Below are 72,089 nucleotides of genomic sequence, written 5' to 3'. Positions count from 1 at the left end.
AAGTATAATAGATTAGCCTTACCCTGGTGGTGTAGTGGTTAAGTGCTAGGGCTGCTAACCAAGAGGTCTGCAGTTCGAATCCGCCAGGTCCTCCTTGGAAACTCTACCAGGCAGTTCTACTCTGTTCTATAGGGTCGCTATGAGTCAGAATCGACTCAACAGCAGTGGGTTTCGTTTTTGGTTTTATCCTGCCTTCATGAATAGAGATGAAGAAATTCGGAGCTATTTTTCATTAGCTTTGTTATTGATTAATTACCATCTTGAACAACTATTTTCTGTTTGTAAAATAGATAAAATTACACCTTGTAGGAGGCTTATATAGTTCAGTGAATGAAATAGATAAATACTGCATAAAAATTACTTTAAGTTAAAGTTGTAATATCGAGCCACTTTAAAATAATTTCACCAATTTCAATTGCTGACCAGAAGATTGGACTTTCCTGTTGATGAAGAGGCCTATAATGATTGTATTCCTTTATTGGATTTTCTTCACACAAATGAGCACACACTTCAACTTTAAATACCAGGACATGCTGACACAAGTTGGGGGCAGAATAGCATACAGAATCCACACCCTGCCTCCTGTTTAGTTCTAAAAACTCAGGGCACAGTATAACCTAGCCGAGCACGTCATTGGCTCATGAGTCAGCCCATCAGTGCTAGTGAAAAATTCCTTGGCAACCTGGCCGAGTCATTCTAAGGCAAGAGAAGTTATTGCCTAGGGAGAAGACAGCAAGGCCACCACGCACACAGACTTGCCCTGCCCAGGACGTGGGGAACTTTGCTTTGCTTGGAAACAGCCCCAGAATTTAGAATTAAGCTAAATACAGCCTGCTTTTCATAAGATCTTAGGTGCTACCTTTTTTATTTTGCTCACTTTGCCTCCAAGCACCATCACTGAACCCTTGGAGTTAACACACCCTTGCTTGATTTCTTAAGGTTAATGAGGCAATCAGCTGTTCATCTCAGTCATAGGTGGGTGCTTAGAAACAAAGAGTCATGAGACAGTGAGGGCAGCCCAGGTTCTGAAAGAAGAAGGACTATGCCAAAAACTAGGCAGGCAGGGTTGGGTATGGTCAACACTTCTGTGGTGTGGTTGTTTTTATGGTTTCTGCAATCAGTGACTTATTCAAGAGAACCTTACATGGTGGAAGCAATAGCAAACAGGCAGGTTTTTCTGTGGAGCCTGCAGGGTTCAGACTGTGGCCCAAGTTAACTTCCCAAGTGCTCCTTTTCCTCCATCATGCAGGCTCCAGGAACCCATGATGATGTAGACTTATGACTTATGGTAGCTGCTAACAAGAATTTTATGGAACATAGATTCATCAGGCTCTCTGGCTTGATTTCAAATACTGTGTAACTTGAAAGTTCTAGGACCGAATTCCATAGCCTGCTTTTCTTTTCCCTTTAATATCCCCTTACTGCATCTATCCCTAGAGATACCTCTCCCACACCTCCCAGACTGGCTGTGAGTGGATCATATCCTTCCTGGTACTTTTTTGCTAACTGAAAATAGACATATAAGCTATTTCTGCTTTAGAAGTTTAGACTAAGCACTATAGAAGTGTTGACAACAGAAAAGGAAGGAATAAGATTGGGAGAAATTATAAAACTTAATAAACTACAGAAAATTCTTTCCATTATAGCTCCTAGTCTAAAGCTGTGGGATGGTGTCCTTTGCCTTACTCTCAGTTCTGTTCACAGAGTTAGGCTCAGGAAAAAAGAAAAGAAAAAAACATTGGCTGGGTTATAATTTATAGGTAATATTTTTGCAGAAACCCTGGTGGCGTAGTGGTTAAGTGCTATGGCTGCTAACCAAAAGTTCGGCAGGTTGAATCCGCCAGGTGCTCCTTGGAAACTCTATGGGGCAGTTCTACCCTGTCCTATAGGGTTGCTATGAGTTGGAATCGACTCGACGGCACTGTGTGGGTTTATTTATTTTTGAGGAACTTTGAATTGAGTATTACCAAATTTGGGCATTTGGGGATAATTTTTTTGACACAAGAATCATCTCCCACAAATATATTATTGGAATAATTACATCCCTATCCGGAATTCTCTGAATGTTCAGTAGTTATTCAATTGGTGTACTAACAAAGGAGCATTAACTTCACCTTTTTTTTTTTTCTTCTATCAGTTGACTCATGAGAGCAACTAACCAGAATTTTATGGAATATAAATGTGACTCTGAAATAAATTCATAAGTTGCCTTGGCTTGATTTCTAACTTCATTATCATCTCTCCACTCAGCAATTGCTTAGTGGGACTCAACATTAGTTGAGGATCCACAGCCTCATCTAACAGTGTTGAGGCTTATGTTCCATGAAGTGACCAGAAAAGTTTGTTAATTTACAAGAAGAAGTATTTATACCAAGAAAAGCAGTTTTTTTTTTTCTCTAGATATAAGCATCAGAAATGGACTAAGGAAAGCAGTGGGCTTCATGGCCTTGGAGCCAGAGGATAAAGGAAAGGGATGCTTTTAAGCTGAGACAGCTCGCTGGACTTTCTTCTTACTATTACGGCGCCACAGAGTTATATCTGCCCCCCCCCAAAAAAAAAAATCTGCCCAGGAGCCTGAATATTCCAGTCACAAGTCTGGGTGTCATATATACTCTATAGTTCTCATTTTTCTGGATGCCATAGGACACCACACCTTGTGAATTCTACATTTTTATCCCCACTGCAACCCTCTCACAACACTTGAACAATGTCAGCATTGTGTTTAATATTCCATTTACCTGACTTCCTATGAAAAGAAAGCTTCAATGCATACTAATTACTGTCAGCCTCACAGCACAACTTGCAATTTTTTTTTTTTTTTATTGCTTAGTTTTTAGCATTAATCTTATTTTGGCCTGGCCTATTTATGCAAATAGTATAAAAACATGTGGCAATAACTGGCCAAATTTAAAATTTTATTTATAATGTCAGTTGAATGGATTCCATAAGCACAAAAATGGTATAATATTACAAAAGAACATCTTACTTGATGAACATTCCTTTTGTTTCCCATCCTATATTACGAATGGGAGAATTCATATAGGATGACGTAATGGTAGGGACCTTGGTACTTTATAACCCTAAATGATGGGGTACACATAGAAAAGCCTACATTGTAGTCAGCCATTACTGATTTAGGGTTTAACTGAGGGAATATTTGCTTTGTTCTAATTATAGTATTTGTGAAGCTTTGATAGAATATCAGGGAAGCACTCAAAGAGGGGAAAAAAAAATGATTGCAATTAACATTTACATAGAACTTATAGTTTATGACACACTGTAACCTTATTCTTAAAATGATCCTATGATCAACAAATGCTGCTGGGACAACTAGATATTCACATGCAAAAGAATGAGGTTAGACCCCTACCTCACACCATATATAAAAATTAACTCAAAATGTAACTCCTAAGTGTAAAAGCTAAAACTACAAACTCTTAGAAGAAAATATAGGAGTAAATCTTGATAACATTGGATGAGGCCATGTTTTCTTAGACATGATACCAAAAGTATAAGCAACAACAACAAAACAATTAGATAAATTGGACTTCATCAAAATTAAAAACTTCTGTGCTTCTAAGGACATCATCAAGAAAATGAAAAGACAACCCACAGAATGGGAGAAAATTTTTGGAAATCATAACATCCGATAAGGAACTTGTATCCACAAGATATTAAAAAAAAAAAAAAGAACTACAACTCAACAATAAAAAGACAAATAGTTCAATTTTTAAATGGGCATATTATTTGAATAAACATGTCTCCAAAGGAGGTATACAAATGCTCAATAACCGTATGAAAAGATGCTCAACAGCATTAGTCATTTGTTGTTAGTTGCCCTTGAGTCAATTCTGACTCATGACAACCCCATATTCAGAGTAGACCTGCTCCATAGGATTTTCAAGGCTGTGATCTTTCTGAAGCAGATCACCAGGCCTGTCTTCCAAGGGCCTCTGGGTGAGTTTCAACTGCTAACCTTTTGCCTAGTAGTCAAACACTTAACTGTTTGCACTACACAGGGATTCCTCATTAGTCATTAGGAATTACAAGTCAAAACCACAATGAGATACCACTTCATACTTACTAGGATGATTATAATAAAAAAGATAATGACAAGTATTGTCAAGGATGTAGAAAAACTGGAACGCTTATGCATTGCTTGTGGGAATGTAAAATGGTGCAGTGCATTGGAAAAAAGTTTGGCAGTTCTTCAAAAACTGAAACATGGAATTACAACATAACCCTGAAATTTCACTGCTAGTTATATCTCAATTGAAAGTAAAACATGCCCACAAAAAAACCTGTACACCAATATTCATGATAGCTGAAAAGTGAAAACAACCCAAATATCCACTGATGAATGGATAAACAAAATGTGGTATATTTATATATTTGAATATTATTCATCCATAAAGAGGAACGGAGTCCTGATATATGCTACAGCATGGATGAGCCTTGAAAACATTATGCTAAATGAAAGAAATGAGATACAAAAAGTCACATACTGTATGATTTTATTTATATGAAATGTCCAGAATAGGAGAATCTACAGACAGAGAAAGTATATTAGTGGTTGCTAGGGGCTAGAAGGAGAGAGGAACGGGAAATGACTGTTAATAGGTATGGGGTTTTTTGGGGAAGAGGTGACGGAAATGATCTGGAATTAGATAGTGGTGTTGGCTGAACAACTCCATACAAAACCCACTGAGTTGTACACTCTAAAAGAATAAACTTTATGATATGCAAATTATCTCAATAAACTTTTCATTAAAAGAACTAACCACACTTTCAGATAAAGAAACTATAGTTCAGAAAGGCTGAGTGACTTACTCAAGATTGTAGGGAGATAGTACAGCACATTGATTTGACCAGTGGTTCTCAAAGTGTGATCCCCAGACCATCAGCATGAGCATTACCTAGATACTTGTTAGATGCACATTCTCAGGTATACTTCAGATCTACTGAATCAGAACCACTGGAGTTGGGGCCCAGAGTGTGTGTTTTAACAAGCCCTGGAAATGATTCTGTTGCACATTCAGATTTGAGAACGACTGGGCTAGTTACAGTCTTGAAAGCCTCATTGTTCTTCCACTTACTAGATTTGTACCCTTAGGCAAGTTTCTTAATCTTTCTGTACCTGAAATTATTCATCTGGAAAAATGGCTCCTAACAGGGTAATTGTGAGGATTAAGTGTCTTAACACATGTAACACACTTGGAAGTAAACTTGCCATTTAGTGAGTATGTACTCAATAAGTGTCATCCATTATTAAGCAATAGCGTTGAGGTGATCTGGTACTCAAATACAGATCATCTAATTTAGCAGAGTGTGAGTCACATATGTAAATTTAAATTTTCTAGTAGCCACATAAAAATAGTAAAAAGAAACAAGAGAAATTAATAATACATTTTACTCAGCCTAATACATTAAAAATATTACAATTTCAACATGCCATCAATATAAAATTTTTAAAGATTTTTTGCATTCCAGTATACTTAGAGCATATCTCAGTTTGAACTAGCCACATTTTCATAACTCAGTAGACACATGTGGCTAGTGCCACCATATTGGACAGTGCAGCTCCCACTCAAATGCTCTGCTTTTTTCCCCTCTAAGGTTCCTGAGCTTATAGGGATGCAGCCTCTGCTTGAGGATTTTTAAAGAGTGGATGATCAGATTGGGACAGGTCATGAAGCATACTTTCCTGATGCTGGGTTGCAGATGACAATTCCAGGGACCCAAGACCTCACTCTCATATGGTTATGAAGCTGCCATAGTTTCCCCCATGCAGCCTGCCAACCCCTGGTTTCTAACTGCAGCTTGGCCTGACCTGGCCGTGGGCCATTACTGTGGTTTGAATTTGCTGCCAAAATCCCATGCATGCTCAACCGAGATCTCGGTGCATGGCAGCACCTAAAGAGCTTTGGCTGGAAATAGACCCCAGACCAGAACTTTCCTGGAGAGGAAGATGTTCTTGACACACAGCTCCCCCCAAGCCAGGATGCAAAGTGAAAGTTCCCTTCCTTTACAAATGACTCAGCATCTGGATCTCCAAATATGGACATGGAAGGGACCAGGGTGTCAGATTTTGGGCGCCAATCCCGCCCCCTAGGGGCTGGAGGGCATAAAAGCTCCAAGCTCCCCTGGGGCTGGGAGCATGTGGTCTTTTGGATGCCAGGCCCCATGTTGCTCCTTGTTTGCAAAAACAATAAATTTCCACTTTCTGTTTCCCTTGCAACTGGTGGTGTGGTGTCCATCTTATTTTGACCAGCTAATAAGACAGGACAAGAACCCTCATTTGGTTACAGTTACACAAGGATGATCTAGCAAACTACCTGAGGATAATCTTGGTGGAGTAACATTAAATTGCAGGCTCTTGTGTATTGTTCACTATTGTATCCATAGGGTCTGGAAAACATGCCTGGCACAGAGCAGACACTTCACACATTTTTTCAATTAATGAATGTGTATTAACAGTGTTTTTCTAACTTAACCTTTAATTTTATAGCCATTTTATTCAAATATCTGAAAGCACCTGGTAATTCATTTATTATTGTCTTTACTTCTAACAAGCAGACCCTTTCTATCTTCTAAACTGATTTATAAGCTTCTAGTTACTTTTAAACATTTATCAACTTACTGGTAAAGATTAGGTTTCATAGAACATGAACTCATAATAAAACTGTTGTTATTTAGGGGTATGATTTCTATGACAGAATATATATTTCATACATGTACAAACATCAAAGATCAAAAATATAATTTTGTTTGGATTTTTGTTGCTGGCCTAAGAACAAAGGGAAACAAATATCCTGAGTTCTAGTGTTTATGGTTCCTCCTGCATTCTCAGTAGTAGTAATAACAATCCAGTAAAAACCAGTTGCCATCGAGTTAAATTTCAACTCAGGGCAACCCCATGTGGGTCAGAGTAGAACTGTGCTCCATAGGGTTTTCAATGCTGATTTTTTGGAAGTATATCACCAAATCTTTCTTCCAATGTGCCTTTGGGTAGACTTGAACCTGCAGCCTTTCGGTTAGCAGCCACTGCTTAACTATTTGCACCACCCAGGAACTGCAGGAGTAACTATAGGTCATATTTATACTGTAAGGGTCCACAAGCTACCAGATGATGCAGATAATGTTAAAACTTATTGCCTGAACAGTTTGAAGGAGCACACAGAAACACTGCTGATGTGTGTGGGAGAGTTTTCCCAAGGAGGCTCTAATTCTTGAGTAAATCAGATTCTTTCTAAATGTTGTGGGTAGTTTGCACAGAGTAAAAGGAGAGGTCCTAATGACAAGGCCTCCCTGACCTCATCTGTTAATATCCTTCTTCACATTCACTCCCCTCTAGCCATACTGGGCTCCTTCCTATTCCTCAAGTACACCAGGCTTGCTCCAACCTTCCAGCTTTGGGCTACAGGTTCTCTCTGCCTGGAATGCTCTTCCTGCATTATCCATTTGGCTAACTCCCTTCACTTCCTTCAAATCTTTGCTCAAATGTCTCTTCTTCTCTATGTGTTCAACCCAGATTGCATTATTAAATGTGGTCACTTGCCTGTGACCCCTGCCACACACTGCCCATCTTCCTTACTTTGCTTTACCCCTTCTTAGCACTTACCACCTCTTGATGATGATACAACATGCTGTGTTGTTTATTGCTTCTCCACTAGAGTGTAAGCTCCACAAGGGCAGAGCTCTTGTCTGTTTCGTTCACTTATGTATCCCAATATATAGTAAGTGCTCCATAAGTATTTGCAAAATTAATAAATGAGTTAATTCATCCATAAACCAGGCTCTTCAATGTATTTGTTTTCCCTTTCACTTCTTTAGGCTGCTCTAGACTGGGAGCCCTGGTGGTGCAGTGGTTAAAAGCTCGGTTGCTAACCAAAAGGTCGGCAGTTCGAGTCCATCAGCCGCTCCTTGGAAACCTTATGGGGCACTTTTACTCTATCCTACAGGGTCACTATAAATCGGAATAGACTCCTCAGCAATGGGTTTGGTTTTGGCTCGAGTGTTAAGATCAGCTGGGAGGCTTTGCAAGTAATTCTGAGAAGTTGAACTCTCCCAACTTGTCGGTTGGGCTTGCTCAGTGAAGGGTCCTGTCTCTGGAATTTATTCATCTGGGCAGGTTGCCAGAGGCTGAATATGTTGTTTTGGGGACATGATGCAATATTTAGAGGGTTTTTGAGGGGGAGGGGAAAGGGGCGTGTTTCAATTTTGGCTGACTTTATTGTTTTGTCTGGGGTTTTATTCTTGTGTTGAGTTTTGTTTGTCTGGGTTGATTAAGCAATTTAGCAACTATTCTTCATGGAGCTATGGAATAGTAGAAATTAGAGCTGGAAAAGACCTCACGGTTGATCCAGTCCATCCCCCTTGCCACTGAAGTCTCCAGCTCTACAATACAATGTCCATGGCTTTGTTCAATGAGGTTTTAAGTATCCTCAGAGATTCCTCTGGGCGCCCATTCAAGGAACCTAATACTCCGGACAATTAACAACAATTCTTGATGTTTTGTCTAAACCTTCACTTTCTTATTTTGATTTTATTTCTCCTCTGTATGGTCCAAGGTAGCAAGCCCTTCCTTTTTTGGGATTTTATACCTTCTTTCAAAGAAGTGAGGAATTACGTTTTTGCCTCTCTCAGTTTTTTAGCCAAACTATAACATGCATTCTTACCCTAATCTTCATTCTCTTTGTTGAATTTTGTTTTCGATTTTTGAATTTCTTCCAGTTCTTCGCCCTGATTTGTACTGTGTGTAGTTTCACTAGTCACCCATGAAACGACTACAACATGATGCATTTCTTTCTGAAATCTTAAGACAAAGCACTGCCGTCTCCCATATGAAGTTGCAAACATGTCCAATTTATGGCCACAATCAAACTACAGTGTTTCTACTTTATTCATCAGAATATTAAATAAGGTCTGTGCAATGCCATTCACTTAATTCGAGGTTGCAATATTGTCAGTAATTGTGTAACATCGGACATCTTGATTAAGCCCTCTGCATCTTCGTTTTTATGTTTGCAAAAGGAGAGAACAACATCTGCTTCAGTCTCCTTTGATGTAATCTTAGGAAAATAAAGTGATATTCTAGAACTAGAAAGAGATTTTTAGAGAGAAAAATCCCTCACTTTCTAGTTTTCAGATAGAATCACACTAGATATATTATTTTTAATACTCTAAAGTTCAACTAGCACTCTCTCTTTCTGGCTTACAGTAATACATGCTAAATAAATGCATTTCAAACTATTTGTAGTAAAGGCACATTTTAAAAATTCCCAAATGACATGGACTGATTTCTGAACAATACAAAATCACATGGTTGGATGAAGTGACAATGTCAAACTGCTCTGAGTTTCTAAATGTTTACTCTCACTTTCTGTACTTACCTTGTCTCAGATGGGCATTACTTGTCCGTGCACCCCGCTTTGAGTAGCCCTATGTTAGATAATCACATTTTCTCACCTTTCAGATTCAATACTTTTCAAGATAAATATTTTCTAAAGAAGTATTATGCTTGCTTTTACTTTTCAGTTGGTTTCTACTTCACTTCAAAGGCAACTTTAAAAAAATAGAATAGCCAATCAATTTATCATTTTCTCAAAACAATTTGATTGTTTCCCATTTATTTATATTCAGGTTTTTTCTCAAAGAATGGTAACTTCTAATTTATTTTGTAAAATGAAACCTGAATGAAAAATACTTTTAAGAAAGAAAAAAAAAATTTTTTCTTGGAGCATACACCACGTCTGTGAGTTACCTGATGGTCTCTTGATCTCGGTGATGCTGACAGCTCCACTTCTCCATCTGTCTTGTCTCTACCAATCTTGACCGAAGGCCAGGGCCACGTTGACAGCAGGGAGAAATCCTCCAATCAGAAGGATGGTAAAAAACACCCCAGTACTTATTCTACCCACCTGGCACTCTGCCATCAACCTGTACTTTTTGGATTTAAGACACAGATTATATGTCAGCAATAACCGGAGTAGCTATTACATAAGCTGGTTATGGGATGCCATGTGTTTTCCACCGGCTTCTTTTATAGTTTGGGTAGGAGAAAACTTAGAGTTTTAGCACTCGTTTCTGAAATAGCCTTCTCTTATTTTTAGTGGGTTTTAATTACTTTGACAGGGAATTAAATAAAAATATACTGAACTTCATTTTTCTCGGGAATTTAAAAAAGTAAAGTTTATGGGAAAACATGAAATGTGGGGAAATATTAAATATAGTAAACTGCACCAATGTAACACGTAAGTTGCATAGTGGGCTTTTTATGATCTTGAAATCTATTCCAAGAAAAAGAAAAATTGAAATTCGAACGCTTATGAGCTTATTTTAAAAAATAGTAAAAATAAGTTCCAGCTGGTGTGAGAACACGTATAAAGTCATAACTCATCGTAAAGTACAACGCATACCAGGGTAAATAACAGCACAGGATAGATGAGATGTTGGCAGAGGAAAACTTTTAAATGCAGAACATTTTACACTGCTTTTCTAAGAGATTTTTACAAAAGTACAAAAACATGTATCGACATTTCAATCGCACAGAAACCGTGTTGGATACAATGTGCCAGATGAAGTTTTTCTTTACACAATTTTCGAAGAGCAAGCACATTGCCAATGTAGATTAATCACTAATGAATTTAATAAAGTGAACAGATTATTAGCTCCTAAACCTAGTTATTTTGTTTTTCAAATGTTTCAATGCGCCAGATGTTTCACAAAAATAGTTTTTATTATTTAAAATGATTTATGAAGCTCAAATGCCCAACTTTTATTTCCATGTTAAAATTTAAGAGTTAAAAACCGCTAACAGACAAACAGAATTTGCAGTTCAGTTAGCACTCACTGAATGTGAAATAGTTTTTTAAAAATGCTCCTCTTCAGAGCCATTCTGGTTCCCATAGAAACCAATGTGAGATCCTTGAAAACAAGGTAAGTTCTAAAATAATCACCATTATAAATACCCATTATATAAATGTAAATACAGGCAATTGAAATGATTTAGATGATTTTGAAATTGCATATCATTTCCCAAACCATAATGATTCCTTCAGAGTGGTTCTTGTCTGTCATATAAATACAGCATTTACAAAATTTTAAAAATTCTTATGATTTACTTGTGAGACCATAATCGTCTTTCAAACAAGTCTTGGGCATGCAAATATCGATTTTTGAACATGTATTTTGGTGCAGGATGGGTCTTTTTTGACTGGGCTTTTACTTTGGGGCAGATTAAGTACTTCTCAATATTAGAATTTGGATTTTATGTGACTCTTTTCTTTCTGCATTATTATAATGAGATCTGGGTACTTTAGAGGATTATTTCACAGTTAATGACTTTTCACATTTTTATTTGTCCAAGTATTTTGGCGTGATAAAAGAGCCAAGAAAGCTTCTTTTACTGGGATCGTAGTTTTTCCCAAAATCCAGAATCAGTCATCAGGTATACAGTACTCATAATGTTAATGAAGGTGTGAGTGGGAGCTGTTCACAGATATTTACAAGAAGAACTAAGTCTCCTAATATTTAAGAAGCAAAAGGAAAAGTCCTAACAGTAAGAAGCAAACATTTGTATTCAGCATGGTTGTTAACGGGCCACAACCAGTTAGGGCTGCCCCATAGGGTTTCCAAGGAGCGGCTGGTGAATTTGAACTGCCAACCTTCTGATTAGCAACAAAGCTCTTAACCACCTCGCCACCAGGGCTCCAGTTATAAGCTAGTCCCTTTTTTATAATTGTGTTATAGTATTGTTAATTTTTTTTTTTTGTTAGCTGAATCAATTTTCAGAAATGCAGGTGTTTTCTCTTACTTTGATTTCATCTAAACCCTTGCTTCTTAAAGTATGGTCCCCAAATCAACAGCATTGGTATCACCTGGGAGCTTGTTTAAAAACCCATAACCTCTCAGGCCCCATCCCAGGATCAACTGAATCAGAATCTGTATTTTGACAAGATGCCCCAGGATTCAAATGCACAACACAGTTTAGAAGCATAGCCAGTCCCAAATATTTGCACCAGAAAAAATTTTAGAAACCTTATTTGAGGTGGATTGATAGGAGCTGACATAACTCACTAAGATATAAACTCCAAGAGCGGAAGTACCATGTCTGTGGCTGGCATCTGCAGTGTGTGGTTTAGGGATGCTATAACCAATGTTAAATAATTTGGGGCAAAGAGAATTAGAAGTATCTCTTTATATAAAAAATTATATTGTTTTCAAATTTTTATAATAAAGTGTTCTTACATTTATTTTATTTGTAACCATTCCTGCTCCCCCTAAGCCCATTAAACATACATCACAAATGTATGCTTTTCTAAAGGATTTGTACAGAAGTATGGAAACATATATCAACATGTCAAAAGCAGAGAAAATGTATTGAATGCAATATGGCAGATGAAGTTTTTCTTTATACCATTTTCTAAGAGCAAGCACATGGACAATATAAACTAATCATTAATGAATTTAATAAACAATTTAATACATGTTTAGATGTATGTTTAATGTATGTTTAGAACTAGCTGCTGGTGTCTACAGAGTCTCCCTTCTTAATGAAAGACTCTTAAGATCTGTTTCAGGGGGAAGTAGGTAAATTGCAAAAGTCCAGAAAGAATGAAAAATTGAACAGGGAGCTATGAATTTATATGGAGGCGCTCCTTGGAAACTCCGTGGGGCAGTTCTACTCTGTCCTAAGGGTCGCTATGAGTCGGAATTGACTTGATGGCACTGTTTTTTTTTTTTTTTTTTTTTTTTTTAAGAGATCTTCTATAAAAAAAAAATCTCAATCTCTACTTTCTAATATCCCATCCTTTACACACCTCCCTTTCTTTATTTCTATGTCCGCAAATTCAGTGGTGAATTTTCCAACAGGCAAGGTAAGCACTGTGCCTATGAATCTGTTCACTACAGATTAATAAGTAAGCACAAGTAAGCCTGTGCTTACCTTGCTTACTGGGTCACCTACCCCTGTCAAGGACTGTAAATTTGAAAAGAGGCTTTGATTCTGTAGGAAGGTGCTGAGGGGTTGGGAAAGAGACAGATGCCAGCCATACCTACAAGCAGAATATTGATGTGGTGAAAAAATATGAAATTGTTCACTACAGATGATCTGGCAAGCAAGGTAATCACTATGCTTACCTTGCCTATTGGATAATCCATCCCTGTGTAGCTGCTTAAATGCTGTGACCTGTTGGGAGAGAAGGGTCCGGAAGGTATGCTGTAGACCAGCTTTATGTATTTAATTTACTTAGGACCTAGGACCTGTCTCCTGGAGGCTCGAAGAGAAGCTGCGGTAGATGATAGTGTTCTGGAAGTTAGAGAAAACAGATGAAAAGGTATCTTCAGCACCCAGGACAGAAATGTTCAGTGCTTTTTGATGATAAGCTGTAATACTGTTGGACATAAAAAACTAAAAAGTAGTTTTGGACATAGGCACCTTTTAATCTGCATTGCTAGAGGGTAGGAGTCAGCATTATCATTCTCCTTTCTACTTCAAACTACTACAACTTATTGCTTATTTATCATATGCCAGGTACTTTTCTGAATGATTTACATGAAATAGTCCCTGGGTGGTGCAAACAGTTAATGTACTTGTTTGCTAACCAAAAGGTTGGAGGTTCAAGTTCACCTAGAGGGGCCTTGGAAGAAAGGTCTGGTGATCTACTTCCAAAAAACCAGCCATTGAAAACCCTGTGGAGCATAGTTCTATTCTGACAGACATGAGGTCGTCACAGGCTGGAGTAGACTCCACGGCAACTGGTTAACTGGTTAGCTCATTTCATCCTCACAGCAACCTTATGAGAAAAGTAATTTTATTGTTCCTACTTCAAAGTTGGGAAAACTGAGGCACAAGAAGGAAAGTAATTGCCTATGAACACACAGTTGGTATGTAGCAGAGCCCGAGTTTGAATTTACGAAGGGTAACTCTGGAGCCCAGACTTTTTATAAACTCTGAAAGGACATCATGGAACCCTGAGGTGTAGGTCAGCTTTCCCAACTCTTAGTTGCTGCCTAATTAGCTCTGTCCTTCTGAGGTCAAAATGAAGGTGACTTTGTGAAATTAGTCCTTCAGGTATCAGCCATTTTGTACCTACCTAGACGTAGATATACAAAGGCCACCCTGATATGATCCATTCTGCCTGTTACTAAATGGTCAGTCCATAGAAAATTTAAGGATTACATTACATTTTGATGTAACCAACATCGTGTGAATCCCTAATAGAAATTTTAGAAAAAAAAAATTGCTTGAGACAAATGGAATCATCCACTCTAAAATGTATCATTAACTTGATTTCTTATCTGTGAAATTAAATATATTCAACAATTTACAGATATAATATGATATATAGGTAAAGGCATAGTTTTTACTACAAACACTTCTCACTGGAGATGTGGAGGGTATCCTAGCCATAGACAGTTAAGTTGATCCTAGGGTTCAGATTTCTTCATTCTAGTTCTTTGTACTCAGTGCTTCTGTTTACACTGTGTTGTCATTTCACTGCATGAGTGTGTGTGTTTAGTAATGTTAGAAGATATTACACGGGCAGTTCTGTGTCAACTGTCTGCCTCTCTGCACAACAGGATGGGTTTCCTGTCCTCTAAGAAAATCCTTAGGGTATAATTACTCCACCCTTCCTCGCTTCCGTAACCTTGACCTCATTACCAATCTCTCTGCCTCATTCGATCAAGTATAAAATGGGTTTAAAATCATATTCATCTAATAGAGCTGTTGTGAGGAAACTTAAAAGAGTAAATATAAAGAAAGGGCTTGGCGTAGTGGCTGGCACAAAGTAAACACTAAACATTTGTTAGCTACTATTGTTATTAGCTTGGGAAGAGACTAATTTCCTCAAAAAGTATCATTAAGATATCATTTATGATACAAATCCCATGCTTAGACAGTTTTAGGAATGGTAGGATCTGAGATACTTTTTAATTTATATCCCTTTTTTAGCAACAGTTTTTTTAACATATAGTGGTTACTTACTATATGGCAGAAATTGGGCTATGCTTTTTATATACATAGTCTCATTTAAGGTTCACTATTACCCTGCAGATAACTAAAATGTAGTTTAGAAAATTAAGTCATTTGCCTAAACTCACTGTCGAGAAGGGATTAAACCAGGATTTATATTCTGGTCCATTAAATATATATTCTTATGAGCTTAATTTAATTAAGCACCAATGCTTCCCATACTTTAATAGTTATCATTTTCCAAAGTTTTCCCATGTGTGATGGCCACTAAAATGAAAAAATTGCTCATTGTGCCATGTGCCATGATAATTAAAAGGAAAAGTTATTTCAGTGGTTCAAGCCTTCTTGATTTCATAAACCACTAAAAATCTCAAATCAAATAAATAAATGAATAAAAACTGGGGACTTGATATAAACTTGATCTAAAAAAATTACTATGGTAAAATTATATAATGAAAAAATTTCTGAATTAACCATTTTAAGTGTATAATTCAGTGACATTAATTACATTCACCATGTTGTGCAACTGTTATGATTAACTATTTTCAAAAGTTTTTTTTTTTTAAATCATCCTACACAGAAACTCAGCATCCCGTAAGCAATAAGGGTTGTTGATTTTTTAACTCATTCCTTTAAATCGAATAAATATATTTCTCAGAAAAAAAAATCAAAATATTTCTGTTGATTGCCCCTTTTGCTAAGGACCGATGAAGCAAACATCATCATATGTCACATGAATTAAACAATAGGCTCATGAAGTAGAATTTAGGTCTCTCGACTCCCAAATCTATTATCTCTGTACAAAATGGCTCTATTAAATCTGTGGTTTGCTTTTTATTCTTTGATGCCTAAATTAAACTACCAATTCAAAGCTTCCCACCACTCATCTATCACTTTGTTTTACTCTGGTGGCTTGTGTGTTGCTGTGATGCCAGAAACTATGCCACTGGTATTTCAAATACCATCATGATCACTCATGGTGGACAGGTTTCAGCAGAGCTTCCAAACTAAGACAGCCTAGGGAGGCCCTGGAGGCCTATTTCGGGGTGGGGGGGGGCGGGGAATTAGCCAGTGAAATCCTTACGGGTAGCAGTGGAACACTGTCTGATACACTGCTGAAAATGAGCACCTCAGGCACTCAAAATACAACTGGGGAAGAGCTGCCTCCTCCTCAAAGTAGAGCTGCCCTTAATGACAGAGATACAATAAAGCTTTTGGGATCTTCACTTACTGATGTGGCATGACTCAAAATGAGAAGCAGCAGCTGCAAACATCCATCAGTAATCAGAATGTGGGATCTATGAAATATGAATCAAAGACAATTGGAATTTGTCAAAAATGAAATGGAATGGTAGAAGATCGATAACCTAGGCATTAGTAAGCTGAAATGGACTGGTATTGGCCATTTTGAATCAGACAATCAAATGGTCTACCATGTCTGCAATGACAAATTGAAGAGGAATGGCACTGCATTCATTACCAAAAAGAAAATTTCGGAGGAACGGAGCCAAGATGGAGGAATAGACAGAGGCTTCCAGTGAGCCCTCTTTACAACAAAAACCTGAAAAAACAAGTGAAACGAGTATATTTGTGACAAGCTGGGAGCCCTGAGCATCAAAGGCAAACTTAGACAATGAACTGGGAGGGGGGAGGGGGGAAGAGACTGTTTAGAAGTGGAGAGGAGTTACAGGACCTGAATTGCGAGAGCCCTCAGGCACCATTCCCTGAGCGGTGGCTGCGGGCCGCGGCAGTTTCCCCAGGGAGAAACAGCCTACTCACACCTGCAGAACCTGAGGAGAATGGCGCTCTCCGCAAAAGCTAAGTACTTGCGTATATTTTACCATGACACCCCAACCCCCAAGCCGGCTTCAGTGGCTGAATCCCTGGGCCTGAGATAGACCGAGGTGAGCACCTAGAACCATCCTCCTGGCCTTGGGGAAGGAAAAAATTTGCAACTGGGGGGAAAAGATAATTTGCTAGCTCCATTAACCGGAGGAGCTCAGGACAGAAGTGGCTCCTGTCCAGGCATAAACCTTCTGTGGATCTTGAGCACCTTTCCCTTCTCCATGGGCCTGTGTGGGCCTATTTCAGGAGAATAGGCCGTTGTTGGCAAACTCCAACCATTTCAGCTGTGCAGTGGAGAGGTGGGTGTTTGACATTTGACATTGCTTCGCCTATTAAACAAGGTCCTCAACCACCCACATCAGGGACCTAAGGACTGGTAGCTCCACTCAGGTCACACAGCCACCCGTGACAGGGACCCAAAGATAACTGGTACCTCCCAGTCCTTCCACCACAAATTTTGGGTGCCCATGGTCCCTCTGCAGAGCCCACCCATCAGCACACGCTAGGGAACAGAGACGCATTTTCCTAAGAGACATTTGGGGGTTGGTTCTCAGCCCCCTGCCTTGTTCAGAGTGTGACCCCCTTCTGCAATCAGATACGGGTATATACGCCAATCACCCCTGCCCCTCTAAGACTGTAGGACAGAGCCTGTACCACACACTCGATGATCAGCTACCTGGAAATCTGAGCTGAATTCATACAAGAAAACTGAATGGACTCCCAGACTGATATATGTGATAACAGCTCTAGCCAGCTGGGGACAGGACACCAGAGCTCCAAAGGCGAAAATAATCAAGCTACCTCACTCGAGCAACCCATAGGGGTATACCAAAACAAACCAAAGCAAGCAACTACGACATAGTAAACAAGCATAAACTAATACAATAACTTACAGATGGCTTGGAGACATCAGTCAATATCAAGTCACATAAAGAAACAGAACATGTTCACCTCAACAGGCTCTCAAAACAAAGAATACAGGAATCTTCTAGATGAAAGTGCATTCCTGGAATTACCAGATGCAAAATACAAAAGTTTAATATACAGAACCCTTCAAGACAACAGGAGGGAAATGAGGCAATACACAGAACAAGCCAAGGAACACACAGATAAAGCAACTGAAGAAATTAGAAAGATTATTCAGGAACATAATAAAAAGTTTAATAAGCTGGAAAAATCCATAGACAGACAGCAATCAGAAATTCAGAAGGTTAACAATAAAATTACAGAATTAGACAACTCAATAGAAAGTCAGAGGAGCAGAATTGAGCAAGTAGAAGCTAGAATTTCTGACCTCGAATATAAATCACTTGGCACTAATATATTTGAAGAAAAATCAGATAAAAGAATTAAAAAAAAAGGAAGAAGCCTTAAGAGTCATGTAGGACTCTACTAAGAGAAATAACCTAGGAGTGATCGGAGTACCAGAACAGGGAGGGATAACAGAAAATACAGAGAAAACTGTTGAAGATTTGTTGGCAGAAAACTTCCCCGACATTGTGAAAGATGAGAAGATATCTATCCAAGATGCTCATTGAACTCCACATAAGGTAGATGTTAAAAGAAAGTCACCAAGACATATTATAATCAGACTTGCCAAAACCAAAGATAAAGAGAGAATTAAAAGACCAGCAAGGGATAAACAAAAAGTCACCTACAAAGGAGAGCCAATAAGAATAAGCTCAGACTACTCAGCAGAAACCATGCAGGCAAGAAGGAAATGGGATACCATATATAAAAAAATCGAAGGGAAAAAATTGCCTGCCAAGAATCATATATCCAGCAAAACTGTCTCTTAAATATGAAGATGAAATTAAGACATTTCCAGGTAAACACAAGTTGAGGGAATTCATAAAAACCAAACCAAAACTACAAGAAATACTAAAGAGAGTCCTTTGGTTAGAAAATCAATGATATCAGGTATCAACCCAAGACTAGAACACTGGGCAGAGCAAACAGAAGTCACCCCAGACAAGGAAATTCAAAAAAAAAAACCCAAGATTATTAAAAAAAAATAAAAGCCTGAAACAGGGTAACAGCGATGTTATTATATAAAGAAGACAATATTAAAATAATAAAGAAGGACTAAGAAATGTAATCATTTACCTTCCATATGGAGAGGAAGATACAGTGATACAAAGAAATAAAAATTCGTTTTAAATTTAGAAAAATAGGGGTAAATAATAAGGTAACCACAAAGGAGACAAATTATCCTACTCATCAAAATAAAATACAAGAGAAAAATACAGACTCAGCAGAAGCAAAATCGATGATGACAAATATGAGGAAAGGAAAATAATAAAGAAAATCTACTCAGCACATAAAATCAAGTGGGAAAAAGAAACTGTCAACAACACACAAAAAAGACATCAAAATGATAGCACTAAATTCGTACCTATCCATAATTGCCCTGAATGTAAATGGACTAAATGTACCAATAAAGAGAAAGAGAGTGGCAGAATGGATTAAAAAACAAGATCCGCCCATATACTGCCTACAAGAGACATACCTTAGACTTAACAGACACAAACTAAAACTCAAAGGATGGAAAAAAATATATCAAGCAAACAACAATCAAAAAAGAGCAGGAGAGGCAATATTAATTTCTGACAAAATAGACTTTAAAGTTAAATCCATCACAAAGGATAAGGAAGGACACTATATAATAATTAAAGGGACAATACACCAAGAAGATATAACCATATTAAATGTTTATGGACCCAGTGACAGGGCTGCAAGATACATAAACTCTACCAGCATTGAAAAGTGAGATAGACAGCTCCATAAGAATAGTAGGAGACTTCAAAACACCACTTTCGGTGGAGGACAGGACATCCAGAAAGAAGCTCAATAAAGACACGGAAGATCTAAATGCCACAATCAACCAACTTGACCTTGTAGACATATACAGAACACTCTACCCAACAGCAACCAACTATACTTTCTTTTCTAGTGCACATGGAACATTCTCTAGAATAGACCACATATTAGGTCATAAAGCAAGCCTTAGCAGAATCCAAAACCTTGAAATATTACAAAGCATCTTCTCTGACCATAAGGCCATAAAAGTGGAAATCAATAACAGGAAAAGCAGGAAAAGAAATCAAACACTTGGAAACTGAACTAGACCCTCCTCAAAAAGACTAGATTATTGAAGATATTAAGGATGGAATAAAGAAATTCAGAGAATCTAGTAAGAATGAAAACACTTCCTATCAGAACCTTTGGGACACAGCAAAAGAGGTGCTCAGAGGTCAATTTGTATCAATAAATGCACACATCCAAAAAGAACAAAGGGACAAAATCAAAGAGTTATCCCTACAACTTGAACAAATAGAAAGACAGCAAGAAAAGAAACCCACAGGCACCAGAAGAAAACAAATAATAAAAATTAGAGCTGAACTAAATGAAACAGAAAACAGAAAAACAATTGAAAGAAATAACAAGACCAAAAGCTGGATTTTTTAAAAACTCAACAAAATTGATAAACCACTGGCCAAACTGACAAAAGAAAAACAGGAGAGGAAGCAAATAACCCGAATAAGAAATGAGATGGGTAATATTACAACAGACCAATGGAAATTAAAAGAATCATATCAGATTACCACGAAAAACTATACTCAAACAAATTTGAAAACCTAGAAGAAATGGTTGAATTCCTAGAAACACAGTATCACCCAAACTAACACAAACAGAGGTAGAACACCTAAATAGACCCATAACAAAAGAAAAGATTGAAAAGGTAATCAAAACACTCCCAAGAAAAAAAAGCCCTGGTCCGGATGGCTTCACTGCATACTTCTACCAAACTTTCAGGAACAGTTAACACCACTACTACTAAAGGTATTTCAGAGCATAGAAAAGGACAGAATACTACCAAATTCATTCTATGAAACCACCATATCCCTGATACCAAAACCAGGTAAAGACACCACAAGAAAAGAAAACTATAGACCTATATCCCTCATGAATGTAGATGAAAAAATCCTCAACAAAATTCTAGCCAATAGAATTCAGCAACATATCAAAACAATAATTCACCATGACCAAGTGGGATTCATACCAGGTATGCAGGGATGGTTCAACATTAGAAAAACAATTAATGTAATCCACCACATAAATCAAACAAAAGACAAGAATCACAGGATTTTATCAATTGATGCAGAAAAGGCATTTGACAATGTTCAACACTCATTCATGATAAAAACTCTCAGCAAAATAGGAATAGAAGGAAAATTCCTCAACATAATAAAGGGCATTTATACAAAGCCAACAGCCAACATCACCCTAAATGGAGAGAGCCTGAAAGCATTCCCATTGAGATTGGGAGCCAGACAAGGATGCCCTTTATCACCACTCCTATTCAACATTGTGCTGGAAGTCCTAGCCAGAGCAATTTGGCTAGATAAAGAAATAAAGGGCATCCAGATTGGCAAGGGAGAAGTCAAAGTATCTCTGTTTGCAGATGACATGATCTTATACACAGAAAACCCTAAGGAATCCTCCAGAAAACTACTGAGACTAATAGAAGAGCTCAGCAGAGTATCGGGATACAAGATAAACATACAAAAATTAGTTGGATTCCTCTACACCAACAAAGAGCATCAAAGAGGAAATCCCCAAATCAATGCCATTTACAGTAGTCCCCAAGAAGATAAAATACTTAGGAATAAATCTTACCAGAGATGTAAAAGACTTACACAAAGAAAACTACAGTACACTTCTGCAAGAAACCAAAAGAGACTTACATAAGTGGAAGAACATACCTTGCTCACAAATAGGAAGACTTAACATTATAAAAATGTCTATTCTACCAAAAGCGATTTATACATTTAATGCAATTCCAATCCAAATCCCAACGACATTCTTTAATGAGATGGAGAAGCAAATCACCAACTTCATATGGGAGGGAAAGGGGCCCCGGATAAATAAGGCATTACCGAGAAAGAAGAACAAAGTGGAAGGCCTTACTTTACCCGATTTTAGAACCTATTATACTGCCACAGTAGTCAAAACAGCCGGGTACTGGTACAACAGATACATGGACCAAAGGAACAGAATTGAGAATCCACACATAAATCCATCCACATATGAGCAGTTGATATTTGACAAAGGCCCCAAAACAGTTAAACAGGGAAAAGACAGTCTTTTTAACAAATGGTGCTGGCAGAACTGGATATCCATCTGCAAAAAAATGAAACAAGACCCATACCTCACTCCATGCACGAAAACTAACTCAAAATGGATCAAAGACCTAAATATAAAATCTAAAATGATAAAGATCATGGAAGAAAAAATAGAGACAATGTTAGGAACCCTAATACATGGCATAAACAGTATACAAAACATTATAAAGAATGTAGAAGAAAAACTAGATAACTGGGAGCTCCTAAAAATCAAACACCTATGCTCACCCAAAGACTTCACCAAAAGAGTAAAAAGACTACCTACAGACTGGGAAAAAGTTTTTAGCTATGACATTTCTGATCAGTGCCTGATCTCTAAAATCTGCATGATCACTGCAAAAACTCAACTGCAAAAAGACAAATAACCCAATTAAAAAATGGGCAAAAGATATGAATAGACACTTCACTAAAGAAGACATTCAGGTAGCTAACAGATATATGAGGAAATGTTCACGATCATTAGCCATTAGAGAAATGCAGCTCAAAACTACAATGAGATTTCATCTCACTCCAACAAGGGTGGCATTAATCCAAAAACACAAAATAATAAATGTTGGAGAGGCTGTGGAGAGATGGAACACTTATACACTGCTGGTGGGAATGTCAAATGGTACAACCACTTTGGAAATCGATTTGGCGCTTCTTTAAAAAGCTAGAAATAGAACTACCATACGATCCAGCAATCCCACTCCGTGGAATATATCCTAGAGAAATAAGAGCCTTTACACAAACAGATATATGCACACCCATGTTTATTGCAGCACTGTTTACAACAGCAAAAAGATGGAAGCAACCAAGGTGACCATCAACAGATGAATGGATAAATAAAGTATGGTATATTCACACAATGGAATACTACTCATCAATAAACAACAGTGAGTAATCTGTGACACATTTCATAACATGGAGGAACCTGGAAGGCATTATGCTGAGTGAAATTAGTCAGTTGCAAAAGGACAAATATTGTATAAGACCACTATTTTAAGAACTTGAGAAATAGTTTAAACTGAGAAGAAAACATTCTCTTGTGGTTACGAGAGGGAGGAGGGAGGGGGGGTGGGTGAGGGGCATTCACTAATTAGATAGTAAATAAGAACTACTTTAGGTGAAGGGAAAGACAGCACACAATACAGGGGAGATCAGCACAATTGGACTAAACCAAAAGCTAAGAAGTTTCCTGAATAAACTGAATGCTTCGAAGGCCAGTGTAGCCGGGGCAGGGATCTGGGAACCATGGTTCCTGGGGACATCTAAGTCAATTGGCATAATAAAATCTATTAAGAAAACATTCTGCATCCCACTTTGAAGAGTGGCGTCTGGGGTCTTAAATGGTTGCAAGCAGCCATTTAAGATGCATCAGTTGGTCTCAACCCACCTGGATCAAAGGAGAATGAAGAACACCAAGGACACAAGGCAATTACGAGCCCAAGAGTCAGAAAGGGCCACACGAACCAGAGACTACATCATCCTGAGATCAGAAGAACTAGATGGTGCCCGGCTACAATGAATGATTGCCCTGATAGGGGACACAATAGAGAACTCCTGAGGGATCAGGAGAGCAGTGGGATGCAGACCCCAAATTCTCACAAGACCTGACTTAATGGTCTGACTGAGACTGGAAGGACCCCAGTGATCATGGCCCCCAGACCTTCTGTTGGCCCAGGACAGGAACCATTCCCGAAGCCAACTCTTCAGATACGGATCGGAGTGGAGAATGGGTTGGAGAGGGATGCTGGTGAGGAGTGAGCTTTTTGGATCAGGTGGACACTTGAGACTATGTTGGCATCTCCTGCCTGGAGGGGAGATGAGAGGGTGGAGTGGGTTAGAAGTTGGCGAAATGGACATGAAAAGAGAGAGTGGAGGGAGAGAGCGGACTGTCTCATAAAGAGGAGCGTAATTGGGAGTGTGTAGCAAGGTACAGTATATGGGTTTTTCTGTGAGAAACTGACTTGATTTGTAAACTTTCACTGAAAGCACAATAAAAATTATTGAAAAAAAAAGAATATTTCAAGACTGATCCTGAAATACAACATTGTCAGTGATAGAATAATACCTACACACCTACAAGGAAGGCCAGTTAATATGACTATTATTCAAATTTACGAACGAATCACTAACACCAAAGACGAAAAAATGGAAGATTTTACCAGCTTCTGCAGTCTGAAATTGATCAAGCAGGTGATGTAGATGCAGTGATAATTACTGGTGATTGGAATGCAAAAGATGGAAACAAAGAAAAAGTATCAGTGGTTGGAGAATATGGCCTTGGTGACAAAAACAATGCAGGAGACTGCATGACAGAATTTTGCGAGACCAATGACTTGTTCATCAGAAATACCTTTTCTCAACAACATAAAGAATGACTATACATGGGGACCTTGCCATATGGAACACACAGGAATCAAACTGACTACATCTGTGGGAAGATATGGTGGAAAAGCTCAATATCATCAGTCAGAACAAGGCCAGGGGCCGACTGTAGAACATATCATCAATTGCTCACATGCAAATTGAAGTTGAAGTTGAATTTGAAGAAAATTAAAACAAGTCCATGAGAGCCAAGTTACAGCCTTGGGTATATCCCACCTGAATTTAGAGACTATCTGAAGAATAGATTTGCACATTGCACACTAATGACTGAGGACCAGAAGAGTTATGGAATGACATCAAGGACATCATACATGAAGAAAGCAAGAGGTCACTAAAAACACAGGAAAGAAAGAAAAGACCAAAATGGATGTCAGAAGACATTCTGAATCTTACTTTTGAATGTCGAGTAGACAAAGCGAAAGGAAGGAATGATGAAGTAAAAAAGCTGAACAGACGATTTCAAAGGGTGGCTTGAGAAGATAAAGTATTATAATGAAATGTGCAAAAGACCTGGAGTTAGAAAATCAAAAGGAAGAATAGGCTTGCATTTCTGAAGCTGAAAGAACTGAAGAAAAAAAATCAAGCCTCGAGTTGCAATATTGAAGGATTCTCTGGGCAAAAAGGTTGGCAGTTCGAATCCATCAGGCATTCCTTGGAAACCCTATAGAGCAGTTCTTCTCTGTCCTAGACGGTTACCATGTATTGGAATCGATTCGATGGCAGTGGGTGTGGCTTTTTTTGGTTATGGGCAAAAAATTGAACCATGCAGGAAGCACCAAAAGAAGACAGCAGGAACACACAGAGTCACTGTACCAAAAAGAATTGGTCGACATTCAACCATTTCAGGAGGTAGCATACGATCAAGAACTGGTGGTACTGAAGGAAGAAGTCGAAACTGTGCTGATGGCATTGTCAAAAAACAAGGCTCCAGGAACTGATGGAACACCAATTGAGATTCTTCAACAAACAACTGCAATGCTAGAAGAGCTCATTTTCTATGCCAAGAAATTTGCAAGACAGCCACCTGGCCAACCAACCTGAAGAGATCCATATTTGTGCCCATTCCAAAGAAAGGTGATCCAACAGAATGTGGAAATTATTGAATAGTATCGAATTTTGCTGAAGATCATTAAAAAACGGTTGCAACATTATATCGACAGAGAACTGCCAAAAATTCAAGCTGGATTCATAAGAGGATGTGGAGCAAGGGATATCATTGCTAATGTCAGATAAACCCTGGCTGAAGGCAGAGAACACCAAAAAGAAGTTTACTTGTGTTTTATTGACTATGCAAAGGCATCTGACTGTATGGATCATAATAAATTGTGGATAATATTTCTAAGAATGAGAATTCCAGAACAAATAATTGTGCTCATGAGGAAACCGTACATAGACCAAGAGGCAATTGTTTGAACAGAACAAAGAGATACTGTATGGTTTCAAGTCAGGAAAGGCGTGAGTCAGGGTTAGATCCTTTCACCATACTTACTCAATCTGCACGCTGGGCAAATAATTTGAGAAGCTGGAGTATATGACAAATGGGGCATCAGGACTGGAGGAAGACTCATTTAACAACCTGTGTATGCAGATGACATAAACTTACTTGCTGAAAGTGAAGAGGACTTGAAGCACCTACTGATGAAGATTATACCTCAACAAAAATATAAATCCTCACAACTGGACCAAATAAGCAAAGTCATGATAAACAGAGAAAAGATTGAAGTTGTCAAGGATTTCATTTCACTTGGATCAATGCCCACGAAAGCAGCAGTCAAGAAATCAAATGACATATTGCATTGGGCAAATATGCTCCAAAGGATTTTTTTTAAGTGTTAAAGAATAAACATGTCACTTTGAGAATTAAGGTTCACCTGACCCAAGCCATGGTATTAATTGCCTCATAAGCTGGACATGAATAAGGAAGACCGAAGAAGAATCAATGCCTTTGAATTATAGCTTTGGCAAATAATATTGAATATACCATGGACTGCCAGAAGAACAAGCAAATCTCTTGGAAAAAGTACAGCCAGAATGCTCCTTAGAGGCAAAGATGGTGAGACTTTGTCTCGTCAGCTTTGGACATGTTATCAGGAGGGATTAGTCCCTGGAGAAGGACATCAGCTAGAAAGGGGAAGACCCTCAAGGAGATGAATTAACACAGTGGCTGCAACAATGCGCTCAAACGTAGCAACAATTGTAAGGATGGTAGAGGATCAGGCAGTGTTTATTTCTGTTGGGCATAGGGTCGATATCAGTTGGAAACTAATCTATGGCACCTAACAACAACAACATCCAAAGCTTCACTGATGTGTGGTTTTCGGCTGCATGGGCATGTTAGGGAGTATGAAGTGCTAAGACACCTCAGTAAGAGTAGTAAATGTTGTTGTTGTTAGCTGCCGTCTAGTAGGCCCCCAACTCATGGTGATCTTTACCATGCAAGTAGACTTTAATATGCAGGAATCTGCTACAACTTTATATTTTTATTTCCCATATTTACTTCCAATTTTAGATTTACCTCATCTTTTTTCTTCTTTAATTTGGTATGTATACCAAATTATATAACATGTCAAATTACACGTGTTGCACCTAATTTGAAGATCACCGATATTTTCGGTAATAAATACAAATCAAAATAGTATAAGGGCTATCTTACTTTTTAAAAACAGCTACATCTCATTGTACTCCACAAACTCTCTTCCAATTTTGTTCTGTCTTTAGTTGCTCCATTCTCTGTGGTCCCATAAACTATATTTCTCACATAATTTTATTTTAAAATGAAGACTCAAATGGATTACTGTTTCATTGTGATTTATCTATTTACATATCTTTGAATGAACTATGAGCTCCTTGATGGGAAGAACCTTATGTGTACACTTCTGATTTTAGCACAGTGCCTGACTCACGGTATGAACTAATGCTACTGAATGAACAAATGCAATTTAAATAAATAAATACACGTGTCTAAATTTACAATAAGTCAATATATAATGAAAGTTACAGAATATATATATATATATATATATATATATATATATATTCACCCATGTTGTTGCTGTTAGTTGCCGTCAAGTGCATTCTGATCATGGTAACCCCATGGTAACCCTAACTACCCTATAGAGTATTCACAGTTGTGACCTTCCATAAGCAGATTGCCAGGTCTATCTTCCAAGATGCCTCTGGGTAGTTTTGAATCACCAACCTTTTCGCTAGTAGTCAAGTGCTTAACCATTTGTGCCACCCAGAGACTCCAGTATTCACCCATACTAAACATCCATATTACATACAGTTTCATATATTTCAACACTAGTTCAAATGACATTCAATGACAAAAATTTCAAAATTATACATTTTAAATGCAACACAATGTTAACATAAATTCACTATTTCATATTTTATAATAACATGTTAGAATTTATATATATATAAACTCTAACACATTATTATAAAATATACATATTCTAATTTAACAGGCTATTTTACCACAAAGTAACTGAGGAACACTGCATAATGGAAGAGTCAGGTAAACTGTCTAGCGCTACGTATCTATCTTTGGCTGTTGCTTTCTGAACCTGAATTTTCTGTGGTGTGAATTCCTAACCCCATGCTTGCAGAACTGGTTTAAGGACAGGAGGTAACCTATGTTAAAGGCTTTGCACTTGGGAGGCCTTTGGTGAATGTAAACCAGGCCCTTTAGCAGCCATTTCATCTCTCTAGATTTCCTTCCTCAGCTGTACACTAAATAAAGGTGATTAATTTTTCTACATACTGAGTCTTTTCTACTTAAGGAAACCTACTCTGATCTCAACTTTGGCAATTCAGAGAGTCCGCATAAAACGGTGAAGACACAAAATAATCCACCTTTTTTTTTTTTTTTTTTTATTAAAGGATCGCTAAATTCTCAGGAAGCGCGGGGCCGACCTCCAGTATCCCAGCATCCCCTGCGCTGTTCCCGTAGCTCTTGCCCCGAGTCTCTATGGTAGCGCCGGCCTCGGAGGCGGTAGCGGCAGTTGCGGCTGTTGGGAGAAAAAGAGTGAGAGATCTACTTTCCTAACTGGCTCGGTGGCTTTTGGCGCAGAGGGTCGCGATGTCAGAGAAAAAGCAGCCGGTAGATTTGGGTCTCCTGGAGGAGGACGACGAGTTCGAGGAGTTCCCTGCCGAAGGTAACCGGCTGGGCCCTGCTGGCCTCAGAGCCGCGCGGTCGGTGACTGGGGCGTCTGGGTGGATGAGGCGCGGGCCTTCGGACCCGGCTTGGGGTTTCCGCGGGACGCTTGGACCTCAGCAGCGGGCTCCCCAGGCTCCGGACGCGCGACCCTGTGCGCCTCCGGGTCTTGGCGCCCGGGTTACGGTGGAACTTACTGGCGAGGCCAAAGGGCTTCTGCTTCCTCATTGGGAGGAGCCACGTTGACCCTGTTCAGTTTCTTCCCTTCCCCCGCTCCCCGTATATGTCTACATAGTGTTTTTTTCCGTTTATTTTCTTTTGATTTCTTGGCCTTCCCTTGCTCTTAAACCATTCCAGAATTAAGTTGTTTGTTGCACCTGGTTATGCCAATGCTGGTTACTTTTAGGACGTTACAGATGAAACCTATTAAGTAGGATGAGAGGATTAGGTTTTTTCTAATACACTGTCCTGTAGGGTCGTTATGAGTCGGAACCGACTCGACGGCACTGGGTTAATACAAATATTGGTCACCCTTGTTGCTCATCATTTTTGGTCACTTAGCTTTTTTATCTTCGAGCTAACTTAAGAGTTTATAAGATTCTAAAACGTGTACTTTTTTATTAGTTTCATGGTTACTTAGAGGACCTTTAGTTTTCTCATTGTAGTTAATAATAGCAAATAGCTATAGTTAACATTATCGAGTGGTTACCACGTTGTCAGGCACTTTTCTTAGTGCTTTAATTGTATTAATTTATTTCATTCTCAAACTCTAGGAAGAAGTGGGTACTGGTATTACCATTTTTCAGATAAAGAAAGTGAAGCTTCGGATGGTTAGTAAACTTGCCCAGTGCCACACAATGGCTAAAAATTATGGAACTGAAATTGGGATACGAAGCCCTGAAGCTGTACTGCTTCTGTTTACTTGTTAGATAGCTGTTGCCAGTTACATTTTCAGAGTTATTTGCTTTATTGGCTAATGGTTATGAGTAGGATTCACATATTTATCTTATAAGCAAAGGAGATTACTGTTGGGTAGCATTTCTGCAGGTGGTTAGTAGGAAGAGAACTGTGATTAATGGTGTACTTGTCTGTAGTATTAAGCAATTATCCCTTCACTAAAATTGTCTTAAGTTGTACTCTGTCATGATCTTATTGTGCGTAAAACCACATAGCTGGAATAACTTGTTCTATTTATTTATAGCATACTTAATATAATTTTGTTTAGTGGAAATGAGGTAATAGTAGAGTGAGGTCTAAAACTAATCCATGTACTCTAATTCATCTGAAACTTGAAACAATTTTTCATATCAGATATTGAAAGTTTTTAAAAAATATTTTCATTAATTTTCTTTTTCTGACAATTAGGTGAGAAGAAAATAGCCCTTTAGATTCTCTTGTTCTCCTCTTTCTGTGCCACAATTGAGAGGTTTTTTTTTTTTTTTTAGGTTATTTAAAATGAACTTGACTTTGCCTCCAGAAATAATAGTATTTGTATAAAAATACTGTTATTCCAAGTATTGTATAATTTTCCTGTAACCAATGAAACTGCTGTATTGTCTAAAGAAATCAGGTGCACAGTACTACTCACCTCCCTACACTTCTGGAGAAACTGTTATTGATGGGAATCTGTCTGTTGAGGCGACAAAGGCTGGTGGTCCCCTAATGCTGCCAGCATTCTGGAGTAACTGAGGCACTCTCACCTGTGCCTAACAAAGTAGTACACCTTTTTGTAGTGGTCCTTAACCAGGGGAGTTTTTTTTTTTTTCAATCCTCGTCAACATTCACTCGCTGGGAGGGAGTGTGAAGTAACTACCAGAATTTAGCAAGTGCAGGACTTGGGAGAAAGATGTAGAAATCTACTCTGTAAAAATTACAGCCTATAAAATCCTATGGGGCAGTTCTACTCAGTCACGTGGGGTTGCTGTGAGTCGGAATCAACTCGATGGCACCCAGCAACAACATGCACCAGTCCTGCACAATGAAGAATGTCCTATGAAAAATGCCACCGAGAAACATTTAATGAGCATTAGATACCAACTATACTAAACAATCAATAGAAGTGTTCTTTAGAATCTTAAATATAGAAGGTAGACGTAACAAATATGTCAGATACTGCTCTAGTCTGTTTACCTGGTGCAAAAAGGGCTTTGCTGTTTGTAGTTACAAAATGTAATGTGTTGTGTGCTGTTGAGTTTATTTTCAACTCATAGTAATCCCATGTGACAGAGTAGAACTGTCCATCCGGTTTTCTAGGCTGTAATCTTTGAGGAAGTAGATGGCCAGGTCTTTATCCCACGAAGCCACTGGGTTGTTTCGAACCAGCAACCTTTTGGTTAGCAGTCAAGCACTTAACCGTTACCCTACCATGGCTCCTTAAATATAACATACCAAAAAAAAACCCCAAGCCCCATTGCCGTTGAGTTGTTCCCAACTCATAGCAGCCCTGTAGGACGGAGAAGAACTGCCTCATAGGGTTTCCAAGGCTGTAAATCTTTACGGAAGCAGACTGCCTCAATCTTTCTCTCCTGGAGCAGCTGGTGGGTTCAAATCACCGACCTTTCTGTTAGCAGCCGAGCACTTCACCAATATAGTGGACATGTAAATAATAACATCAAACATTTAATTTAGTTACATGGTGATAGCAAGAGATGGAGAATTCATGTTACTAAAAATTTTTTACGAAAAAAATATACAGTAAAACCTATGTAAGGTGGCAACCTGTCAGAAAAGGAAAACACAAAATATTTTCCACTACATAGAGTGATAGAAAAGTGGTGAATGCACCTTGTGAAAGGTGAAAAACTTGTGAGACCTGTAAAACAAAGTCCCGTTGAGTTCTGGCTTTCACAGGTTTCACTGAATAATGGATAGCAGTGTGCCTGTTGAATTCCATTAATGGTAACCATGTGCAACTAGTAAGTTAAAGTTTTTGAACCCTAGGATGAAATAAGCATGATGAATTTAGGATAAGACCTAGGTTTCAAGTCACTGTTCATTAGCCTTTACAATATCTTTACAGCGTAGAATAGTTGTACAGGTAACTGCTTATGATAAAAAATTGAACCTATAAAAAGTATAAATTGAAAAGTAAAAGCACTGTTCTGCTCTTTCTCCCCATTTCTCGTGCTTCAGTGGTAACCACTGCTAAATGATTTTTTAAGTATCCTTCCAGAATTTGTTTGTATATATCCTTTAAATATACACACCAAGGACCATATACTATATATACACTATTCTGCCTGTTTTTTATCGCTTAATATATTTAGAAAGCTCTTGGTATTAATGTAAAGATCTGCCTTATGCTTTTTAATAGTTGCATACTAGTCCATTGTATGTATGTTAAATAATTTAACTAGTCCCTTATTGATCAATATCTAGGTTTTTTAGTTTCTTTTTTTGTTACGGAACATGGCTGCAGTGTATATTTTTACATCTTTGTATGTGTGCACTTATCCATAAGATGACTTCCCAGAGAGGAAATTGTCAGGTCAGATTGGCAAGTTCATCATTATTTCTATTTTTATTAGAGTTTTTTTATTTTGATACAATCACAAACTTACAAAGTACTCGAAAGTATAGTACAACTTTTTTCCTTGAACCATTTAAGAGTTGCCAACCCGATGTCCCATTACCTGTGAATACTTTAATGTGTATTTCCGCAAAGATGTAACTACAGTACAACCATCAAAATCAGGAAATTTAGCAGTGATACTTTACTATCGTCTAATCCTCAGATTCCTTTCTGGATTCTCTAGTTGTCTTGGTCACGTCTTGATTCAGAATCACGGGTTGCATTTAATTGCTGTGTCTCTTTAGTCTTCTTCAGTCTAGAGCTCACATAATTTTGATACTTTTGAAGATTACAGGCTAATTATTTTGTAGAATATCCCTAAACTTGGATTTGTCTCGTGTTTGCACATGATTAGATTCAGGCTGTGCATCTTGGCAGGAATGTCACAGTTGTGATTCTGCGTTGTTGTTGTTGCATCCTATCAAGTGGAACATGATTCTCATTTGTACCATTACTAATGATGCTCACTTTGAACACTTCAAGGTGATATCTGTCAGGCTTCTCCATTGTGAAGCCACTCTTTTCTCTTCAAAATTAGTAAGTATTTTGTGGAAAAGGACTTAGAAACCATGTAAATACAGCATTTTTTTATCATCAAACTTTCAGTTTATTCATTTGCTTATATATATCACTATGGACTCATGGGTTCTCATTTTATTCAGTATGTTATGATTTGTTACTCTTACTTATTTTAATCTTCAAATTGTCCCGCATTTGAACCCAGGAAACCTCTTTAAGCTGTCTCTGTGACCTTTTTGACATGTATCTATCATTCTTTATTTCTGAGCATTTTGGCACAAGATGTTCCAAAATGACCTTGTATTTTCCCTGATCCAGCTCTGGTATCACCTTCTTCAACGTGGGTTCCTTTTAGTGGAAAAGGTATTTAGAACACAAGATCTGTATTCTGATTGCGCTCATTGCTTTTGAGATATCTCTGCTCATAGACCCTCTTAAATGTTTATGTATGTGTACACACATACACATTTTTACATCTGTGATCTATCGAGGAATCCTGGTGGCTCAATAGTTTAGGCACTGGACTGCTAACCAGAAGGTTGGTGGTTGGGAGGAAAGACCCAGTGATCTGCTCCAGTAAAGATTTCAGCCCAGGAAACCCTATGGGGAGTTCTGCTTTGTCTTATACGGTCACTATGAGTTGGAATCAACTGGATGGCAACAGGTCTGGGGGCAGGGGGCTGGTTTGGATGTTTGCTTTGAAGTTCCCCGCTGAAGTTTTTGGTCCCTGTTGGAGAAAATATAGTAGTATGAGAATACTATGTTAGATACTGATTTCTTAGCCATTGAATAGACATTAAATCTGTAGAGTATATATATGTGTGTTTGCATCATGATAATCTACAGAAAATGAAGTTTTAGAAAAATAATGTTAATCTGTTTTATACAGTGCAAGGGTTGCTGTGGGTCAGAATCAGTTTGATGCACCAGGTTTTTTATTTGCTTGGTTTTTAAGTAGGGGCATATGTAAATTTATCTCAGAATGACTAGATTTGGTGTAGCTTCATTTTCATACTCAGGAATGTAATGATGCAGTTCGCAGCTATTGCTGTTCTTTTTTAGTCACCAATGATGGTGAGTGGGATTTAAATACAATCTAGATCTTTTTTTTGAGCCATCAGCTGTTTTATTTTTCCGTTCATATAATATTTTCCATATACGTGCATGTTTTTATTTGAAGAATCCCTGTTGAATATTTGTTTATATTCAGAGTAGCATTACTGTTATAGAATGAATGAGAATTTTATGTTCCTGAAAACAGGTATAGAGTAGAACATTTGCAGCCCTATTTGGTATAAATGGAATTTCCTTTTTACTTTTCTCCAAAGTTGTATGCTTCATACTTTAAGAGATTTAGGAATGTATGTTGGGGAGTGGGAAGAGTAAGTAATTTTATAAACATTTTCTAAGTTGAGAGAAAACCTTTTTCATATTTAAATATCAAGGTGATACTTAGATTTGGGAATTTTTGATGGCTCAGATTTTTGATATTTAAAACTAGTCACAGATGTAATTCTCACTGGTAAAATGTGAACAAAGCCAGATTTTGGGACAAAGTCTTAAATAACCTAGAATTGCTAAAAACTTATGTATCAGTCATCTGTTATTGATAATTTCCAATTCTGACTTTTAAAAATATGGTAATTTTTTTTTTTACCAGTAAATGTGTGGAGGTCTGTACACTGAAGTAAACACAGCTGGGGCTATTTAATGATTAATCACAATCCTGGCAGTGCATTTAGTGTTGAAGGTATTTATAAGGTTACTTGCCTATTCCAGAAAGGAATTAGACATCAGTCAGGTATCCTTGTTTGATTTTATTATTTTGCCTTTAGAAAAAAGAAGGGGAAAAAAAAAAAAACCTACTTCTGGGTGTAAGGCTTTAAAAATGAGTGATTAAATATGAATAGCTATCAGTGGAGTGTTATAATTGAAAATTAAAACACAGTTCAGAAATGTTTTGTAATAGATGCCATTTGATGTCACCTGAATCCCAGAGATTACAACAGGCACAACTTTTTTTTTTATTGTATACATTTTCCTAGTAAAGTTTTAAGTGTTGGAAATAATATTTTAGCATATTACATCCTATCACTTAAGCTTTTTACATAATATGGCCCAATATTTTTAATTAATGTGGTTCAGTGTATAATCCTAGTTAGTAAACAAAAACATTTTTAAAGTTTTCCCTTAAAGTAGATTACAGATTTTGGTTTGTCAGTATGAATACCAATTTTATTAATGGTGCATTTATTAAGTAATTTAAAATAGTAAGTTGTTAAAAGACTAAAAGCCAATTTGAAGACATTTGAGTGACATCAAGTAATAACTATATTGAAATCAATATTTTGAATCAAATCACAATTAGATTGAAAGCTCCTGGGGGGTCTATATTTTTACTGTTGTGGAAAGGCTATGTTTAAAATGTTTTCAAAAACAATTAAGGCCCTATAGCACTTTTCAAAAACTTTGAATGTTAGCTAGCAGATAAATGTGAAATAATATTATTTTACATTGCTAACTTGAATGTTTTGGTACATTATCAGCTTTTTTCTTCTTTAAGGACCAGTAGGGATAGAAGCTATCTGGTTAATAATGTAGGAAGCTGGTTAGTTGGAATTGGTTCAGCCAAACTTGAAGCTTAGTGTTTCAGAACCTTAAAACAGTTCAGTTGTGACTTGAGTTATGTTACTCCCTTTACTCAAAACATAGTTTCCAGTTTTTATGTATTTTAATTATTTCATGGAACATTAAGCTCCGTTAGATGTCTTTACAAAGACTCCTTCAAGTATCAGTAAAAAAAAAATTTGACAATTCCCATTTCTGGGCTCAAAAAGGAGGGAAACTTTAGAAATGTAGCTACATTTACCCAGCTTTTTATTATCTACGTTATCAGGCACTTAGCTATTGTCATTAGGGTTTCAAATTTAATAAGATGTGGTTTTTACCTGAAGGTTTTGAATGGTCACTAAGAGGAATGGCAGTGTTCATTTTAGGCATCAGTGGAGGATGGGTCTAAGCTACGTAAGAGAGGAGCAAGTGGAAGGGTCAGAAAGAAGGCCACAATAATAGCCCACCAAGGGGAACAATCACTCCTAAATTAACAACAATAGGAATGGGGAGGGAGTGACTAACTCTGTAGAAACTTAGGAATTGAAATGGAAAGGACATAATGATTGTGATAGTTGAAGGACGAAGAGCAGCCAAGATGCCTCCCAAGTTTCTGGTTTGGGGAAGCAAGTAGACAGAGGTACTTTTCCTTTATTTGTAAATCTGGGCAGTGACATATCCAGGTACATAATGTAACTGGAATAAAATACCTATATTATGAGTTATTACCCAAGTAGTTTTAAGTCTCTATGTGCATAAGGAAAACCCAAATCAGGCCTCTTGTTGTTTCATGATTTTTCTACTCAGATTGAAATGTTCTCAACCATGTTTCTAATAAGGTAACTGCTATGATGAAGCTAATGGCCTATTTTAGAGAGTCTATAACTCATAATTACTGTCTTTTGGGGAGTGGCAGGAATCAAAAATATACAGTTTTTTATTTTTAGAGTTCTGTTGCTGCTTTTATACCCATTTGTTACGCACCTGTTGTACACACCTTTGTTGTGGATATGCTAGGTACTGTTTATCTCCGAGGAAGACTAAGAGAAGTAAAATGTAGTTGTTATTCTTAAGGAGCTCAGGTACTAGTAATGGATCCAGACATAAACTGATGATTATGATTGTATGATACTGTGGTAGAAATTTTACACAAACGAAACCCTGGGTGGTGCAGACGCTTAACGTGTTCAGCTGCTGACTGAAAGGTTAGAGAGTTGAGTCCACACAGAGGAGCCTGGAAGAAAGGTTTGGTGATCTACTTCTAAACATCAGCCATTGAAGGCCCTTTGGAGTACAGTTCTAGTGTTGACACACAAGGAGTCGCCATGACTTGGAATGGACTTTTTTTTTTTTAATCAGAGGAAAAGGGATTAGGGAAGACTTTCAGAGGAGGTTATTTCCAATCAATGTTTAGAAAACTATTTTTTCCACATTTTCCACATTCAACCCTATTAGAAAAGTTTTTTAAAGAATAGTAAAACAAATAGAACAATTAATTGTTAACATTTAACGTATTTGCTTTATTTCTATCATTCATTATCTCTCCATATGTATGTGTAGATATATATATGTTTGCAAGTAAGTTGTCAACGAAATAACATGTCACTCTTAAATATTGCGACACAAATATCATGAGAAGATATCCTTCATAAAACTGGTTTTACATTCACACCTAAGAAAATTAACATTAATTCAATAACGTCATCCACATATACAATCCAAAGATGCCTTTTACTGCCGTATTCGCCAATCCAGTGTTCAGTCACTTTACTTACGCATCGTATTTGGTTATTATATCGCTTTAGGCACTTTTTAGTATCTATAACAGTTTCCTTCTTTTTTTCTCTTTTTGTTTTACATGACATTGACTTACTTGAAGAGGCCAGTTGTAGAAAGTACAATCTGAATTTGCCTGACAGTTTCCTTATCGTTAGATTCAGGACGACGTTTTTAGCAAGAGTACTGCATGGGTGTATTTCTTATTGCATCAAATCAAGTGATACATGTTAAGTTGTGCCATCTATTGGTGATGCTAAGTTTCATCACCTGGCTTAGATAATGACTACCAGGTCTCTTCATTTTCCCCTTCGTAATGAGTAAGTGTTTATTAATGGATGTTTGCAGCTGTTCCTTCTCACTTTGAGTTGTGCCACATCAGCAGATGAAGGTCCCGAAAGCTTTATCCATCCACGTCATTAAGGTCGACTCTACTTTGAGGAGGCAGCTCTTCCCCAGTCATCTTTTGAGTGCCTTCCAACCCGGGGGGCTCATCTTCCAGCAGTATATCAGACAATGTTCCGCGGCTATTCATAAGGTTTTCACTGGCTAATGCTTTTCAGAAGTAGACTGCCGGGTCCTTCTTCCTAGTCTGTCTTAGTCTAGAAGCTCACCTGAAACCTGTCCTCCATGGGTGACCCTGCTGGTATCTGAATACCGGTGGCATAAACACACAAGCCTTCACAGTACGACAAACTGACAGACATGTGGGAAGTAAAGCTTTCAGGACCTTCATTTGCTGATGTGGCATGACTCAAAATGAGAAGGAACAGCTGCAAGCATCCGTTAATAATCGGAACCTGGAATGTACGAAGTATGAATCTAGGAAAATTGGAAATCATCAAAAATGAGGTGGAACGCATAAATGTCGATATCCTAGGCATTAGTGAGCTGAAATGGACTGGTATTGGCCATTTTGAATCGGACAATCAAATAGTCTACTATGCTGGGAATGACAGCTCGAAGAGGAAAGGTGTTGCATTCATCGTCAAAAAGAACGTTTCAAGATCTATCCTGAAGTACAACGCTGTCAGTGATAGGATAATATCCAACGCCTGCAAGGAAGACCAGTTAATGCGACTATTATTCAAATTTATGCACCAACCACTAGGGCCAAAGATGAAGAAATAGAAGATTTTTATCAGCTGCTACAGTCTGAAATTGATCGAACATGCAATCAAGATGCATTGATAATTACTGGCGATTGGAATGCAAAAGTTGGAAACAAAGAAGAATAATTAGTAGTTGGAAAATAGGGCCTTGGTGATAGAAACAATGCCAGAGATCGAATGATAGAATTTTGCAAGACCAACGACTTCTTCATTGCAAATACCTTCTTTCACCAATATGAATAGCGACTGTACACATGGACCTCGCCAGATGGAACACACAGAAATCAAATTGACTACATCTGTGGAAAGAGACGATGGAAAAGCTGAATGTCATCAGTCAGAACAAGGCCAGGGGCCAACTGTGGAACAGACCATCAATTGCTCATATGCAAGTTCAAGCTGAAACTGAAGAAAATCAGAGCAAGTCCACGAGAACCAAAATATGAGCTTGAGTATATCCCACCTGAATTTAGAGACCATCTGAAGAACAGATTTGACGCATCGAACACTAGTGACCGCAGACCAGACGAGTTGTGGGATGACATCAAGGATACCATCCGTGAAGAAAGAAGAGGTCACTGAAAAGACAAGAAAGAAAGAAGACCAAGATGGATGTCGGAGGAGATTCTGAAACTTGCTCTTGAGCGTCGATCAGCTAAAGCAAAAGGAAGAATTGATGAAGTAAAAGAACTGAACAGAAGATTTCAAAGGGCCTCTCAAGAAGACAAAATAAAGTATTATAATGACATGTGCAAAGAGCTGGAGATGGAAAACCAAAAGGGAAGAACACGCTCGGCATTTCTCAAGCTGAAAGAACTGAAGAAAAAATTCAAGCCTTGAGTTACAGTAGTGAAGGATTTCATGGGGAAAATATTAAACGACGCAGGAAGCATCAAAAGCAGATGGAAGGAATACACAGAGTCATTATACCAAAAAGAATGAGTCGATGTTTAACCATTTCAAGAGGTGGCATGTGATCAGGAACCAATGGTACTGAAGGAAGAAGTCCAAGCTGCTCTGAAGGCATTGGTGAAAAACAAGGCTTCAGGAACTGATGGAATTTCAATGGAGGTGTTTCAACAAACAGATGCAATGCTGGAGGTGCTCACTCGTCTATGTCAAGAAATATGGAAGACAGCTTCCTGGCCAACTGACTGGAAGAGATCCATATTTATGCCTATTCCCAAGAAAGGTGATCCAGTGGAATGTGGAAATTATAGAACAATATCATTAATATCACATGCAAGCAAAATTTTGCTGAAGATCATTCAAAAACGGCTGCAGCAGTATATCGACAGGGAACTGCCAGAAATTCAGGCTGGTTTCAGAAGAGGATGTGGAACGAAGGATATCATTGCTGATGTCAGATGGATCCTGGCTGAAAGCAGAGAATACCAGAAGGATGTTTACTTGTGTTTTATTGACTATGCAAAGGCATTCAACTGTGTGGATCATAACAAACTATGGATAACACTGCGAAGAATGGGAATTCCAGAACACATAACTGTGCTCATGAGGAATCTTTACATAGATCAAGAGGCAGTTGTTCGGGCAGAACAAGGGGATACTGATTGGTTTAAAGTCAGGAAAGGTGTCTGTCAGGGTTGTATTCTTTCACCATACCTATTTAATCTGTATGCTGAACAAATAATATGAGAAGGTGGACTATATGAAGAAGAACGGGGCATCAGGATTGGAGGAAGACTCATTAACAACCTGCATTACGCAGATGACACGACCTTGCTTGCTGAAAGTGAAGAGGACTTGAAGCACTTACTAAAGAAGATCAAAGACCACAGCCTTCAGTATGGATTGCAACTCAACATAAAGAAAACAAATCCTCACAACTGGACCAGTGAGCAACATCATGATAAATGGAGAAAAGATTGAAGTTGTCAAGGATTTCATATTACTTGGATCCATAATAACAGCCATGGAAGCAGCAGTCAAGAAATCAAAAGACGCATTGCATTGGGCAAATCTGCTGCAAAGGACCTCTTCAAAGTGTTGAAGAGCAAAGATGTCACCCTGAAGACTAAGGTGCGCCTGACCCAAGCCATGGTATTTTCAATTTCATCACATGCATGTGAAAGCTGGGCAGTGAATAAGGAAGACTGAAGAAGAGTCGATGCCTTTGAATTGTGGTGTTGGCGAAGAATATTGAATATACCATGGACTGCCAAAAGAACAAACAAATCTGTCTTGGAAGAAGTGCGGCCAGAATGCTCCTTAGAGGCAAGGATGGCAAGACTGCATCTTACATACCTTGGACATGTTGTCAGGAGGGATCAGTCCCTGCAGAAGGACATCATGCTTGGCAGAGTACAGGGTCAGAGGAAAAGAGGAAGACCCTCAACGAGGTGGATTGACATAGTGGCTGCAACAATGAGCTCAAGCATAACAGCGATTGTTAGGATGGCGCAGGACCGGGCAATGTTTCGTTCTGTCATGCATAGGGTCGCTATGAGTCGGAACCGACTCGAAGGCACCTAAGAACAACAACAACAATGAGTAAGTAATCTGTTCTGTTGTCTAGCCATTTTTTGCCCATTAGTTTAGCAACCATTGTTGATCCTTGCCTAAATTGCATTGGGGGTTGTATAATTTTCAAATTCTGTCAACCTTTCTATATTTATACACCTGAAAATTGTAAAGGAAAACATTCCTTTTCTCAAAGATTTTTAAAAAATTCAATGTATTACAATCCATTACAGCTATTCTTTTTGATTCTTGAGTTGTCCAAGATCTGGTTTTAAGCTGGTTTCTGTCTGCTTTTGACATGCTTTTGGGCGTAAAAAGATATTCCAGACTCACCTAGTAATTTCCCAGATCTGGAATCAGCCATTTCCCCAGGAAGCCACGTATGCTTTAAATGGAGAATGAATATTTGAGCAAATTCAGGGTAAGTCTAAGTCAAGCTAAGTATTAGGTCTGAAAGATGGCAAAACGAAAGAGAGAAGAGGAGCAACATAGAATACTTGATAAACAGAAAATTTTAAGCTATTTTAAAACATGAAGTGTAAAGTTTGGGCTGAAGAAGAATGAAGATTTTGTGGTTGTGCTTCATTGCCGTGGTTTTCATATTGGGGAAATTGTGTATTAGCACTTTAAGCTATATGACTAACTTGGGGGCATCTTCCCAGTGGATTTCAGTGTTAAGTAATTTAAAATATTTTTGTTTTAAAACATTCATTATGTGGTATACTATTCAAGTTATGCTTACTTTCTGTGTTTGCCCTCCCTCCCCCTATGTTTGTCCTCCCTCTCCTGCAATTGATTTCCTTGAGTGCCACTATGCCAATTTTTTTACGTTTCTCTAAAAAACAAAACAAAAATTAGCATAATGCACTTACAAAATACCTTGTGGGGGGTGGGGAGGGTGTTGTTGACAAACAGATGTAAAAGGTGTGCATTATTTATGTAAAAATACGGTAATATATATTTTTAAAATCATAAAACATAAATCAGTGTCAAGATTATAGCAGATAGGTCAACCTAAGTAGAACGAAAGCAGGATATGCCTAAACTCTTACATGTGAGATGGTTATTGTTAGTTGCTGTCGAGTGGGCTCTGACTCATGGCAGAATGAAACGTTGTCCAGTCTTGCACCATCTTTGTGATCGTTGATATGTTTGAGTTCATTGTTGTAGCCATTGTGTCATTCCGTTTCGTTGAGGGTTTCCATTGTCTTTGCTGGCCCTCAATGATTATTCCCTCCTGATGATGCGTCAAAAGTAAGCAAGTAGAAGTCACAAACACTATTCTGTGATTCATAGAATTTTCATTGACTAATTTTCAGAAGTAGATCAACAGGCCTTTCTTCCTAGTCTGTCTTAGTCTGGAAGCTCTGCTAAAACCTGTCCACCATGAATGACCTGGCTAGTATTTGAAATACTGATGACATAGCTTCCAGCTTCATAGCAACAGACAAACCACCACAGTATGACAGGCTGACAGACGGGTGGTGGGACCTGAGATAGTTTGACATAATTTAAAGAGTACAGTAGTACATCAAAAGACTTTAACAACAAAATAAAAAAGACTACAGATGGGCAGAAAATTTTTAGGAACTATGTATTGGGTAAGGGCCTAATATCCAAAATATGTATGGAACTTCTACAACTTAACAACAAAAAGACAAACAACCCAATCAAAAAATAGGCAAAGGTCTTGAACAAACACTTCACCAAGAGGATATTCAGATGACCAACAAGCACGTGAAAAGATGTTCATTAGCCATTGCCAAACCAAACCCACTGCTGTCGAGTTAATTCTGACTCATAGCGACTTTATAGGACAGAGTAGAGCTGCCTCATAGGGTTTCCAAGGCTGTAAATCTTTATGGAAGCAGACTGTCACACATTTTCCTGCAGAGTTGACCGGCGGGTTCAAACTGCTGACCTTTCAGTTAGCAGCTGAATGCTTTTAACCACTGCGCCACCATTAGTCATTAGCAGATGCATATCAGAACCACAAAGATGTATCATGTCATCTCTGTTAGAATGGTAGTGACCAGAAAAATGGAACATTTAACAGGTGTTGACAAGGTTGTGGAGCAGCTGGAGCCTTCATCCATTGCTTGTGGGAATGTAAAATGGTGCAGGCACTGTGAAAAACAGTTTGGCAGTTCCCCAAAAAGTTGACTGTAGAACTACCATATGACTCAGCAGTCCCAATCCTAGGCATTTATCCAGAAGACGTGAAAGCAGGAACACAAGTGGCAACCTGTATGCTAATATGCAGTGCAACACTTTTCACAATATCCAAAATGTGTAAACAACTGAAATGTCCATCAGCAGATAAGTGGATAAACAAAATGTGGCATATACGTAAAATAGAGTATTACACAGCTGTAAAGAGAAATGAAGTTCTGATGAATTCCACAACATGAATGAACCTTGAAAACATTATGTTGAGGGAAATAAGTCAGTTGCAAAAGGACAAATACAGTATGATTTCACTTATATGAAAAAGGGTACATAATGATGTCACTCTGGAGGCCAATTTTTATCAGGATCAAAAGAGTAGAGGCAAGAAGAACCTGTTAGAAGAATGTTAACCTTGTATAGGTAAGAAAGGGTAATGTAAATATCTGATCTAGAGCAGAGGTCATAGGAATGGAAAGACAAAGATAGATTTGAGAATGATTAAGGAGATAAATGGGTAGGACTTGGTCATGGAAATGCAAAACCAGAAACTAAACTCACTGCCCTCGAGTAGTGACCCTGTAGGACAGTAGAACTGCCCCATAGTGTTTCCGAGGCTGTAAATCTTTATGGAAGCAGACTGCCACATCTTTCTCCCATGGAGCAGCTGGTGTATTAGAACCGCCGACCTTTTGATTAGCAGCCAGCACTATAACCACTGCACCACCAGGGTTCTCCATGGTCATGGAAAGAAGAGGAGATTTAGGATGATTCCCCCGGCACCTGGTATTATGAATATGTTTGCATTTTTTCTTAGGTCAGGAAACCATGTTGGTTGGAGGTAGGGGAAGCTGGAGATCTAAAGCTCAAGGGAGAGTTCTGCAGTGGAGACAGATTTGGAAATCAGTAACATTGTTGAAATATATTACTCAGGAAGGTGGTAAAGAAGAACATGGGCCACGGACAGATTTCTAACTCAGGCATTCTGCCACATAAAATGCTACTCAAGAGCATATGGGAAGGGATGTAGTGGGAAGCAGCCTGTAGTTCACTATATGCCCTTTGGTTTCTGTAATAAAAATGACTAGAGATTTGGGTGTAGGAAAGTCTGTGACTTCTTGTGTTCTTTTTGTAACACAGTGTTCTGGTACTAGACTGCCTGAAGAAGTTGTTGGTTTACATATGTGTTTTCTGACTGTGATAAACAAAAGCTGAAATTTCAGTTTAAATCCTTGCTACCACCACCAAAAGGAAAAGAAGAAAAAATAAAATTTTGAAAACTAGAAACTATAACATTCTTTATGCATATTTATATTTATCCTTTCTTTTAAAAAATCTAAGTTTTATATTGATGTTAGCCAAATGTTAATGATGACTTATAGCTTAACCTAATTTAATGTTTATATGAGTTATCCTTTTTTTGTTTGTTTATTTGCCAGCTTTGAATTCTGAGCTGATATCTTCCTGCTGCTCAGCTTGCTTTAGGGCTGTTGGTGCTGTGTTTTGAAAGACTGTGAAATTAAAAAAAAAAAAATTTTATGTGAAATAGATCTTATAAAATTAGCCCAAGGAAAAATCAGGAAAGTAAATACCCTCCCTAAAAGTATAGCTTCTCATGCCTAATAGAATTCTTTTATATTAACCTCTATTTTAGATCTGAAGATTCAAGAATTGATAGAACAAAACAACATAAACTTTGAGATTTAAAGAAGAAGATTACCATTTCTCATAGATACGGTGTTAGATATTTTTGAATTGTGAGGGTGATTCAGTGATGAACTTCCAGGAGTTTTTTTATTTGTGGAAATAATATATGAGAAATATTTAGACTGCATCTGGTTCTGTTTTTAGACTGGGCTGGTTTAGATGAAGATGAAGATGCACATGTCTGGGAGGATAATTGGGACGATGACAATGTAGAGGATGACTTCTCCAATCAGTTACGGTAAGATTTATATAGCTCACTATTAATCGTTAGCATGAAATATGCAACTGACATATTATATTGGATAATTAATCTTTGAAATACATTTTTGAGTTACAAAAAGTAAGACATGTTGCCTTCATCCGTGTTTGTAAGCGTGAATACTTTGCATAATTGCATAAAAGTTTTATTTTTTAGTCCCTTTACAAACATAGTTAAATAGAATCAACGTGCTATTTTTTATCCTTGTGGGTTTAATTCTGTCAGCGTCAGTTCTCTACCAGTATTGAGTATCTCAGCAGAAATTAGAATCATAAAGTGCTGAGCTCTAATAGGTTGGTGATTCTCAAGCTGGGATGGAGATTGGGGTGGTAAGAGTGTATTTTTTCATATTCATGTAAAAACCCACCTAATTCTATTTATTGAGGTTAAAGTCGCCTAATATAAAATTAACCATCTTAAAGTGTACAACTCAGTGATGTTTAATACATTCACTATATTGTGCAGTCATCCTGTCCTGCGGTCATCATCTCTATGTAGTTCTAAAACATTTGAGCATTCCAAACAGCAACACCAAAACCATTAAGCCTCACTCCCCATCCTCATTTCTCCCCAGCTCCTGGCAACCTTGCTTTCTGTCTCTATGGATTTACCTATTCTGGCTATTTCATATAAATGGAATCTACAGTGTGTGATCTGGCTTACGTGTCTGGTTTCTTTCACTTACATAGGGTTGTCAAGGTTCATCTATGTTACAGCATGTTCAGTACTTTATTTCTTTTTAAGGCTGAATAATATTCCATGACATTTGAGTTTTTTCCAGCTTTTGGCTGTTGTGAATAGCACTGCTGTAAACATTCATATACAAGTTTTTGTATGCTTGTGTTCGGGTTTTTTTTTTTTTTTGAGTATATACTCGAGAGTGGAATTGCTGAGTCATATGGTAATTCTGTGTTTAACTTTTTGAGGAACCGCCCAGGTTGTACCATTTTACATTGCCATCAGCAATATATAAGTGTTCTAATTTCTCCCCATCCTTGTTAAAATTTGTCATTTTCCAGTGTTTTGGACATAGCCATCCTAATGGGTGTAAAGTGACATCTCCCTGTGGTTTTGACTTGCATTTCCTTAATGGCTAATGATGTTGAGCATCTTTTTATATGCTTGTTGGCCATTTGTATATTTTCTTTGGAGAAATGTCTATTTAAAACCTTTGCCCATTTTTAGTTGCACTGTAAGAAAAAAAAATTCCTTATATATTCTGAGCACTTATTAGAAATATGATTTGCAGATATTTCCTTCTGTTCTTTAGGTTATCTTTTCACTTTGTTGATAATGTCCTTTGCACAAAAGTTTTAATGAGATTCAATTTATATTTTCTTTGTTGCTTTTGTTGTCATATTTAAGAATTCATTGCCTAATTCAAGGTCACAAAGACTTATTCTGTATGTTCTCCTGAGGAGCTTTGTAATTCTGTCTTCTTGCATTAAGTCTCCAATCCATTTTGGGTTAATTTTTGTGTATAATGTGTGAGATAGAGGTCCAACTTCATTCTTCTGCATGTGGTTATACAGTTGTCTTAGAATTATTTGTTGAAAACCATTTGTTTTAGCCCCTAATTTTCTTTCTTTTTTTTTTAAATAGTATTTTACTGTGTTTTCAGTGAAGGTTTACATAGCAGTTTAGGTTCCCATTCGACAGTTTCTACACAAATTGTTCATTGACATTGGTTACATTCTTCACAGTGCCTGAATATTCTCATTATTTCCATTCTGGTTGTTCCATTCTCTAATTTTATTTTGATTCAGCCTGTGTTTATCTGTTTTGGCCAAAGGATTTCTAAATAGGCTGTCACATACTTTGCTGAAATAAAGATATAGAAGAACTATTGAAATCTTCTTATTCACTGGTCTAGGACCCTTGTTCAAAAAGGAAGTAAGATAATTTATAATGATTTAGATTTTTTTCTTTTATTTTTAATAAATATACAGTAGCTCTTGGTAACACTGGTAACACTGCTTTATGTGGGGAGAGGCCTCACAAGCTCTACATTCTAAAGACATTTTAGAGATGTAACAATTTTACCAATTTCCTTTCTTCCCTTTTTTTAAAAATAGCCCAATTTATGTTTACCTTTCACTGTTAGTCTGGTCCTTTTACAATTCTTCATAATTTCTCAAAGATTTCTGACTGATTTTTTTACTGTATCAGTTCTTTCAGTACTTCCAGTTGTAATTATTCAGAGCCTTGAGACTTTTTTAAACTAATGCAGTGTGGAGTTATCTGTTGTGGTTTTCAATTTCACCCAATGATGCTGCTTTTTCTTTTGTAGGTTTTTTTTAATTAACTTTTATTGAGCTTCAAGTGAACGTTTAGAAATCAAGTCAGACCGTCACATATAAGTTTATATACACCTTACTCCGTACCCCCACTTGCTCTCCCCCTAATGAGTCAACCCTTCCAGTCTCTCCTTTCGTGACAATTATGCCAGCTTCCAACTCTCTCTATCCTCCCATCCCCCCTCCAGACAGGAGATGCCAACACAGTCTCAAGTGTCCACCTGATATAATTAGCTCACTCTTCATCAGCATCTCTCTCCTACCCACTGTCCAGTCCCTTTCATGTCTGATGAGTTGTCTTCGGGAATGGTTCCTGTCTTGTGCCAACAGAAGGTTTGGGGACCATGACCGCCGGGATTCCTCTAGTCTCAGTCAGACCACTAAGTATGGTCTTTTTATCAGAATTTGGGGTCTGCATCCCACTGATCTCCTGCTCCCTCAGGGGTTTCCTTTTGTAGTTTTATGGATAAGATAAGAACAACACCTGTTGAGCTTTTCCTCTAAAATCTGTTAATATTACACCATCTATCCTAAGCACTGAACCTATATTCTTTCTTATTCTTCATCTATATGTGGTGCTCAAAGCCCTTTTTGTTCTTTTTTTTCATTCTGGGATTTAACTAGTGTTTTTTTTTTGTTTTTTTTTTTTTTGGTTGGGTGTTTACAAGTTCGTGCCAGTGTCTTTTTTTTCTATTTATCTTTGATTTTTCTCTTTAAAATTGAGGCACATCACAGAACACCCTGGTATCTTTTTTTCTTTATATGTATCCTCCTGTTTTTTCTCATTGGGGTCATATCAGGTCATTAGAAATTTTATTTTCAGACATTCCATCTCTGTTGAGCCCTGTTTCATGTTTTTAATCATGTCAGTTTTTCTTTTCTGTTATGTTTTTGAAATTTACTTTTTAAAGTTGAGGCCAAATGAGTGTTGTCTCTTTGTCATTCAAAAGAAATTTCTCTAAAGTTTTATTTGTTTTATGTTGGTCATTGATCAGAAATGGCACTTCTCTCATAACATTGTGTCAAGACTTTATCACAGTTTATCAAGGGTCTGTTAGCAATATATTGATAATTAGATTTCTCATTACTACTACATCTTGCTATTTTACTGGTTTGCAAATAGAGCATTATTTATATATTCTTTGTGGCTTGTTTTTTATAACACACCCCCACAATGCTCTTATGTTCTCTGTTGTGCTTCTGCCTTTAGGTTTGTGGGTTTCGGTAGGCCTATAAATCTTAATGCTTCTGTTAGTGAATAAAATTTTTCTTTTTATATCCCTATTTGAGTCATGAATTCTTTTCCACTAAGGTTGTCAATACTTTACCGGTGCTGTCAAATAGAGTATTTGACATGGTGATGGAATGTTCTTCAACATGTACTATTCAATATGGTGGCCACTAGCTACATGCAGCTGTTGAACACTTGAAATGTGGCTAGTGCAACAGAAGAACTGAGTTTTTTTGTTATATTTAATTTTAATTCATTTAAATACCACGTGGCCACTATATTGGACAGTGCAGCTTCAGACAGTGTATCCTTGCTTTTTAAAAACTTGTCTTGATTTACAAGCCTTCTGCAAAGATGTTCTTCCTAGTCTTTGTAAAAGCCTTCAAAGTCCTTAATGTGGTATCATAAACCATGGTAAGAACATGTTTTACTGTTTTCTGACATGAGTCCTCTAACTTGGCAGAGACAGCACAGACTCTAGAGCCATATTGCTGGGTCCCAATCCCAGAGCTGCCTCTTATTTAGCTACATGAATCTTGGGCAAGTCACTGAGCTTCCCTGTGACTCACTTTTCTCATCTATAAAATGCAGATGATAATTAGTACTTTACTCAAAGAGTTGCTATGAGGATTAAATGGTGGTTGTTGTTAGGTGCCGTCAAGTTGGTTCTGACTTAGTGTGACCCTGTGCACAACAGAAAGAAACACTGTCCAATCCTGTGCCATTGCCACAGTTGTTGCTGTTTGAGCCCATTGTTGCAGCCACTGTGTCAGTCTGTCTTATTGAGGGTCTTCCTCTTTTTCACTGACCCTCTACTTTACCAAGCACGATGTCCTTCTCCAGGGACTCGTCCCTCCTGAGAACATGTCCAAAGTATGTGAGTACAGCATTCTGACTGTACTTCTTCCAAGACAGATTTGTTCATTGTTCTAGCAGTCTATGGTATATTCAATATTCTTTGCCAACACCATAATTGAAATGTATCGATTCTTCTTTGGTCTTCCTAATTCATTGTCCTGCTTTTGCATGCATATGAGGCAATTGAAAATACCATGGCTTGGGTCAGGTGCACCTTAGTGTTTAAAGTGACAACATTGCTCTTCAACACTTTAAAGAGGTCTTTTGCTACAGATTTGCCCAGTACAATACATCACTTGATTTCTTGACTGCTGCTTCCATGGGCGTTGATTGTAGTTCCAAGTAAAATGAAATCCTTTACAACTTCCATATTTTCTTCATTTATCATGATGTTGTTATTGGTCCAATTCTTAGAATTCTTATTTTTTGTTGAGACATAATTCATACTAAACACTGTAGTTTTTGATCTTCATCAGTAAGCGCTTCAGGTCCTCTTTGCGTTCAGCAAGCAAGGTTGTGTCATGTGCATATTGCAGGTTGTTAATGAGTCTTCCTCCAGGTCTGATACCCTGTTCTTCTTCAGTAGCCCAGCTCAGATGACTTGCTTAGCATCCATACATCCAAAAATGCTGGATATCTTGAATGGTTTAATACTTTCGATATAGCAAGCTACTTACTTTCTCTGCCTGTTCCTTTAGTAAGTAGATGTAAAAAGAAAAAGACCACCTGTGTCTGCATGTCTCTAAAAGTCATTCTTTTTTGCTGCTTCTGATTTTTTTTTTCTTTCTACATATCAGTAGAAATAGGTAGCATTATGAGATTTCCCAGACCCTGCATCACATCGTACTTAAAAACTCCAAGAAGCCAGTACAATTCCTGATTTACCATGTCAGGGATAAAGCCACCACCATAAAATCAGCAGAGTACTTTCTTGGATGGTAAAGAGGAGGCCTCAAACCTACAAGTGACTGTTATTAGCCTTTTTCTTGTGTTGTTACAAAAGGAGTGCTGCTGCTTTTGCTTCAGATAGTCTACATGCATGATGTATGTCTTATACCTGTGGTGCTCTCCTTGTACCAAGGTTCTTGCCTCTTTCTTGTTGATTTTTTTCCATTCACCAGCCTCCTGATGTTAGTGTTTGTTTTGTTTTGGGTTTTGTTCTTAGTGGCCTTAATTTATTTTCCTTTTGGTTTCTTACATAAATTCTAGCAAATAACTTTCCATTTAGCTAATAGAAAACACTTCATCATTTCTTGGTGTTTATAAACAATTTATAAACATAATTGGTGACCATCTACTATTAGGGAGGCAGACACAAACCTTGAACAAATATGGTGTATCTGTTACTTAAATCTTAGTTGAAACTTAGGTTTGTTTTGTTAAAATAAGAGAAAGTGAATAATCTACACTGGTTTTGAAAAAGCAGCAGAAAACTTAGGTCTTATTATTTTCGTTTTAAATAGGAAAGGTATAAAATTTTAGTGTGAGATGAAATTCAAAGACTTGCCATATTCGCTAAAGATTGGTAACCAGTTCTTGTGGAAAGTATTTGAGGAGCTTTCTGTGGTAAATGCAAATGGATGCTTTTAATCTCTCCCTTTGACTGTAAGTTCTTACATTATTCCTACATCATATTCATACAACTTTCTCTCATTTAGTCCTGACAACAAAGAAGGAGATATGTTGTTATACATGAAGACAGACATTATAATCATTTTCCTAAGTGAGGGAAGTCCAAAGGAAGCAATTTAGTTGAACTTAGCAAAAGGAGAGGCACAGTCAGAGACTTGCACTAGTTTCTTGACTCCTAACCAGTGTTTATAGCACCAACTCATACTGCGTTCTATACCTGAGCAGAAGACAAGGATGATTCATTTGAATAATCTCTTACCTTAATACTATTTATGAAAATTAGGTCAATAATTATAAATAACTGTTAGAGTTTTAGGTAAGCAAAGAAGTTTGGAGAAATGAATAACAAATACTATACATCATTCCTTCCATGTATTTTTTGCATTATGTTTGCACTGGATAGTGTGATGGTTTCTGAGCCAAATTATACTTGAGAACAAATGTCTTTTTATCTTACTGGATGTAATGATTTAGTGTACATTAATCACACTTCATATTTATACAATATTTTATCAGAGGCTTGCCCACCAATAAATTTTCTTAAACTTTTATAAAATCTGGATTGTAGATGAGTTGTTGGTGATATATTGGAATGCTAGTTTACATAGTTGAAGCTTATTACAGGACGAAGCTTTTTTACTGGAAATGTTTTATATAAGGCAGATCAGCAATTGCGGTTGGCATTCTCAAAGTGTGACTGAAACCTCAGGTTGAATAAATTATTTAAAATCATTAAAAGTGTCTTTTTTATATGTGTTGTGTCTATACCAATGTGTAACTTTGACATTTTCATCTACGTTAAAATTAGGATCAAACAAACAAACAAAAAACAAAAACAACCCCATTGCTGTTTAGTCTATTTCAGCTTATCGTGAATGACCCTGTAGGACAGAGTAAAACTGCCCCATAGGGTTTCCAAGGAGCGACTGGTGGATTCGAACTGCCGACTGTTTGGTTAGCAGCTGAACTCTTAGCCATTGAGCCACCAGGACTCCAAATTTAGGAAAGTCTTATTTAACATTATATAACTTATTTAATGTATTTGTCTACATATAATTAAAACCACCAAAAACCCACTGCCATCGATATAAGGCAGAATAATTCTCACCCACCCTTGAATTTTATTAGTTTTTTTTTTTGGTTGGAGTAATGTATACATGTCAATATGAAAAATAATCTGTTTTTTTCTGTCTAGGATATACTTGTTACGATGACTATAAAATTTCTAAAGATTTGAAAAGGACCTCTGGTGGTGCAGTGGTTAAAGCACTCGACTGCTAACCAAAAGATCATCAGCCACTCTGGGGGAGAAAAGACTTCATGATCTGCTCCCATAAAGATTTTAGCCTAGGAAACCCTATGAGGCGGTTCTACTCTGTCCTGTAGGGTCGCTGTGAGTCGGAATCGGCTCGATGGCAATGCGTTTTGGTTAAAAGATTTGAAATGGATGTCTTGTGTTCTTAGCCATAAAGTTAATGATTCTCAAGTTTTAAGTATCTAATAGAAACAAAACATTTGTATGGTATTTGGAAGATAGCAATAAGTCCCTCACAGTTCTTCTATTCTTAAGAAAGTTAAAGATAAAAGATAAGCTTATTGATGGAAAAAGCAAAATTTAATGAGTGTTACATTGACTTATCCAGTTTCCTCCTTATATGGGTTTCATTTTAGGGACTAATGTAAAGCTATTAGATAGTATTGTAAATTGATGCCCCAGGCTTAGCTCATTGACTTAATCTATTAATTATGTAATTTCTTTTGAAAAAGTTTAATTTATCATGAATGCTTGCTGATGTTGTTCTTTTGTGTGTTTTATTATAGAGCTGAATTAGAGAAACATGGTTATAAGATGGAGACCTCATAGCATCCAGGAGAAGTGCTGAAGCAAATGAAACTTGAACTGTTAACTAAATTCTAGGACAGAGAACCCAGGATGGGACACTTTAAAAAATGTTTATTTCAGCATCTGCTTGGATTTATTTTTGTTTCTTGTAACACAAAAAATAAATGTTTTGATCTAATCTTGCTTTGGTGAAGAAGTCTTGATCTTTGGCCTGTAATCATAAATTTTCTCATACTACTGATGATTTCCCAGAACTTATTATATAGTGACAGTTAAATTTCATAGCATGATTTTTTTTTTTTTTTTAAATGTTAACTGAGGCTCAGAGAGTTTAAATGATCTGGAACTAGCATCTGATACCAATCCAGTATTTTTCTTAAATCATGTTGATTCAGTGTTCGTCCTGCTTTATAAGGTACTTTCATATCACATCAAACTTCATCTCATCTGTATTTTGATAGCTTAGGCAACATTTACTGAAATTTCTAAGGTGACCCTTTGAAACCTATGTTTTTAAATATTAACCATTTTAAATTTACTTAGTTTTTGAGCCAATAATATCAATGGTTAATAGAGTATTATTAATACTTAATGGCCAGAGCAGTTTCATCATAGTGCTAAGAGCAGCATCCTCTGATAAAACTGGGGAGGTGTACTCAAGATACTTTATCAACTTCTGTATATTTCTCAGGTACTGCATAGCAGATTCATTTAGTACAAGTAAGTTTTTGCAAATTAATTACTCTTGCCACATCTACTTTTGTGGGAGATTTGATTTGGTTTGCAAAGGGTTCTTTCTGATAAAGGAAAGAAGCTGATATACAGCTTTTAGTAGAAATACTTTTCAAACTTGAATGGCCCTCATTGAGAAGTAGAATCATCACTACTGATGAGTAATTTAACATGTAAAATTTATGTAACATGATGTAGTACAGACACCAAAATAGGAGTTGAGGACCTGAAATCTAAGTTATGTCCCCAAATGATTGTGAACACAAGTTTCCTCCTCCTAAGACAACCATAAACCTTCCTTGCCTACCTTCCAGAACCTCTGGATCAAATGGAGTAAGTAACATGAAAGATCTTTGGAAAATATAAATCCATTGTACATAGAAGTGATATTTTTGTAATCACATACCAAAGCACAGGCAGTTGTGTTAATGTAACATGTTAAGAAATATCTTGATGTATTGATGTCTCAGTATTCTGGTAAGCGGTTACAGAGTCTCCGTATCAGTGGTTGCCTTGACGATATCAGCATGGTGGCCACCTCATGTGACTGTGTTTAAATTAGTGAGATACAATTTTGAAACCTCAGGAATTGGGCAGAGGCTGTAGTGAGTTACCTCTAATTATCCAGTGCTGTGCCCTTAATTAAATATCAAATTTTTAGTTTTGGTGGTTTTTCTTCTAAGGATTGGGTACTGAAAATTGGTATTTGGCATCGGGATGATGAAGCACATCAGAGGTAGGAATTGAACAAGTCAGGCAGCTGAAGAAAATTTTATATAGGATTTACAGTTTATAGGTTACTTTGACACTGGCAACAACCCTGTGAAGCAGGCATTTAGGGCTTGTCTGTTGTAAACATTTTATCAAATAGAAAGCTGCATCTCTTAGAAAATAAGTTAGCAAGTGAAAAGGCCCACGGTTAAATAGCTGAAGATGGCAGATACAGAATTAGGGTTTCTGACTCTTAAGTTTTCTGCATGATAACTTCAGAAAGCGTGTGAGTTTTGGGTGTCATCAAAGTTTGATTCAGAGTTGGGCCACTTATTAGGTGTCTATTAGGCAGGTTTCAGAATAGCATGGTGACAGTTTTTCTGTTCTTTAAAATGGAGAGAAAACCTGCATGGAGCTGAACTAAAATAACTTGAATTTTCTAGAAGTGTGCCTGCAGTATAGCTGTGATCACTAAAAGGTCCTTACCTGTCCTAGGTCATGCTACTAACTAGGGAAGTTTCCTTACCACCCGTTAATAACTAATGCTATTATGGTGCTTACTGTGTGTTATGGATTGAATTATGCCTCCCACAAGTATGTGTTGTGGCACAGTGGTTAAGAGCTATATGGCTGCTAACCAAAAGGCTGGCAGTTAGAATCCACCAGGCACTCCTTGGAAACCCTATGGGGCAGTTCTACTCTGTCCTGTGCAGTTGCTGTAAGTCAGAATCTACTGGACAGCAACAGGTATACCTGTGGTTATAATCATATTTGGGAATGGGGTTTCTTTGTTAATGAGGCAGTATTAGTGTAGGATGTATTTTAAGTCAATCTCTTGAGATATAAAAGAGCAGATTAAGCAAGCAGAGATTAGGGGAAGATAGATGCCATGCCACAGGGAGAGATCACCATGATCACCAAGGCATAGAAACTAAAAAGAGACAAGGACCTTCCCCCAGAACTAAGAGAAAGCCCCCCGCTAAAGTCAACACACTGAACTTTTAGTCTCCTGAACTGTGAGAAAACAAATTTCAGCTTGTTAAAGCCACCCACTTCTATTTCTGTTTTAGCGGTTCCAGGTGACTAAGACACTAGGTACCACAGCATTGTTCTAAGCTATTTATATTAATTTTCGCAACAACCCTGAAATGGTAAAGTTGTCATCTGCATTTTACAAATGAGGAAACTGAAGCATAAAGAGGCTAAGTGACTTGTCCAGGGCCACTCAGCTAGGAAGTGGTAATAAACTTATGGATAGGAAAATTCTATACAACTTTGAATTTCTCTTTCAACAGCACCTAAATGTAGTCTCCTCCACATAAGTGCTCCTTAAGTTTTAATTGAGTGGATGGATAGAGAAATGAAGTTTATAGATTTGCTTCCAGTAGTGGGAGGAGTTTTTATTGATATACATACATGTTTCTGTTACTGATGAGTTGCTTTTTTCCTTGTAATTTTCCATAGTCATAATTCCATTGGAAATAGTTTGAATTTGGATTGTAGCTATGCTAGTGGTCAGTGTTTTTGTTTTTTTGAAAGCCTAGTAATAGTGCCTTACATTTTTAATGGCATGTCATGATCGATCGATTATCATCTTTTTTTTTTTTACAAATGCTCATATCCTATTTGTCTTACACTACCCAAGTTGGAAACCCTGGTGGCGTAGTGGTTAAGTGCTATGGCTGCTAACCAAAGGGTTGGCAGCTCGAATCCACCAGGTGCTCCTTGGAAACTCTATGGGGCAGTTCTACTCTGTCCTGTAGGGTTGCTATGAGTCGGAATCGACTCGACGGCACTGGGTTTGGTTTTTTGACCCAAGTTGAAAGAGGGAACATCTCCCACCTTTTTGGCAGAGAGCTGACGATTTGCACTACCCACTATCCACCCAGAGGCATGATGCTGAGAGGTTGGACTCAGGTTTTGTTGCTGCTTTAATGGCTTCTATGTACTTCATCTCTAAATCTTGCCACCAGTATAGACTCCCCCCTGGGCCTACTTCTTTCTCTATCCATACATTCTCTCTAGAAATCTCATCCAGTCTCAGTTCCTTAAAACAAAACGAAAAAAAAAAAAAAACTCCGTCTGTATGAGTTCAAATTTCTGTTCTCAGTTCTGACCTTTTTCTGAAGCTCCAAGCTGATATATCCAACTCACAACTTCACGGCCTCTCTAAGTTTTTGTTTTTGTTTTTTTGCTATATATGTATATATACACACACAAAAACATAGTTGAGAATATACACAGATAAACATACACTAATTCAACAGTTTCTACATGTATAATTTAGTGACATCGATTACTTTCAAGTTACGCAATCATTCTCATTCTCTTCTGAGGTGTTCCTCCCTTATTAATATAAACGCTTCCCCCTAAGATTCCTACCTAATCTTTCAAATTGCTGCTGTCAATTTGATCCAATATAGATAGTTCTTAAAAAGGTGGAATAATCACTGGCAGACCTTTTTTACTAGTTAATCTATTCTTAGGTTTTAAGATGACTTGAGATGATATCTTTGTTTTAACGTTTAAACGTTATCTAAGGGCAGTAGTTTCAGGGGTTCATCTAATCTTCATGGCTCCAGGAAGTCTGGAGTCCAAGAAAATATGAAATTCCGTTATGTATTTTCCCCCTTTTGATCAGGATTCTTCTGTAGAATCTTTGATCGAAGTCTTCAGTAATGGTAGCTGGGCATCATCTAGTTCAGGTTTCATGGCAAGGGAGACAGTTTTTCATGGAGGCAATTAGCCACACATTCCATATTCTGCTTTTATTCCTGGCTTTCCTTCCTGTGTTGCTCCAGGTGAATACAGACCAATTGTGCCTTGGATGGCCGCTTGCAAGTTTTTAAGACTGCAGGCACTACAAACAAACTAGGAGGTAGGACAGAAGGGCTAAACACGTTATTAGGCCAATTAACCAGGACGTCCCACGAAACTATGACCATAAACCTTCAAACCATGGAACGAAATCCCATGAGGTTTTTGGTTGTACATAAGCAGTCTCGGCAGGTATATCACATAACTTTTGCCAATTCAACTTTTTACAGGTGTACAACTTACTGATAGCAATTATAATTGACTGTGCAACCCTACCCTTAATGCTCTTTTTCCATCACCATTAACTTCCTTTTTCTCTCTCTTCCTAGCCCCTGGCAACTACTAATAAACTTTGTTCTCTATATATATAGGTGAGGTCATATGGTATTTGTGATTGGCTTATTTTGCTCAGCATAATGTCTTCAAGCTCCATCCATACCGTAGCATATATCAAGACTTCTCCTACTAAGTAGTATTCCATTGTATGTATGTACCACATTTTGTTTATCCATTCATCTGTTGATGGGCATTTAGGTTGTTTCCACCTTTTGGCTGTTGTGAGTTGTGCTGCAATGAACATTGGTATAGAAGCCTTATTTTGAGTCTTCGCTTTCAAATCTTTTGGGTACATACCTAGGACTAGAATTACTGGGTCATATGGGAGTTCTAGGGTCGTTATGAGTCAAAATTGACTCGACGGCAGTAGAGTGGGATGGGAGTTCTATTTTTAATTTTTTGAGGAACCACCAGACTTTTCCACAGCAGTTGTACCATTTCGCATTCCCACCAGCCATGGATAAGGGTTCAAATTTCTCTGTCGCCAACATTTGTTTTTTTTTAAGCCATCCTAATGAGAGTGAAATGGTACCTCATTGTGCTTTTGATTTGTATCTCTCTGATAGCTAATGTCATTGAGCATCTTTTCATCTGTTTAGTTGCCATTTGAATGCCCTCTTTGGTGAAATGTCTGTTAAAGTTCTTTGCCCATTTTATGATTGGGTTGTCTTTTTTGTAGTTCATTTGAAGTTTTATATATATTTTGATTATTAGATTCTTGTTGGATATATGATTTCTGAAGATATTCTCCCAGTTGGTTGCTTGTCTTTTCACTTTTTTGGTAGTCTTTTGATGAGCAAAGGTTTTTAATTTTTATGAGGTCCCATTTATTTTGTCTTTTGCTCTTTGTGCTTTTTTAAAAATTATATTAGATAATCCATTGTTGCAAGCTAGGCCTGACAGTGTTGCCCCTGCTTCTTGTTCTAAGAATTTTATGGTATAATGGGTTTCTCGAAATTAACTTGGTGAAAGCAGAAGCCTTGATTATCCTCCTCAAACCTGTTCTTTCCTCCAGTCTTCCTCATCTCAGTAAATACTCCTATCCTCTATCCAATTGCTGAAGCAAAAAAACACAGGAACTCTTCTCAGTCTTCCCTTTCTCTTTCCCCCAGTGCTCAATTTACTAGCTAACCGTGTCAGCTTTACTTTTAAAGCATATCCCATTTAGTTGATACCACTGCTTGCCAACTCAGCATCCATTCCTTCTTCCTCTTTCCTAAGAGAACCTTGAAATTTTTTTTTTTCCAGATAGCCTTCCTTTTACTTAGACCATGTGATTCAGACCCCATTCCTAACTCAGGGTGAGCTCTGCTTAATCATAAGCCAATTGTGATAACCCCATTTTCCTTGCAAAGATTGGATAAAGGATGAACAAGGTTAAATAAATTTGGGCCAATTAAACAAAGACTGGAAATAGGGGCATCTAGGAAAAAAGAATCTTGGTTTGTAAAATAGCCAATTAAAACTAGTCTCTCCCTTTGGATATGAATAAGAAGGACCCCATTTCAGTTGCTTTGTTGTTGCAGTTGAGTTGATTCTGTCTCATGGCGACCCTGTGTGTGCAGAGTAGAACTGCGCTGCAGGGTTTTCAAGGCTATGACCTTGAAAGATCACCAGCCCTGTCTTCAGAAGCACCTCTGCAGTAGGTTTGAACCAGCAACCTTTCAATTAGTAGTCTAGTGTTTCATTGTTTGTACCATCCAGGGACTTCTAGTCTCAGTTGATAGTGGCAATCATCTAATACCCATTCTAATTTGAGGGCAAAAGTGATTAGAAAGTCTGGAAGAACATGACTCCCTGATGATATCATTGAGCTGCTGACTTAACCTATCTTGAACCCTGCTCTAGCAGTAGACTTCCTGTAAAATATACCTACAAATTTCCTTAATTAAGGCAGAAATATCTTAACTGATATATCCAGAATCTATCTACTCCCACTGTTAATAAAATCCTAGCCTAAACCACTACCATCTCCCAATTGGGTCTAATGCAATGATTACCTAACTGGTCTCCCTACTTCAGTTTTTGCTGCCCTACAATCTTCTGGGAAAAAATAGCCAGGGGATCTTGTTAAAAGTTAGGTCACGTTGACAGTTGCTTCTTGTAGTAGGGTAAAATCTAAACTGATTATAAATTCCTGCGTGATCTGCCTTCTGCCTACCTTGTTGACTCACAGCACTTGATATTCAGTAATGTCATATTTTGGTCACTTGTGAAGAGTAAATCAAAGATCAATCACCTAATTAAAAAGTTATTCGGCTACATGCTGTTTTTGAACATCCCAGGGGCCTTTTTACGAGTTGTTCCCAGGTGTGGTTGCTCTCATCCTCACAAACCAGGTCTTTCCGGAGAACCAGTCTGAGGCATCCACCCAGTTACTCTACAACACTTCATCTAAAAAATGCTCTGCAGTACTACCTGATTTTTTGGTCTATTAATTTTGCATTACGAATGATTATTTCCCTGTGTCAGAAACTGTTGGCAAATAATGGCTGGAATATTGATTAGGTTTTGCTCTCCATATAGCTGCATTGGTTTGGTGGGCTGTTCAAAGGTTAATGCAAGAATAAATTTCATTTTATTGTAGCTATAAGTGATTCCAAGTAAGACAGGGAGCAAAGGCCCTGAGATTAGAGGGTGCCTGTCTGAAAAATAACGAAGAGACCGGTGTGGTTAGAGGAGAAGCAAGTAAAAGAGAAATAGACTATTTTTTTATCAGGTAGGTAATAGGGGGTTGAGTATAGAACCTAGAGACTTAGTAAGACAAGGAACAGAGGGGCCCCCAAATCGCAAAAAAAGTAATAAGAAATGGGCCAGGGCACAGAAACAAAGGTGTTCCCCAGAACAATAGGACAGGGTATCTAAAAATAGCCCGCAAACTTCTTCAAAGTTGCCTTTCAGAAGCAGCTAGAGAAAACCAGGCCCAGGGACATGTGTAGAACACCTACCTGTAACGGCTGTGTGACCTTCCACCAGGGGCAGTGAGGGGCTGCAGCCCCAGCCAGGGAATCGAACACAGGGAGCGGGAGACTGCGCAGGCGTGACGCCCCATAATAAGTCCTGCTACGAATCCCAGAGGCCTCTAGGACAGGAGCCATCTTGGAAAGCTGCTGCAGGCACCTTAGTTAACATATCCCCGCCTGTGTCCCTAATAAACATGAATCTTTTCCTACCCAGGAACTTTTAAAAATGCGGGCCTGTCTTTTGCCCTGTGAGATGAGAGTAAGCCTTGCTCTAGGCCCTCCTCACCTCTGCTTGCGAGCCTCTTCAATAATGGTTGCCATGTTACCTGCTCATTTTTCTTCTTTTTTTTTTTTTTTAGTAATTTTTATTGTGCTTTAAGTGAAAGTTTACAAATCAAGTCAGTGTCTCACACAAAAACCCATATACACCTTGCTACACACTCCCAATTACTCTCCCCCTTATGAGACAGGCAGCTCTCTCCCTCCACTCTCTCTTTTCATGTCCATTTCACCAGCTTCTAACCCCCTCCAAACTCTCATCTCCCCTCCAGGCAGGAGAAGCCAACATAGTCTCAGGTGTCCACCTGACTGATCCAAGAAGCTCACTCCTCACTAGCATCCCTCTCCAACCCATTGTCCAGTCCAATCCATGTCTGAAGAGTTGGTTTCAGGAATGGTTCCTGTCCTGAGGCAACAGAAGGTCTGGGGGCTGTGACCGCTGGGATCATTCCAGTCTCAGTCAGACCATCAAGACTGGTCTTATGAGAATTTGGGGTCTGCATCCCACTGCTCTCCTGCTCCCTCAGGGGTTCTCCATTGTGTTCCCTGACAGGGCAGTCATCGGTTGTAGCCGGGCACCAACTAGTTCTTCTGGTCTCAGGATGATGTAGTCTCTGGTTCATGTGGCCCTTACTGGCTCTTGGGCTCGTAATTACCTTGTGTCCTTGGTGTTCTTCATTCTCCTTTGATCCAGGTGGGTTGAGACCAATTGATGCATCTTAAATGGCTGCTTGCTAGCGTTTAAGACCCCAGGTGCCACTCTTTAAAGTGGAATGCAGAATGTTTTCTTAATAGATTTTATTATGCCAATTGACCTAGATGTCCCCTGAAACCATGGTCCCCAGACGCCTGCCCCTGCTACGCTGGCCTTTGAAGCATTCATTTTATTCAGAAAACTTCTTTGCTTTTGGTTTAGTCCAATTGTGCTGACCTCCCCTGTATTGTGTGCTGTCTTTCCCTTCACCTAAAGTAGTTCTTATCTACTAAGTGAATGCCCCTCTCCCACCCTCCCTCCCTCCCCCTCTCATAACCACAAAAGAATGTTTTCTTCTCAGTTTAAACTATTTCTCAAGTTCTTATAATAGTGGTCTTATACAATATTTGTCCTTTTGCAACTGACTAATTTCACTCAGCATAATGCCTTCCAGGTTCCTCCATGTTATGAAATGTTTCACAGATTACTCACTGTTCTTTATCAATACGTAGTATTCCATTGTGTGAATATACCATACTTTATTTATCCATTCATCTGTTGATGGTCACCTTGGTTGCTTCCATCTTTTTGCTATTGTAAGCAGTGCTGCAATAAACATGGGTGTGCATATATCTGTTTGTGTAAAGGCTCTTATTTCTCTAGGATATATTCCAAGGAGTGGGATTGCTGGATCGTATGGTAGTTCTATTTCTAGCTTTTTAAAGAAGCGCCAAATCGATTTCCAAAGTGGTTGTACCATTTGACATTCTCACCAGCAGTGTATAAGTGTTCCAATCTCTCCACAGCCTCTCCAACATTTATTATTTTGTGTTTTTTGGATTAATGCCAGCCTTGTTGGAGTGAGATGAAATCTCATTGTAGTTTTGAGCTGCATTTCTCTAATGGCTAATGATCATGAACATTTCCTCATTTATCTGTTAGCTACCTGAATGTCTTCTTTAGTGAAGTGTCTATTCATATCTTTTGCCCATTTTTTAATTGGGTTATTTGTCTTTTTGCAGTTGAGTTTTTGCAGTGATCATGTAGATTTTAGAGATCAGGCGCTGATCAGAAATGTCATAGCTAAAAACTTTTTCCCAGTTTGTAGATAGTCTTTTTACTCTTTTGGTGAAGTCTTTGGATGAGCATAGGTGTTTGATTTTTAGGAGCTCCCAATTATCCAGTTTTTCTTCTGCATTATTTATGTTTTGTATACTGTTTATGCCATGTATTAGGGCTCCTAACGTTGTCCCTATTTTTTCTTCCATGATCTTTATCATTTTAGATTTTATATTTAGGTCTTTGATCCATTTTGAGTTAGTTTTCGTGCATGGAGTGAGGTATGGGTCTTGTTTCATTTTTTTGCAGACGTATATCCAGTTATACCAGCGCCATTTGTTAAAAAGACTGTCTTTTTCCCATTTAACTGTTATGGGGCCTTTGTCAAATGTCAGCTGCTCATATGTGGGTGGATTTATGTGTGGATTCTCAATTCTGTCCCATTGGTCCATGTATCTGTTGTTGTACCAGTACCAGACTGTTTTGACTACTGTGGCAGTATAATAAAAAAAAAAATAGGTTCTAAAATCAGGTAAAGTAAGGCCTCCCACTTTGTTCTTCTTTTCCAGTAATGCTTTATTTATCCGGGGCCTCTTCCCTTCCATATGAAGTTGTTGATTTGCTTCTCCATCTCATTAAAGAATGTCCTTAGGATTTGGATCAGAATTGCATTAAATGTGTAAATCGCTTTTGGTAGAATAGACATTTTTATAATGTTAAGTCTTCCTATCCACGAGCAAGGTATGTTCTTCCACTTACGTAAGTCTCTTGGTTTCTTGCAGAAGTGTACTGTAGTTTTCTTTGTATAAGTCTTTTACATCTCTGGTAAGATTTATTCCTAAGTATTTTATCTTCTTGGGGACTAATGTAAATGGCATTGATTTGGGGATTTCGTCTTCGATGCTCTTTTTGTTGGTGTAAAGGAATCCAACTGATTTTTGTTTGTTTATCTTGTATCCCGATACTCTGCTGAGCTCTTCTATTAGTTTCAGTAGTTTTCTGGAGGATTCCCTGGGGTTTTCTGTGTTCAAGATCATGTCATCTGCAAATAGAGATACTTTGACTTCTCCCTTGCCAATCTGGATGCCCTTTATTTCTTTATCTAGCCTAATTGCTCTGGCTAGGACTTCCAGCACAATGTTGAATAGGAGTGGTGATAAAGGGCATCCTTGTCTGGCTCCCGATCTCAATGGGAATGCCTTCAGGCTCTCTCCATTTAGGGTGATGTTGGCTGTTGGCTTTATGTAAATACCCTTTATTATGTTGAAGAATTGCCCTTCTATTCCTATTTTGCTGAGAGTTTTTATCATGAACGAATGTTGAACTTTGTCAAATGCCTTTTCTGCATCAATTGATAAAATCCTGTGATTCTTGTCTTTTGTTTGATTTATGTGGTGGATTACATTAATTGTTTTCTAATGTTGAACCATCCCTGCATACCTGGTATGAATCCCACTTGGTCATGGTGAATTATTGTTTTGATATGTTGCTGAATTCTATTGGCTAGAGTTTTGTTGAGGATTTTTTCATTTACATTCATGAGGGATATAAGTCTATAATTTTCTTTTCTTGTGGTGTCTTTACCTGGTTTTGGTATCAGGGATATGGTTGCTTCATAGAATGAGTTTGGTAGTATTCCGTCCTTTTCTATGCTCTGAAATACCTTTAGTAGTAGTGGTGTTAACTCTTCTCTGAAAGTTTGGTATAACTCTGCAGAGAAGCCATCCGGACCAGGGCTTTTTTTTTTTTTTTTTTTCCTTGGGAGTATTTTGATTACGTTTTCAATCTTTTCTTTTCTTTTGGGTCTATTTAGTTGTTCTACTTCTGTTTGTGTTAGTTTAGGTAGGTAATGTGTTTCTAGGAATTCATCCATTTCTTTTAGGTTTTCAAATTTGTTTGAGTGTAGCTTTTCATAGTAATCTGTTATGATTCTTTTAATTTCCATTGGGTCTGTTGTAATATCGCCTATCTCATTTCTTATTCGTGTTATTTGCTTCCTCTCCTGTTTTTCTTTTGTCAGTTTGGCCAGTGGTTTATCAATTTTGTTGAGTTTTTCAAAAAACCAACTTTTGGTCTTGTTAATTCTTTCAATTGTTTTTCTGTTTTCTATTTCATTTAGTTCAGCTCTATTTTTTATTGTTTTCTTCTGGTGCCTGTGGGTTTCTTTTCTTGCTGTCTTTCTATTTGTTCAAGTTGTAGGGATAATTCTTTGATTTTGGCCCTTTCTCCTTTTCGTATGTGTGCATTTACTGATGTAAATTGACCCCTGAGCACCTCTTTTGCTGTGTCCCAAAGGTTCTGATAGGAAGCGTTTTCATTCTCATTGGATTCTTTGAATTTCTTTATTCCATCCTTAATATCTTCTATAATCCAGTCTTTTTTGAGCAAGGTCTAGTTCAGTTTCCAAGTGTTTGATTTCTTTTCCCTGCTTTTTCTGTTATTGATTTCCACTTTTATGGCCTTACGGTCAGAGAAGATGCTTTGTAATATTTCAAGGTTTTGGATTCTGCTAAGGCTTGCTTTATGACCTAATATGTGGTCTATTCTAGAGAATGTTCCATGTGCACTAGAAAAGAAAGTATAGTTGGTTGCTGTTGGGTTAGAGTGTTCTGTATATGTTTACGAGGTCGAGTTGGTTGATTGTGGCATTTAGATCTTCCATGTCTCTATTGAGCTTCTTTCTGGATGTCCTGTCCTTCACCGAAAGTGGTGCGTTGAAGTCTCCTACTATTATTGTGGAGCTGTCTATCTCACTTTTCAAAGCTGATAGAATTTGTTTTATATATCTTGCAGCCCTGTCACTGGGTGCATAAATATTTCATATGGTTATATCTTCTTGGTGTGTTGTCCCTCTAATCATTATATAATGTCCTTCCTTATCCTTTCTGATGGATTTAACTTTAAAGTCTATTTTGTCAGAAATTAATATTGCCTCTCCTGCTCTTTTTTGATTGTTGTTTGCTTGATATATTTTTTTCCATCCTATGAGTTTTAGTTTGTTTGTGTCTCTGAGTCTAAGGTATGTCTCTTGTAGGCAGCATATAGACAGATCTTGTTTTTTAATCCATTCTGCCACTCTCTGTCTCTTTTTTGGTGCATTTAGTCCATTTACATTCAGGGCAATTATGGATAGGTATGAATTTAGTGCTATCCTTTTGATGTCTTTTTTGTGTGTTGTTGACAGTTTCTTTTTCCCACTTGATTTTATGTGCTGAATAGATTTTCTTCATATATTGTCCTTTCCTCATATTTGTTGTTGTTAATTTTGTTTCCGCTGAGTCTGTATTTTTCCCTTGTATTTTATTTTGATGAGTAGGATAGTTTGTCTCCTTTGTGGTTACCTTATGATTTACCCCTATTTTTCTAAATTTAAAACCGTCTTTTATTTCTTTGTATCGCTGTATCTTTCTCTCCTTATGGAAGGTGTATGATTGCATTTCTTAGTCCCTTTTTATTATTTTCATGTTGTCTTCTTTTTTGTAATAACATCACTGTTACCCTGTTTTGGGCTTTATTGTTTGTTTGTTTTTATAATCTTGCTTTGCTTTTTTGGATTTCCCTGTCTGGGGTGACTTCTGGTTGCTCTGCCCAGTGTTCTAGTCTTGGGTTCATACCTGATATCACTGATTTTCTAACCAAAGAACTCCCTTTAGTATTTCTTGTAGTTTTGGTTTGGTTTTTATGAATTCCCTCAACTTGTGTTTACCTGGAAATGTCTTAATTTCATCTTCATATTTAAGAGACAGTTTTGCTGGATATATGATTCTTGGCAGGCAATTTTTTCCCTTCGATTTTTTATATATGGTATCCCATTTCCTTCTTGCCTGCATGGTTTCTGCTGAGTAGTCCGAGCTTATTCTTATTGGCTCTCCTTTGTAGGTGACTTTTTGTTTATCCCTTGCTGGTCTTTTAATTCTCTCTTTATCTTTGGTTTTGGCAAGTTTGATTATAATATGTCTTGGTGACTTTCTTTTAACATCTACCTTATGTGGAGTTCAATGAGCATCTTGGATAGATATCTCCTCATCTTTCACAATATCAGGGAAGTTTCTGCCAACAAATCTTCAACAATTTTCTCTGTATTTTCTGTTATCCCTTCTTGTTCTGGTACTCCAGTCACTCCTAGGTTATTTCTCTTAGTAGAGTCCTACGTGATTCTTAAGGTTTCTTCCTTTTTTTTAATTCTTTTATCTGATTTTTCTTCAAATATGTTAGTGCCAAGTGATTTATCTTTGAGTTCAGAAATTCTAGCTTCTACTTGCTCAATTCTGCTCCTCTGGCTGTCTATTGAGTTGTCTAATTCTGTAATTTTATTGTTAATCTTCTGAATTTCCGATTGCTTTCTGTCTATGGATTTTTCCAGCTTATTAAACTTTTCATTATGTTCCTGAATAATCTTTCTAATTTCTTCAGTTGCTTTATCTGTGTGTTCCTTGGCTTGTTCTGCATATTGCCTCATTTCCTTCCTGATGTCTTGAAGGGTTCTGTATATTAAACTTTTGTATTCTGCATCTGGTAATTCCAGGAAGGCACTTTCATCTAGAAGATCCCTGGATTCTTTGTTTTGAGAGCCTGTTGAGGTGATCATGGTCTGTTTCTTTATGTGACTTGATATTGACTGTTGTCTCCGAGCCATCTATAAGTTATTGTATTAGTTTATGCTTGCTTACTGTGTCATAGCTGCTTGCTTTGTTTTGTTTTGGTATACCCCTATGGCTTGCTTGAGTGAGCTAGCATGATTATTTTCACCTTTGGAGCTCTGGTGTCCTGTCCCCAGCTGACTAGAGCTGTTATCAGGTATATCAGTCTAGGAGTCCATTCAGTTTTCTTGTACGAATTCAGCTCAGGTTTCTAGGTAGCTGATCATCAAGTGTGTGGTACAGGCTCTGTCCTACAGTCTTAGAGGGGTAGGGGTGATTGGCATATATACCGGTATCTGATTGCAGCAGGGGGTCACGCTCTGAACAAGGCAGGGGACTGAGAACCTACCCCCAAGTGTCTCTGAGGAAAATAAGTCTCTGTTTCCTAGAGCATGCTGGTGGGTGGGTTCTGCAGAGGGACTATGGGCACCCAAAGTTTTTGGTTGTAAGGACTAGGAAGCAGCAGTTTTCTTTAGATCCCTGTCGTGGGTGGCTGAGTGACCTGAGTGGAGCTACCAGTCCTTAGGTCCCTGATGTGGGTAGTTGAGGACCTTGTTTAATAGGCAAAGCAATGTCAAATGTCAAACACCCACCTCTGTACCGCACAGCTGAAATTGTTGGAGTTTGCCAACAAGGGCCTATTCTCCCAAAATAGGCCCACACAGGTCCATGCAGAAAGGAAAGGCTCTCAAGGTCCACGGACGGTTTGTGCCTGGACAGGAGCCATTTCTGTCCTGAGCTCCCCCGGTTAATGGAGCTAGCAAATTATCTTTTCCCTCCGATTGCAATTTTTTCCCTTCCCCTAGGCCAGGAGGATGGCTGTAGGTGCTCACCAGTGTCTGTCTCAGGCCCAGGGATTAAGCCGCTGAAGCTGGTTGGGGTTGGCAGGGGGACTTGGTAAAATATTCGCAAGTACTTAGCTTTTGCTGAGAGCACCATTCTCCTCAGGTTTTGGAGGTTTAAGTAGGCTGTGTGGTTATACCCTTCTTTGTTACCCTTTTGCTATAGTCTATAATTTAAGAAATGTTAGAACAATATCAGGGATGGCAGCACTGTATGATGACTTCATAAACTAGGTAACTATTAGAGATAGTCTTGAAGCTTTTTCCTAATGAAGGTTAATATTTAGAGTTGCAGAAATGACTGTCAGGTAACATTTCAATCATGCAGAGAACATTCAAAACTCATTTTTCACCTTGGCAAGGACACCTTTGCAATGTAATATTGCTTTTTTTTTTTTTTCTTAGTTACCATTGTTTGTTTGTTTTGTTTCTTATTGGTCTCTTGTTTTACATTGTGAATTCCTTGAAGGTAGAATCCCTATTGTATCCATCTTTATATGCCTTTGTCTTAGTTTGGGTTCGCTACAAAGCAGACCTAGAGATAAGGATTTGAGTGTGAGTAGTTTATTGCTCAGGTGATAGGAGTGTGGGGAAGTGAGACAGGAAAGAGAGGGAAGCCACTTTAAGCATTGTAGAAAATGAGACCTTAATTCCGCTAACTTAATCCCACTGGTTTATTTCCACTGCTCCGGGATACCATATACTATGTGTCTCACAGTATCCCATACAAGGGGCAATGGAACCTTGGGTATTTATCTACCAACTCCAGTCATTGATTGAGGGCTACTCTGAGGGGAGGTGAAGAGGGACATTATTTCCCAGCAACTTCCAACCTGGCTTCTGTGCAGGCAGAGCAGATTCTGGCTGCCAAGAGAAAGGCTTCAGGCTGAGTCATAGGTGCTGGAAATTGGAAATGGAGCTGTTCTGCCTAAGAAATGGTAAGTGATGAGATAAGGGCAGGACACCAACACCATCTTCTACATCTCTAGGATATTATGTGTCTTAAATATTTGCTATAAACTGAATCTGGAAACAATTGATTAGGAAACCAGAAGAAAAATTGGCTGAAGCAGCATAAATCAGGATGCATAGTTGTATGCCATCGAGTTGATTCCAACTCACAGTGGCCCTATGGTGACCCGATAGGACAGAGTAGAGCTGCCCCATAGGGTTTCCTAGACTAAATCTTTACAGGAGCAGATTGCCAGGTCTTCTCTCTTATGGAGTGGTGGGCAGGTTTAAATTGTGACCCACAGGTTAGCAACTGAGCACTTAACCATCGTGCCACCAGGGTTCCTTTGGAAACATAGGAGAGACCCTTTATAATAAGGACAGATGCCTTTTGCCTTCTTTGTTATTTATAAGGCATATCAGGCTTTTATGATAAGTAGTTTTCAGAGCTGTGACTGCCACCCAAAGAAGCAAACCCACTGCTGTCAAGTCGATTCCAACTCATAGCGACCCTATAGGACAGAGAAGAACTACCCCCTAGAGTTTCCAAGGGGTGCCTGGCAGATTTGAACTGCCGACCTCTTGGTTAGCTGCTGTAGCACTTAAATTAACCACTATGCCACCAGGGTTTCCGTGACTACCACAAATCCATATAATAAGGCATGTCGTATTTAACTGATTATAGCTAGATAACTCAAACATTATGCCCTGCCAAAAATCAGGAAGATCATCAATGACTATGAAATATGCTTTTTTTGTTGCTGTCTGCAGTAAAAATATCTTGCAGAAACATCTTCAGTAAGTCTTTGCTTTGACCCAACTCTGACATCATTGAAGTTCAATAGCTATTCAATACATAGATCGCATGGATATTGTTTACATTTTCAAGATTAACCCCTTATTTGAGGTGAACTGTTATGTTTTTATCTAGACATTAACGTTCATATATAAATAAAGACGTTTGAATTTTGCAAAGTTTATACTTAGAAACAAAGACTCATGATTGGCGTTTTGTGTATAGAAACACGTGCTCAAAGTTAATACGATGTGTCTTAATGATTTTGATTATGATATTTCTAAGTGGAGGAATGGAGGGAACACTGACTTTATGAAATGAGCAATTGCTTCAAAGAGGACAATTTATGTTTATGGCATTTAATATTTTTCAGTAATTTCCCCTTTGGTGACTAATAAAAGGGCCTATGATAATTGCTTTGGCTTTAGAGATGTATGTATCATTCCTTTATGGGAGGAAAAAAATTATGGAAGAGAAAGATGACTTGCTAAAACTTATCAAAATTGCAAGTAAAATTTTAAATGATATTTATATATTGGAGAGGCTTCTTCATATTTTACAATTTAACTTGTTAAATAATCCTAGCAAAATATTTTAGAAGCTAAATTTTCACTGTTTAGTACAGTTAGTCTGTGTTTATTTCTATATATACTATTACTGTATATAATACTAGTTGTCAGTAGTGTAGGAGATTAAATGATGTTAGATTTTGTTTTTCAAGTTGAAATTCACGATAGACTAACAAAAATGCCTGTAAGTCTTTTTTAATGCCATTGAAAAAAGGCATATATACTTTTCCTTATAAAGCTTTTTCCTTAATTTTTTTGTCTGAATGAAATTGTAAATTTCATTTTGGAACTATGACAAGGTACAGAAAAACCTAGCGATAGTAATTAGATGACTAATGTCAAATGATGTTCCCCAGAACTTGTGTGAAAAGGTACATGGATGGGCTCCAGGCACCCCCTTCTTTGTTATACTTGGAGTAGTTTTTGACCTTCATTTGTTTTACACATTGGGATTCAATGTAAAATTTTATTTGAAAAATTGATTCTGCAGCCTTTCGTTTAAAGTTTGATAACAGTGATCTAGATTTTCTACAATATTGGCAATTTCTCCTAAATACTACCGAGTAAGTTAGGTTTTACTTTCTGTCCAGATTCAGGGTACAGCCACTTCATACTGTGAAAATTATAAACATTTTTTCTTAGTTTTCTGAGTCTCTGTCACCTATACATTTGTGACCATGATGTAAGACTTACAGAGTTGGACAGCTTCTTAAAGAGCATCTACCTCTACCACTTCATTTTACAGATGATGAAATAAACCCAAAGAAGCGGTGACTGTCCCCAAGATCACATTTAGTAGAAACAATAAGTGATTCTAATCCACTACTCTTTCCACTGCACTGAGCTTTCTCTTTTTTAGGGATCTTATTTCATCAATCTTGAATATAGAATATTTATTAGATATTAGGAAATATGAATGGCATAAAGGAAAGAATGAGAACAAATAACATTGGAGAACAAATTAATTCAACAAATATTGAGCAATTACTATACATTAGGTAGTTTGTTATTGATTGAAACTAATTTGTTTAGCTTACATGTGAAAAATCTATATGTGCTTTCTGCAGTGTTCATTAATGCAAATTAAATAGAAGACTCCTGGTCTCTAGGGTTTTATAGTCACAAATTCTGTTTTAACAGGATAGTGGATGTTGGTTCTATCTTGGCTACCCAGAGTACATTGCCACTTTACATTGATAGCAACACTCAGATTTCCTATGGGTAATTAATACCACCACCTTCCTAACCTCACCTTAATTTTTTAAAAATCAAGGTCTCCTATCCAGCCCTAACCAAGGAGGTGAAGGCATATGGGTAGTGCTAGGTCAGTTGGACTCTTTTTTTTTCCTGGAATTCTCCATCTCAAGCAGAGGGATATAAGGATGGGAAAACTGTCAGAATTTATCCTGTCCAAAGCACTGAGTAGTTTGTGCTTCTGGGACGCTCTCCCCACTACAACATCTTGAATCCTGGCCTTTTCAAGTGTACCTCTTCAACTTCATCTTTGATTCTCGTAATTTTTTTTTTCTGACTCCCTTCCAGTAAAGTCCTTTTTGGCTTACATTAACCAAAGTTGGTTTCTGTTGCTTCAACCAGTTAAGTCTAACTGATACTTACATCTGTGAAAGAGATGGTGAGTCTTTATTGATGTGACAACATGAACTGCTATAAAAGAGCAGGGCATATGAAAGTTTGGGCTCTTTATCTCAAAGTCCAAATCCTGAATCACTCTACTGAGAAAAGATGACCCTAACCCCCAAATAAGCCTTTTAGTCTTTTGCTACATTAACAAGCTTGGTATCAGGAGACCTGTTATACAATAAAGATAATTCCCTTCTATCACTTATCTTCTTCTTTCCCATTTAGAGACTTCCTAAGAAGCCATAGTGGGTCTCTTAGGGCTGTGAAGCACTGTCATCCTTTTCCCAGTCTTCATTTTGATCTGCTAAAGTACCACTGTGCTGGCCCTCTGCTGAGTGCTGTTGACCTTGTTCACTGATTGCTTTTAGTGATTCCCTTCAGTGATTGATGGAACTGACTGGACAGTAATGAAAACAGAGCTGATTCACTTTATCTTAGCAGGATTAAAGCTTGAAAACCA

At 37.8% G+C, this 72,089-nt stretch overlaps 1 protein-coding gene across 1 annotated transcript; it reads left to right on the top strand.

Moving 5' to 3' along the window:
- Window positions 1–28,338: 28,338 nt before the first annotated feature.
- Window positions 28,339–52,777, top strand: SEM1 (SEM1 26S proteasome subunit). The gene is made up of 3 exons (XM_003407124.3): window positions 28,339–28,538; window positions 44,624–44,717; window positions 52,578–52,777. The coding sequence occupies exons 1-3, from the start codon at window positions 28,463–28,465 to the stop codon at window positions 52,618–52,620; spliced, it is 213 nt and encodes a 70-aa protein (XP_003407172.1). The 5' UTR covers window positions 28,339–28,462; the 3' UTR covers window positions 52,621–52,777.
- The last annotated feature ends 19,312 nt before the right edge of the window (window positions 52,778–72,089 follow it).

The sequence above is a fragment of the Loxodonta africana genome, chromosome 8 (assembly GCF_030014295.1).
Source record: "Loxodonta africana isolate mLoxAfr1 chromosome 8, mLoxAfr1.hap2, whole genome shotgun sequence".
NCBI lineage: Eukaryota > Metazoa > Chordata > Mammalia > Proboscidea > Elephantidae > Loxodonta > Loxodonta africana.
Note: the sequence above shows the minus strand (reverse complement) of the source record. Positions and strands in the feature narration are given on the sequence as shown.

Coding starts and splice junctions, on each gene's coding strand:
- SEM1 (XM_003407124.3), top strand. CDS start 28,463: ATGTCAGAGAAAAAGCAGCCGGTAGATTTGGGTCTCCTGGAGGAGGAC. Junction 28,539..44,623: donor CGAGGAGTTCCCTGCCGAAG/GTAACCGGCTGG, acceptor TTCTGTTTTTAG/ACTGGGCTGGTTTAGATGAA. Junction 44,718..52,577: donor GACTTCTCCAATCAGTTACG/GTAAGATTTATA, acceptor GTTTTATTATAG/AGCTGAATTAGAGAAACATG.